Source organism: Rhinatrema bivittatum, chromosome 8 (assembly GCF_901001135.1).
Source record: "Rhinatrema bivittatum chromosome 8, aRhiBiv1.1, whole genome shotgun sequence".
NCBI classification, from domain to species: Eukaryota; Metazoa; Chordata; class Amphibia; order Gymnophiona; family Rhinatrematidae; genus Rhinatrema; species Rhinatrema bivittatum.
This window is the reverse complement of record NC_042622.1, coordinates 263,521,885-263,582,832: the sequence shown is the minus strand read 5'-3', so window position 1 is coordinate 263,582,832 and position 60,948 is coordinate 263,521,885. Positions and strand designations below refer to the sequence as shown.

General features: G+C 46.2%; 3 protein-coding genes, 1 long non-coding RNA gene and 1 other non-coding gene across 5 annotated transcripts; 1 reads left to right on the top strand and 4 right to left on the bottom strand.

The window, feature by feature from the left end:
• Positions 1 to 7,094: 7,094 nt before the first annotated feature.
• Positions 7,095 to 9,611, bottom strand: CSKMT (citrate synthase lysine methyltransferase). Its single transcript, XM_029613564.1, has 2 exons — positions 9,521 to 9,611; positions 7,095 to 8,130 (listed from the first exon to the last, which is right to left on the bottom strand). Exons 1-2 carry the CDS (start codon positions 9,609 to 9,611, stop codon positions 7,490 to 7,492), a joined length of 732 nt encoding a protein of 243 aa, XP_029469424.1. The 3' UTR covers positions 7,095 to 7,489.
• Positions 9,612 to 14,212: 4,601 nt separating this feature from the next.
• Positions 14,213 to 15,597, bottom strand: LOC115098324. Its single transcript, XR_003858469.1, has 2 exons — positions 15,532 to 15,597; positions 14,213 to 15,162 (listed from the first exon to the last, which is right to left on the bottom strand). It is a non-coding gene; the product is annotated as an uncharacterized LOC115098324 (long non-coding RNA).
• Positions 15,293 to 15,430, bottom strand: LOC115098422. Its single transcript, XR_003858510.1, has one exon. It is a non-coding gene; the product is annotated as a small nucleolar RNA SNORA57 (small nucleolar RNA).
• A 76-nt stretch (positions 15,598 to 15,673) lies between the features above and the next one.
• DMAC1 (distal membrane arm assembly complex 1) lies at positions 15,674 to 16,472 on the top strand. Its single transcript, XM_029614858.1, has 2 exons — positions 15,674 to 15,938; positions 16,266 to 16,472. Exons 1-2 carry the CDS (start codon positions 15,734 to 15,736, stop codon positions 16,328 to 16,330), a joined length of 270 nt encoding a protein of 89 aa, XP_029470718.1. The 5' UTR covers positions 15,674 to 15,733; the 3' UTR covers positions 16,331 to 16,472.
• A 292-nt stretch (positions 16,473 to 16,764) lies between these two features.
• Positions 16,765 to 57,146, bottom strand: UBXN1 (UBX domain protein 1). The gene is made up of 10 exons (XM_029614857.1): positions 57,016 to 57,146; positions 55,197 to 55,270; positions 54,546 to 54,599; positions 44,745 to 44,866; positions 43,959 to 44,037; positions 34,130 to 34,321; positions 28,617 to 28,668; positions 28,245 to 28,364; positions 18,807 to 18,987; positions 16,765 to 17,071 (listed from the first exon to the last, which is right to left on the bottom strand). The coding sequence occupies exons 2-10, from the start codon at positions 55,253 to 55,255 to the stop codon at positions 17,031 to 17,033; spliced, it is 900 nt and encodes a 299-aa protein (XP_029470717.1). The 5' UTR covers positions 55,256 to 55,270; positions 57,016 to 57,146; the 3' UTR covers positions 16,765 to 17,030.
• Positions 57,147 to 60,948: the final 3,802 nt, after the last annotated feature.

Below are 60,948 nucleotides of genomic sequence, written 5' to 3'. Positions count from 1 at the left end.
GCAAAATAAAACAACTTCAACTATACCAGCATCTAGTAAAAATTATTAGTGTATTCCTCTCTTGGTTAACAAATCCCAACGTAGTTGGGCCCTGCAGCACCCCTTGCTATTCCAGTACTGAGATCCCACACGGCTCTACTGATGCACCTCGTTCCTGGCCCTGCAGCACCCCTTGCTATTCCAGTACTGAGATCGCACACGGCTCGACTGATGCACCTCATTCCTGGCCCTGCAGCACCCCTTGCTATTCCAGTACTGAGATCCCACACGGCTCGACTGATGCACCTCATTCCTGGCCCTGCAGCACCCCTTGCTATTCCAGTACTGAGATCCCACACGGCTCTACTGATGCACCTCATTCCTGGCCCTGCAGCACCCCTTGCTATTCCAGTACTGAGATCCCACACGGCTCTAGTGATGCACCTCATTCCTGGCCCTGCAGCGCCCCTTGCTATTCCAGTACTGAGATCCCACTCGGCTCTAGTGATGCACCTCATTCCTGGCCCTGCAGCACCCCTTGCTATTCCAGTACTGAGATCCCACACGGCTCTAGTGATGCACCTCATTCCTGGCCCTGCAGCGCCCCTTGCTATTCCAGTACTGAGATCCCACACGGCTCTACTGATGCACCTCGTTCCAGGCCCTGCAGCGCCCCTTGCTATTCCAGTACTGAGATCGCACACGGCTCGACTGATGCACCTCATTCCTGGCCCTGCAGCACCCCTTGCTATTCCAGTACTGAGATCCCACACGGCTCTAGTGATGCACCTCATTCCTGGCCCTGCAGCGCCCCTTGCTATTCCAGTACTGAGATCCCACACGGCTCTACTGATGCACCTCGTTCCAGGCCCTGCAGCGCCCCTTGCTATTCCAGTATTGAGATCGCACACGGCTCGACTGATGCACCTCATTCCTGGCCCTGCAGCGCCCCTTGCTATTCCAGTACTGAGATCCCACACGGCTCTACTGATGCACCTCGTTCCTGGCCCTGCAGCACCCCTTGCTATTCCAGTACTGAGATCCCACACGGCTCCAGTGATGCACCTCATTCCTGGCCCTGCAGCACCCCTTGCTATTCCAGTACTGAGATCCCACACGGCTCTACTGATGCACCTCGTTCCTGGCCCTGCAGCACCCTTGCTATTCCAGTACTGAGATCCCACACGGCTCTACTGATGCACCTCGTTCCAGGCCCTGCAGCACCCCTTGCTATTCCAGTACTGAGATCGCACACGGCTCGACTGATGCACCTCATTCCTGGCCCTGCAGCACCCCTTTCTATTCCAGTACTGAGATCCCACACGGCTCTACTGATGCACCTCATTCCTGGCCCTGCAGCACCCCTTGCTATTCCAGTACTGAGATCGCACACGGCTCTAGTGATGCACCTCATTCCTGGCCCTGCAGCACCCCTTGCTATTCCAGTACTGAGATCCCACACGGCTCTACTGATGCACCTCATTCCTGGCCCTGCAGCACCCCTTGCTATTCCAGTACTGAGATCCCACACGGCTCTACTGATGCACCTCATTCCTGGCCCTGCAGCACCCCTTGCTATTCCAGTACTGAGATCCCACACGGCTCTAGTGATGCACCTTATTCCTGGCCCTGCAGCGCCCCTTGCTATTCCAGTACAGAGATCCCACTCGGCTCTAGTGATGCACCTCATTCCTGGCCCTGCAGCGCCCCTTGCTATTCCAGTACTGAGATCCCACACGGCTCTAGTGATGCACCTCATTCCTGGCCCTGCAGCACCCCTTGCTATTCCAGTACTGAGATCCCACTCGGCTCTAGTGATGCACCTCATTCCTGGCCCTGCAGCACCCCTTGCTATTCCAGTACTGAGATCCCACACGGCTCTAGTGATGCACCTCATTCCTGGCCCTGCAGCGCCCCTTGCTATTCCAGTACAGAGATCCCACACGGCTCTACTGATGCACCTCATTCCTGGCCCTGCAGCACCCCTTGCTATTCCAGTACTGAGATCGCACACGGCTCTACTGATGCACCTCGTTCCTGGCCCTGCAGCACCCTCTGCTTTCCCAGTACCAAGATGCTACCCACACACTACTCTGTGCCCTGCAGCACTCCCTGCTATTCCAGTAGAGACCTCGCACACCCAGCTCTGCCAGTGCACTCCATGCTTGCTCTGCAGCGCCCTATGTTATTTCGGTACTAAGATTCCCCTCTTAACTGCATGGTATACCAGCATCTAGTAAAAATTATTAAAATGTATTCCTCTCTTGGTTAACGAAACTCAATGTAGTTCAGTAACAAAACGTTAACCACCAAAATGTTCTAAATTTAACAAGTCATTTCTTCACCGACATTTCAATCCCTTTGTGTGTATCTTTTTGTTTTTTACTTCTATCTTTTTTGGTAGTACTTAACGGACCATCATAACACCCACGGTATACGAGCAAGGAAGTTGGAGCATTAATGCTCGTATATCGTGGGGTGTTATGATGGTCCGTTAATTGCTACCAAAAAAGATAGAAGTAAAAAACAAAGATACACACAAAGGGATTGAAATGTCGGTGAAGAAATGACTTGTTAAATTTAGAACATTTTGGTGGTTAACGTTTTGTTACTGAACTACATTGAGTTTCATTAACCAAGAGAAGAATACATTTTAATAATTTTTACTAGATGCTGGTATACCATGCAGTGAAGAGGGGAATCTTAGTACCGAAATAACATAGGGCGCTGCAGAGCAAGCATGAAGTGCACTGGCAGAGCTGGGTGTGCGAGGTCTCAATACTGGAATAGCAGGGAGTGCTGCAGGGCACAGAGTAGTGTGTGGGTAGCATCTTGGTACTGGGAAAGCAGAGGGTGCTGCAGGGCCAGGAATGAGGCGCATCAGTAGAGCCGTGTGGGATCTCAGTACTGGAATAGCAAGGGGTGCTGCAGGGCCAGGAACGAGGCGCATCACTAGAGCCGTGTGGGATCTCAGTACTGGAATAGCAGGGGGCGCTGCAGGGCCAGGAACGAGGCGCATCACTAGAGCCGTGTGGGATCTGAGTACTGGAATAGCAGGGGGTGCTGCAGGGCCAGGAATGAGGCGCATCAGTAGAGCCTTGAGGGATCTCAGTACTGGAATAGCAAGGGGTGCTGCAGGGCCAGGAATGAGGTGCATCAGTAGAGCCTTGAGGGATCTCGGTACTGGAATAGCAAGGGGTGCTGCAGGGCCAGGAATGAGGTGCATCAGTAGAGCCGTGTGGGATCTCAGTACTGGAATAGCAAGGGGCGCTGCAGGGCCAGGAATGAGGTGCATCACTAGAGCCATGTGGGATCTCAGTACTGGAATAGCAAGGGGCGCTGCAGGGCCTGGAACGAGGCGCATCACTAGAGCCGTGTGGGATCTCGGTACTGGAATAGCAAGGGGCGCTGCAGGGCCAGGAATGAGGCGCATCACTAGAGCCTTGAGGGATCTCGGTACTGGAATAGCAAGGGGTGCTGCAGGGCCAGGAATGAGGTGCATCACTAGAGCCTTGAGGGATCTCGGTACTGGAATAGCAAGGGGTGCTGCAGGGCCAGGAATGAGGTGCATCACTAGAGCCTTGAGGGATCTCGGTACTGGAATAGCAAGGGGCGCTGCAGGGCCAGGAATGAGGCGCATCACTAGAGCCATGTGGGATCTCAGTACTGGAATAGCAAGGGGTGCTGCAGGGCCAGGAATGAGGGGCATCACTAGAGCCGTGTGGGATCTCAGTACTGGAATAGCAAGGGGCGCTGCAGGGCCAGGAACGAGGCGCATCACTAGAGCCGTGTGGGATCTCAGTACTGGAATAGCAAGGGGCGCTGCAGGGCCTGGAACGAGGTGCATTGGCAGTGCTGGGTCTTGGTAGTGGAAAAGTAGGGGGTGCTGCAGAATCAAGAAGTGTATTAGCAAGAAGTGGGATGGCACAGGGAGAATGAGAATTCAGAACTGGGGGTGCATTTGGGGAGTCACCGTGCTGACATTGCTTTTGATAACTGAAATAAAAGAAAGACATTAACTCACATCAGGCGGCTGGTGCCAGTGATCAGCAGTGTGTGAGCGTGGCAGTTAATCCTGGGAGTGTGGCTCTCAACCCTAGGAGCAAATCCTTCTCTGTCTCAGTGAAGGAGAACAGCAAGATCCCCACACAGCAGGTGAAGGTGCCCCTGCCAGCACCACAGGAAAAGCCCCTTCAATGGATAGGGAGACCACACCTCTCTCTCTCAGAGAACTGCACAGGTCTGGCTTGTCCCCTATTTCTGCTGCAGCTTGCATGGATAAGGTTAGCGCTCCCCTCACTCAGGCAGGGCTATTTCTGGGCAGATGTAAGATCACAACCTTTCATCAGAATCCAAACTGGAAACAGAGAAACATGACAGCAGAGAAAGACTGTAGGGTCCACATAAATAAATCCCGTCTGCCCATCTGTCAAGTTAAACATGGTTTTTTTTTTTAATTTATCCTTTATTGAACCAACAACAGTAGGCATGTGGCAAAATGTTTTACATAAATAAACGCCTAAACAAATCCATTGTACAGATTCTCTGCCGACGGAGTGGGGTTTAGATTCGGAGGCAGTATTTCTGCAGCATTGTTTCCAATTCTGAATACAGAAAAGGGTAGAGGTTGTCCACAGAAGGGCGGCCACAACGGTGTGGAGTTTGCATCCGAAGCTCTGCAAGACCTAAGCGGGCAGACGCGAGAATAACAAGGACAAGATTTCTTCGCAGAGAGGGGGGTGGAGAGATGCAACAGCCTCTCAGCAGGCGGTGGTGGCAAAACCAATGACAGAATTCAAAAAAAGCCAAGGGTGGGAAAGAAAGTCAGTCCGAGATCAGGGACGGGTAGGCTAGACAGGCCTAGGTGTCCATTTTGCCATCAGATTCAGTGGTTTTGTAAGGAATATTTAGGTGCTTCTAATCAGGGGGAGCCGTGGCCAGCAATAGGTGGTTCTTTGGGGTGTGTGACCCTGGCACAGGTTTCCTGAGACTGAGCAGAGACCACAACACGTGATGCTCAGCCACTTTCCGCATGACCAGAGCAGTCAGCACTCATCGGAAAGAAGCCTCAGCTTGCCCCGGACGTTTCTGATCCAAGACACAGTAAAAGATCCCCCAGTTCTTTTATTTAGCACCAAATGAACAAGGAAAAGCCTGTTTTCAGGTGACACAACCCCTTTCCCTGCTTTTTATAGGGAGAAGCGCCTATGCTACCTTCGCACAGATAACAGGCACTTGCACGGTCCTTGCCTGCAGGTATTAGAGGCGGCAGAACCCGAACTGATGAAGGAAAGAAAGAGCGAGGAGGGACCCATGGGCCAAGCGCAATGCGAGAGTCGCGTTCCTTTTCAGGTAAGGGGACAGGAGAGAAGATGAGGTATCCAGGTACAGGCCACTGACCACACAATAAACATCCTCATGTTGTACTGAACTTAGACAAAGGTGAAGGCAGATGCTAAAACTCCCCAGAGAGCAGGAGCTGAACACCTTCAGGCAGAGAGAAGATACTTCTGCACTCTTTTTTTCTACTTTAGATGTCTAGCCTGCCTTTCTAAGAGATACTCAAAGCAGCTTACAACATGATTAGAATACAGGAAACAGTAAACCCCTGCCCCAGAGAGCTTACAGTCTGAGATTCCCCACTATCCGAGGCTCTCAAAGGAGGGAAACTCTCTCCACAGAAGGCAGGGATGCAGCAGGAAGCTCCAAATCTCTCTCGCTCTGACAGTAGTAGCTCTGGAAGCTCACACGGTGCAAGAGGCTTTTTAGGGGAAAATAAATGCTCAAGTCCCGTGTTTGACCAGCTCTTCCCAGACCCCTGTGAGGCACATGGAGGGCTTGTGAAACTGACATCAGCGAGGTGGAGAGCGGAGAGCTGAGGTGGCGTCCCGAGGACTTCCTGCTGGCTAGAAAAAGGAAGAGCAGATGAACTATACTGAAGGGGAAAAAAAAAAAAAAGGAGGTGGCTGTGAGAAAACAAGGTAAGAGGGAAGGAGAAAACCAGCATGGAGAGGAGACAAGGAAGGAAGTAGCGAGGAGGCCATGAAAGACCGAAGGCAGAGGAGGAACAGAGGGAAGGCAGGACACAGAAAGCGACATGAAAAGGATGGAGGGAAATGGAAGAGGAGGAAAGTGTGTTGTATAAGAAATGTTTGACAGCTGACCCTCTCTGTTCCAACCACCCTTTCCCTCCGTCTTTCAGGTTATGCAGCAGAAACATCACCTCATTACCCCACCATCAGACCACCGGGAACAGGGTCTCTGCTGCCTCCCTACCTGCCCCTTGCTCAGAGGGAGCAGCTTAGCGCTCTGCCAACTTCCACCACTGCCTCCTTACTACCTGTACATGTCCCTGTTATACAAAGGTTTTACATTTCGAAGGTCCAACACTCTTAGAACAGGTCAGGCTAGGTAGAAGCTGTAATTAAAATGTTGCCATTGGCGGTGGAGGTTTTGCTACAGGATGGTGTGCTGAGACTGTAAGCGGTACAGCGAAGCGCCGATAGGCTGACAGCCAATTCCTCCATAGAGACGAGCATTCGCTGTGCTTGAGCCTCCTGCGGTGTATGATGAAGTCCTCGTGTGAGTCTAAGAATGCTGCAGACAGGGTTCTCAATGTTCACAAGGTCAGGGTCAGAACTGATAACAAGACACTACAAGCTAGTGCCAAACAAACACTTTATCCACTGCATGTCTGAGACCTGGGCCCAGCACCCTTGAGGGAGGCCCTGAAATCCAGACATGCCAGCAACAGAAATATCACCAGCATGTGCAAGAGAATGGCTGGCAGCCTCAGAGTTTCTGTAAAGAAACATCAGAACATGCCATACTGGGTCAGACCAAGGGTCCATCAAGCCCAGCATCCTGTTTCCAACAGTGGCCAAAACCAGGCCATAAGAACCTGGCACGTACCCAAAAACTAAGTCTATTCCATGTAACCATTGCTAATGGCAGTGGCTATTCTCTAAGTGAACTTAATAGCAGGTAATGGACTTCTCCTCCAAGAACTTATCCAATCCTTTTTTAAACACAGCTACACTAACTGCACTGACCACATCCTCTGGCAACAAATTCCAGAGTTTAATTGTGCGTTGAGTAAAAAAGAACTTTCTCCGATTAGTTTTAAATGTGCCCCATGCTAACTTCATGGAGTGCCCCCTAGTCTATTATCCGAAAGAGTAAATAACCGATTCACATCTACCCGTTCTAGACCTCTCATGATTTTAAACACCTTGCACTCAACTCTCACAAGTATGGAATCTCATGAGATTTTGGCCACCCACTTGCTTTCAGACTTGCAGCAATGGAAATACTATCACACTACCAACTGCATAACCAGCTGCTTATGAAACGAGACTAATCCAGCTCTCCTTCTAGATACCATTAAAAACTGCCATCTTAACCAAAGGAGACAGACTGGGCCTAAGATGAGGCACAAATCCCTGTTCCACTGTCATTCCGCACCACCTCCCAACTTTCCCCACTCTCTAGTGCCCAATTCCTTGTGACATCAGCATGCTGGCAGTGTGATAATGTAACCATAGTAACAGACACCATGCACGTGCCCCAGCTCCTGCACGGTTACGTGTGTTTTGCTCGCTTGCTCTAGGAATAGGAGCCGGGCATCAGGATCCTCGTCAGAGAGCTGAAGCAGGGTACCCCCGGGCCTCAGCACCCTCATGCACTCTGCCAGCATCCTGTGGGTATTCTTAAACCCTGCAGGCCCACGCAGCAGCGAGTCGCAGGTGCCCTTGTCCAGCACCAAATGGAAGGTCTGGGCATTGAATGCACACAAGTCAGTGGCATCAGCTTCCATGAAGTGGAGCTGGGAGAGTGGATTCCGGGGCGGGGGGCCATCCATGATCTGCCCCTGCATGCAGTCAATTGCCACGCGTGAGAAGTCCAAGCAGAACATGTTTATGGGGTCCAGAGAGTCTCTGTACAAGCCTGGCCCAAGATCTGAGGTCCCACAGCCCACATCCAGAACCCACCATGGCTCCTTGGCCCTGGCTCCTCCGGAGAAGGACAGCAGGAAGCCTGACACATGCTTGTAGCCGAAGAACCAGTCAAAGTGACAGAAGCCGTCTGCAGTCTTCTCCTTGTAGAAGTGGTCCCAGGTGCTCCTGCAGTGCAGCCTCTGGCGGAGGTCATCTAAAACGCAAAGCCAAGAGTTCATGAGCAAGATCTGAGACCTCTCCCCTTCCCCCAAACTCCTCACAAAGGTTAGAAGCCCCTGGCAGAGACTCCCCCAAGTCAAGCAGAAACCATCCAACCCCAGCCCCAAGACACACATCCCTCCAAAACCAGAGGGGGACCATTTAATCCTAGCATTGAGACATCCCTGGCTTATGTAAGCATAATTAATTAAACATTCCTACACATGTGATGGTCTTGGATGGCTATGTATTCCCTTGTCCCCCTACCAGTGTTCCTACAAACCTGTACAGTGGCCTCTGACTGCCTTTTTGTCATTTCAATTTGGATGAAGACTGGAATCTAACAGCAAATCCTTTAAAAAAAAAAGCTCTGAAAACATGGCTATTTGACATCGCTTTTTCGAAAAACAATAGTGATTGAGCATCTTAATTGGATCATAATTGTTTTAATTTTATGTACATTAGGTTACAATTCATTGTAACTAGGACTATGTATACTGTTAATTTATGTTATTTAATGCATTGTAAACTGCCAAGGTTGTCTTTTCAGATTGATGGTATACAAATAAATAAATAATAATCATCTTCATCATCATCATCATCATCAGTAGTTAAGTAGCAATCAGAGGCTGGAGACCCTCATGCAGGTAAGGAAGAAAACTGCCCCCTACCACTTCTGTTCCAAGTTGCTCAGTATTGTGCTGTATAAGAACATGCCATACTGGGTCAGACCAAGGGTCCATCAAGCCCAGCATCCTGTTTCCAACAGTGGCCAATCCAGGCCATAAGAACCTGGCAAGTACCCAAAAAGTAAGTCTATCCCATGTTACCGTTGCTAGTAATAGCAGTGGCTATTTTCTAAGTCAACTTATTTAATAGCAGATAATGGACTTCTCCTCCAAGAACTTAGCAAATCCTTTTTAAACACAGCTACACTAACTGCACTAACCACATCCTCTGGCAACAAATTCCAGAGTTTAATTGTGCGTTGAGTGAAAAAGAACTTTCTCCGATTAGTTTTAAATGTGCCCCATGCTAACTTCATGGAGTGCCCCCTAGTCTTTCTATTATCTGAAAGAGCTAACAGTGCATGCTGCCCTTAAAGGTGTGATGGAAAGTGTTACACAGTTGGGGGCTGATGCAAAAAAACTTGCGCTGAAAGTGGGCGCTGTGTATTCAGCACCCGCTTTCATAACTTAAGGCCTGATTTACTCAGGCTTTTTACCCATTCTGTGACTACGGGAAAAATGCTTGGTAAACGAAGCTCTTAGATTGTGAGCCCTCAGGGGCAGAGAAATGCACAGTGTGCTTGAACGTAACTCACCTGGAGCTCCAGTTTGGAAAGGCGGGTCAATTAAAAATCCAAACGCAAAATCAGCACAAACCCGCCTTTACCTTCACATTCACAGCAAAACATCTGCCCCGGAAATCAGGGCCAACTCTTTGGGGAGGGGACCCCACGTTATCCGTTATCATCACCCCGGAAGTACTCACCTGCCAAACTGCAGAAACCACGCAGCCTGAGAAGAGCCGGAGAGAGACCCCACAATAACCGCCCCCGGGGCAGGAGCATATTACCGGAGAGTAACAGCACGGGCCCTTCCGTCTGTAAAGCACTTCCCCCAGCAGCGAAGAGCAGGGGCTGTTGACCTCGCGCAGCGCCCGGAAGGGAGCGCGGAAAGTCGGCAAATCACGACCAGGAATCTCCTACACCAACGTCAAATTACAGCGACTGCTATGGAAGGGGGGGGCCCGGGATTTACCCAAACGATGGCGTCATATCCCAGCGCAGAGCGTGAGGGCTCGAACAGCGACGGCTTCCAAGGCAACCAAGTTGCGCAGAAAATCCATCCGGCGCTGGCGGGCGTCACCCTAGCAACGCCAATAATGGACGGGGCGCGTGCGCTCCGTCTCGTGCTCAAGTCATTGCGTCATTGCGTCACCTGCGCGCTGCGCGTCGGGCAACCTGATCCGAGAGCCGGAAGAGGCGGGGCTGAGCTGTGCCCTTCCCTCGTCCGCCACCGTGTGGAAGGTCGGGTGGCGTCAGCTTTCGCGAAGTGCGTGGCTCGGAGAAAGGGCTCCGTGGTCGGGGGGAGAGCACTCTGTGAATTGCCGCATACTATCAAAGGCGGCGGGAGAGTGATTCAGAGAGTGTTCAGAGATGACCGAGATCCCAGGATCTCCCCCCCCTTGCTGAGACTCCCCCCACTCCAGTCAAACAGGCGGAGCGCACTGTTATCCCGCCATTGGATGCGCGTTTTCGACGCGCTAGCTTTACCCCTTATTCAGTAAGGGGCCGAAAACGCGCGTCCAATCCCCCGAACCTAATAGCACCCGCAACATGCAAATGCATGTTGATGGCCCTATTAGTCATTCCCGCGCGATTCAGAAAGTAGCGCCTACCCACAGATAGGTGCTAATTTCTCTGGGCACCAGGAAAGTGCACAGAAAAACAGTAAAAACTGCTTTTCTGTGCACACTCCGACTTAATATCATGGCGATATTAAGTCGGAGGTCCCGAAAGTTTAAAAAAGTAAAAAAAAGAAAAAAATTTGAAATCGGCTCACGGGTTGAAAACCAGATGCTCAATTTTGCCGGTGTCCGGTTTCCGAACCCATGGCTGTCTGCGGGCTCGAGAATCGAAGCTGGCAAAATTGAGCGTCGGCTGTCAAACCCGCTGACAGCCACCACTCTTGTCCGAAGAGGCACTAGGGGCGCGCTAGTGTCCCTAGTGCCTCTTTTTACCACCAGGCCTAATTTAAACAAATTTATTTACTGTATCATGCACACAGGAGAGGGGCCTGTGCGCGCGCTGGGAGAGCAAGCGTTCGCCCTTTCTCCCGCGACTTTTACTGTATCGGCCCGAAAGAGGGCAGAGGACTCCCAGGGGCCGATGCAATACAGTGCGCTCAGTTGAGCGCACTGTTTAACCCACTGTCGGATGCGGGTTAAATAGGCGATAATCCACCCCCTAATGCAATAGAGGGATTAGTGCGCCCCACACAGAGTGAATGAGTTAGCGCTCATCATATACAAATGCATGTGAATGAGGCTATTACTCATTCACTCCAAATGCAAAATGATAAATGTGTCAGAGACTCTGGCTTGTTGCAGTTTCCAGTTCAGTTTTTGTCTGCATGCTTCTAGTTATGCGTTTTGGTCTCTTTATTCTATGTTAGGTGAGGGTCAGCACATGTGATTCAGGTGAGGTTTTCTGCTGGTCTGTAGTTTCTGTGTAGGACTCTATAGCAGCCTGACTTGGTCCGTTTTCCTAATAGGAGATGTATTGGTGTCTTAAGGCCTGGTATAATATTTCAGTGTTGCCTTTTCTTAGGTAAGGTAGTTACTGTTTAAGTGCTGGAAATTGGTGCTGTTTTGGTGTGGGATGTTTACTATTTATGCAATTTCTGTTCAGACAGAATATGTATCTTTTCCTTGTGTCATTTTAAACAATAAAAATAATTACCGGACCTTTACTTTTTATTTCCTCCGTGAATTGTAATGAGCAGTGTGTCACACATGTGAGCGTGGCCTGTCCAGTGTGTCACGATGGGAAAAAGGTTGGGAACCACTTTGCACACCTAGCACCTGTACTAGGGTTGTCTCGGGCTGGCTTCCATCCACCCTGAAAAGCCTGATCCCAGGACCAAGCTCTGGCTGCGGTTTGCCACTGAGGCCCTGAAGAATCTTTAGTTTGTCGAAATCTCCTATTGTCTCGAAACCATGCCTAAAGCAGGAAAAAAATAAATCTTCTGTCTCAGCTTGTCCTCAGGTAACTTGCACATTTTGGACTCTCCCAGATGTTTATCTGCTTCAAGTCCTCCCCAAACAAGAGTTTGCCCTTAAATGGAAGGGCTCCCAGTTGAGATTTGGACCACACATCCACCAACCAGTTTCATAACCATAAATGTTCCAGCACACCGCAGATATGATCCTGGAAGATGTCCTGATCAGGTCCATGCATCTGCCCCATATGGCACAGCCGCTTCTAAAGGCTCAGCCTTCTGCACCACCACCTATAATTGCTGGACCCAATGCAGACATGCCCTTTGCATACAACTGCTGCAAATCACAGCTCTTATACCCAGGGCCAAGACGTCAAAGAGTCTCTGAATCGCCAACTTGCAATCCTGCACATATCTTAAAGCAGCTACCGGAATGGTCTTAGTTACTGCCAATTCCGAAGTATTGACCTTGGGAAGCGCCAAAAGCTCCATCTCCTCCGACAATGGATAAAGCTTCGCCACAGCTCTACCAACTTAAGGTGGACTGGAGAGCATCCCCCTAACTTTAGACTTATGAAAGGGAAAGGCTTTTGCTGGATCCTGTAAGTCATCCAGCACAGGATCTGTTTCCTCCTAGCCAGACAGCTCCTGGAGCACATGTGGAATCAAAGGCCAGAGCTGTGGAAAGGTGCACTTTGGCGTCAACCCCTTCAGCCATCGCAGCCTCCTCTTGGTCCCCACCCGAATCTGCACCATCAGGCAACTGGGTCTGCTCCCAGGGAAGCCACCAGTGCAGCATCATAATTCTCTGAATCATCATGTGGACCTCAAGACTGACAGGAAATATCCAAAACACACCTTCTCCTGCATGCATCTCCTTACTATTTATTTATTTATTTAAAGGCTTTTATATACCAACGTACGTTGGGAACATCGCATCGGTTCACATAGAACATAAAATGCAGCTAACGAGCTTTACAGAGAACAATGAACAGGGCACAAAACTGAACAGTAATGGGAGGGGCGAAACAAAAAGGGTGAATTGCAGATTATATTACACAGATTACAACCACGTTACATATTATAAAATGTAGAAACAAATATATAAGTGGGTAAAATTAATTAGGTGACAGCGAAATGTCCTATGAGGGGGGGAATCAAACTTCAGAAGGAGGTGTGTAGTTAAGAGTAAGCTTGTCTGAAAAGGGAAGTTTTCAGATTCTGTTTAAATTTTTTTGGGCAGGCTTCTTGACGCAGGAAGGATGGCAGCTTGTTCCATAGGACAGGTCCTGCCAAAGAGAATGCCCGTGTTCTACTGGCAGCGAGTTTAAACTGTTTAGGGGGAGAATCCAACATACTAGCCACAGATCCACTGAGGACAGAGACTGAGTCCAAGTGTGCATCTTCCCTGCTGCTCTTTGCCAAATACGTTTTAAGCATTAGCAACATGAACTTAGTTGAAAAAGCCTTTGAGGATTCAAGTCATATCAAGGGGGAAATCCTCTCAATCAGAGCCTTCTTGCTCCTCCTTGGGACTGGTTATAGCTGGTGATAACCTAAGTAGGGATTTCCCTGCTTTCCCCGCTGACATCCCTGCCCGGGAATCCAACATGGCTGCTACTCCCATGCTGACAAGGAAAGAATCAGTGGTAGATCCAGCCCCCTGTGGGTCTCCAAGAGACCTGACAGTAGCACCAGACCCTCGACTTGACTTTGCAGAAGCAGCAGGCACTGCCAAGTGTCTTCTCCACCCAAAATACAGCCTATGCACTAGCCAGCCCAAATGAGTGGCATACACTGCCATATGCCATGTATCTGGGACCGCATGCTGCCAATACAATCACACCTTACTGATCTGCACCCCCGAAGGCTGTCGAGAAAATTAACTAATTTTGCAGAGTCCTGTGAGGCAGGAAGTAACTTAACCCTTACTCTTTTTTTCCATACCATCCTAGGCTAGCCAGAAAATAAGAGGATATATTTCCCTGCTCCTTTAGGCTTGTAGCTGCAAAGCTGACAGTAGGTTCCAAACTGCTTTGTGACAGGTGAGGGATCTGGACCACCAGATATGCACCCCAAGGAACTCTGAATAGAGCTAATCAAAAGGGTCACAAACCCCCACCACCTCAAACCAGAGGGGATGGACCATCTCCTAGAGACAGAAATACTGAGGGACGGCAGGTAGTACACCATTACGTAGTAGTGTCAGTGAAACTGTTGCCATCTGCTGGCAGGGATGCAAAACTCAAAGAGTCTGGACAGATCTGGGGTATGAACAGGAATCCCTGTTTAGTTGTTGCAGAGCATGTTATAAGCCTATCATACCCCCTCCACCTTAAAAGAACCCTAACCTGTTAGCCCTTCTTCACAAGAGAGTTTTTCCATTCCCTTTTATCATTTTCTGTAGTTTTTTTTTTTAACTTTGCTATAAAGTTTTTGAGACTAGGCAATTAGGACTGCCCACAATACCTAAGATGTGGTTAGCACCAAGAATTTATATAAAAATTATTAGGTAACATTCTATTTACTTTTTTTTTACCCCCCTACTACATAGTAAATTGAGAATTTCAGTATATTATTCATGGAGGCAAAAGGTTCTTTTCCTTAGTGGAAACTTTTAGTATTGAAACTAGTATTGTTCAGAAAGTTAGGTGGCAGGGAATAATCCTAACCACATTAAATTGGTTCTGCTCATTTAGATGTTCAGTTCCCAGTCCCTCCTGCAATTCCTCAATCTTATACTTTTGCAGATTTAGTTACCTCATTCTTTACTCCCTTTTCCGGATCATTAGAAAATGTATTAAACAACTCTAGTTCTAGTAGATCTCTGGAGCACAGCGTTCGTCCCTCTTCTCCATCGAGTCTTAATCATCCTAGATACAACTGGCAAATTACATAAGTATAAAGATACAAAATTAAGATGGTCAGCCCTCTAAAGGACACAAATACCTACCGTACCTGAAGGCAATCCACTTTGAAAGTGCAGCCCAGTCGAAAGGCAGAACATGAAATCAAATCAATCATTTTGGGAACCACATACCACAGTACATAAAAATAGAGCAAAACAGAAAACTGTAGACGGGACCCCCCTCTCCCAAGTTTTTCCATATAATTTAAGAAGGAGGACAAGACAAAGGTTGCTAGAAGCGCAAAGTTGCTTTGGTGCACCCCGATCTCCGGGTGGCGAGTTAGTAACGTGCTGAGAGGGCACCGGCGCCAGTCCTCCATCCTTCCGGTTTGCCAGCGATAATTCCCAGCGACCGATTTTCCATCTTCTCGGGCAAAAGTTCAAGGATTTACGCCTAGAACAAGAGAAACCGCCATTAGCACAAATGCAATGAGTCAACTCCACCGAGCGTCAAGAGGCGCCCGGATCCCCTCGGGCAGGGCACTGGGGGGGGGGGGGGGGGGCACCCGAGATCTCGGAGGATCCACTGTCCCAGCGCTTGAGGATAGAACCAGCCCAAGGAGCAGGGACTGGCACCGAAGACATAGCGCCGGGGCGATGCTCTGCCTCCAAACATTACACGCACGAGTACTGAGCAACCCGCGCATGCCAAGAAAAGGAGGCCCCCGACCCAAACCACCCTCCCACCTACCAAGCGACCTCCCCGGTTACCGGACAGCGCCAGACCCCCCCACCGCCCCCTAACACGCAGCCGGCGTTTTACCTCCGCCAAAAAAGACCCTTCCGGCTCAGCGCTCCCGCTTTTATACAAACAGTGCAAGCCCCGCCCCCTCCCCCCCGCCAACTCGCTTCCGGTAGCAGCGCGTGCTTGGCGCGTAGGCGCTCCAGGTTTCCGTTTCCGGCGGTGCCTCGCTGTATCTTGTCCCCGCGTCCGGCGGCCTTGGTTCCTCCTGTCCTCCCGCGTCATGTCCTCGCCGGCTCCCTCGGCTTCGCGGCCTCCCTCCTCCTCCTCCTCCTCCGTCTTCGGGCAGTGCTGGAGCTGCCGCCTCCTCTGCGGGTCCGGGCTGATCCTGGCTGGCGGCTTCGTGTTCGCTGGGGCTCGCAGCATCATGGCGCGAGGGAGCGGGCCCCCGGGCCCCGGAATCATAACCCAGCTCGTGTTCGCCCTCGGTGAGTATCCATCTCCCCTCCCTCTTAATACTGCACATCACCGCCCTCTACTCTTATTACATAAACGGGTGCAAATAGCCCTGGATCTTTCCTTTTAAAAAGGGAAAGCTGTTGGGTTGAAGTTGTCCCCTACCTCCTAGCCCAAGCCTCTCACTGCAGAATTCCTGCATATAGCAAAATTTTACTACCACCTCCTCCTCCAGGCTGTACTGAGGAATGAACAGAGTACGTAAACTCTTCTTCAGCCTCTTTCACCGCCTGGATCACAGCCTGTGAATGTTTGTCACCTTCTCAGAAATGTTTGTAACAGTTTGTCCTCCTTGGCAGGTTTAGCATCTTGGGGCACGGCCCTATTGATGGATCCAGTTGGAAAAGCAGAAAGGAAGATGTGAAGGGACTGCAGGACAGAGAATCACTGACCTTGGTACTCTTTCATCTCTTGGGAGAGGAAACTATGTACAGGCATTTCACATACATAATTCAATGATGGTTTCAACAATTTGTAAATAAAATAAATTGTGCATACGGAGGAAATTGGTCTTGGGTAAAAGGCTCTAGGTGTTGTGGCAGCTGAGCTGTCTCACAAAGATCAAGTGATTACACCTTCCATAGTATGCCCAGTGGTCCTGAGCCCCTCCAACCACAGAGGGAGAGAGCAAGACTTTCTCGTCTCATACAGGCAGTTCCCAAGCACATAAATCACCATAGAGGGAGGAACATGCTTTCCAGAGCAGTACCATTCATACCCACAATCCATCCAGGCTATGAGCATGTTTTGTAGGCCCTTGTCCTCATCCTTACAGTAGTGACCAAAAAGAGACAGACGGGAAGTGGAAGAACACTTTATTCACTTGCAACTGCTCTGTTCAACTCAACTCATAACATTAAAGAGTCCAACAAAGAGAAATGAGCAACCAATTAAAATAAAAGTTAAGTCTCAGAAAACAAGAGTGGGAGGAGTTCAAAGGGCCTGTGGTCTTTCCTCTTCTTTAGCAGTGTCTGTGGTGAAGACACATTTCTGGGTATCTCTCCAAATTTTGCGGGCCTGGGTCATTCCTTCAAGCAGAGCTGAAGGGAAACATGTCAGTTCAGTTATTTCTTGGCAACAATCAGCACAGCAGAGGGTACCAGACCTGCAGGGAGAGGAGAGAGAGAAGCATGTAATATAGGCCGTGCCCCCCACTACTATACAAACCTAGGATTACTGTAATTCATTACTTCTAGTTCTTCCGACTATTCACTTAAAACCTCTGCAACTACTATAAAATGCTGCAGCTAGACTGTTGTCTGGTGCAAGGAAATTTGACCACATCACCCCAATATTCAGGCCGATATAGTACAGTGCGCCCCACCAGCATTTGGACGTGCGTTCTCGACGCGCTAGCTTTACCCCTTATTCAGTAAGGGGTAATAGCATGTCGAAAATGCGCGTCCAACACCCCCCCCCCCCCCCCCGAGACTAATAGCGCCCGCAACATGCAAATGCATATTGATGGCCCTATTAGTCATTCCCGTGTTATACAGAAAGTAAAATGTGCAGCCAAGCCGCACATTTTACTTTAAGAAATTAGCGCCTACCCAAAGGTAGGCATTAATTTCTGCCGGCGCCGGGGAAGTGCACAGAAAAGCAGTAAAAACTGCTTTTCTGTGCACCCTCCGACTTAATATCATGGTGATATTAATTCGGAGGTCCCAAAAGTAAAAAATAAAAAAAAAAAATTTTTAAATCAGCCCGCACGTTGAAAACCGGATGGTCAATTTTGCCGACGTCCGGTTTCCAAACCTGTGGCTGTCAGTGGGCTCGAGAACCGACGCCGAAAAAATTGAGCGTCGGCTGTCAAACCCGCTGACAGCCGCCGCTCCTGTCCAAAAAGAGGCGCTAGGGACGCGGTAGTGTCCCTAGCGCCTCTTTTTACCGCCGGCCCTAATTTAAATATTTTGGTTTACTGAATCGCGTGCACAGGACATTGGCCTGTGCGCGCGCCGGGAGAGCAGGCGCTCTCCCGCGAACTTTACTGTATCGGCCTGATTGCTGGTTCTCCATTGGCTTCCTATACAGTCAAGAATATATTATAGAGTCCTAACAATAATATTCAATAACATTAACCTGAACAACAATGATCTGCTAGGAATAACATTTAAACCTCACAACCCCCCCCCCCAACTCTCCGATCACAGAACAAAGGCCTCCTAGAAATCCTGAACTTAATAGGCTCTCGTCTAACGCTAACTAGAGAGCGAGTGATTGTAATTGCTGGCCCAAAACTTTGGAATTCCATACCAGAAGAACTTCGAACATTAACAGATAAAAAGAAATTCAAAAGTAACTAAAAAACTTGGCGATACAAAAACTTGGCGATACAAAAACGCCTTCTACTTGACAGAAACACCCAGTTCTCCATGTCTTAAGATAACCTAAATAAGTCTTGAACAATAACCCCCCCTCACAAACTCCTTTAATCTAGCTCTATTTTCATGTTATATGTCTACCACTGTATTACTTCTGTTTATTATGAATGTTTATCTACCTTGTAACACGTTATAGTTATGAATGTTTTACCTGTAAACCGTTAGAACTAGTGCTTCTCACATGGAATGATGGTATATAAAACATTTAAATAAATATACAAAGATGAGCATCTAACTCAGCATCCCCCACATCTGCAGGGAGAGGGGCATGTAACATAGATCATGCCCCTAACTCCTGCACAGAGATGCATGTTTAACACATATGCCCCCCTACAACTGCAGAAAGGAGCCTATGTGTCACTGCTCTCAACACCTACACCTGCAGAGAGAAGAGCCTGTACCCTTGATGATCTGCCCTGGAGAACGAGGCAGGGCCCTTGCTGAGGGGGAGCTTCTCACCAAGTTCCTGCAGGGGTTTCTCCATGTCCTCTGCTGTGAATACACGGCGGGGGAAGCTGGTCATGAGGTTAAAGGGGTGACCCCCATCATGGAGGTTCAGCTCCACGTAGAGTCGTACTGCTGCCAGCTGCTCTTTAGCCTGAAACGTCTGCGTAAGAGAAGAGCCATCCAGCAAGCGGACCTGGAGAGGGGCAGAGAATAGGGATTTTACACACATAGCCACCTCCCCTCAGCGTATGGGTTGCAATTACCTGGATTCAGCCCTAGTTCTGCTCTGCAGCCTCCATCCCTCAGCACAGGGCTGTGGGGAAGTAAACCCAGGTGGAACTGAATGAGCTGTCAGGAAGAATTCCAAATTGCCTTTATCAACTGCTAATAAGCAGGTTGTATATAAAAATAAAATACACTCAATTTTCTATATGTGAATGCCAGACGTCTACCAATGTTAAACGCTTGTTAAAATACTAGAATATATATTTTTGTAACATTAAAAAAAATGTAAAATTGGAGAATTGGAATGCATGGCAGTTAATGAAGATACAGATATAATAGGTATCTCAGAGACCTGCTGGAAAGAGGATAAGCCAAGTGACACAGATATCAGGGTAGAAATAATAACAATGTGAAAGAGCAGGTCAAATTGTTGAAAAGGTGACAGTATGTAAAGGATGGCAAAGACCCCAAAGCAAGATAAAAGTCCTGCCGGAAACAAAATGCACTGCAGAACCTTTATGGATAGAAATCCCATGTGTGATGGGAAGAGTATAACAGAGGGAATATGCTACGGATCCACTTGATCAGGATAAAGAAACAGACAGTGAAATGCTAAGAGAAATTAGAAAGGAAAAGAAAATTAGTAACACAGTAGCGATGGGAGATTTTAATTACCCCATTATTGATTGGGTCAAGGTCTTATCAGGGCATACTAGGTTAGTTACATTTCTAGATACTATAAAGGCCTGGTTCATGGAGCAGCCAGTCCTGGAATCAATGAAAGGGGAAGCTACTTTAGATAAATTCCTCGGTGGAATCCAGTGCAAAGGGTAATGGTGGTGAGGCCACTTAGCAAGCCAATAGTGATCATAATTCAAATCAAATTTGAGATGCACACTGGAGGGAACATAAAATGACTGCAATAATATATGCTGATATATAAAAACAAATAAATAAAAAAAACATATAATTTTAAAAAGGGAGATTATGATAACATGAGGAAACTAGTTAGAAAAACACAAAGGAGTGGTTACCAAGGATAAAAGGTTTGCATGAAGTGTGGACATTGTTTAAAAATTCCATATTTGAAGCCCAGATAAAATGTATCCCACACATTAAGTCAAAATAATACCAAATGACTGTTAGTGTGGTTTAATGGAGAGGTGAGAGGCAGTTATGCCTAAAAGGGCATCTTTCAAAAAAATAAAAAAGACCCAAATGAGAAAAAACAGGAAAGTGCATAAGCACTGATAAATTAGATGTAAAACATTAAGAGACAATTTGAAAATATGCTTGTCATAACAGCTAAAACTAATAAGAAAATCTTTTTCAAGAACATTTAAAGGAAGACTTAGGTGAGGGAGTCAGACAACTAGATGACCAAAGGGAAGAAGAGGATGACAAATCTGTAGCAGAAAACATAAATGAATCATTCGTTTTGATCTTTACTGAAAAAGGATGTTGGGATGATACCCATACCAGAAGTGTTCTTTGATGGTGATGATTCAGAGCAAATCACTGTGTAAATGGAAGATGTAATAAAGCAAACTGACAAACTAAAGAGTATCACCACCATTTCTGGATGGTATTCACCCTAGAATTGAGAAAAAGCTCAAATATGGAATTGCAGACATGTTACAAGTAATCTGTAACCGATCCTAAGAAACAGCCACTGTACCTTACCATGGAGGGTGGCCAATGTCATACCAGCTTTTAAAAAGGGATCCAGTAGGGACCCTGTATACTATAGACAGGGACTGTGAAGGGGAATATATATATAGGAGAAAACCCCAGAAATCAGACCCAGTCCATCTTAAACCAGATACTGGAGGGACTCCTAGCCCTGGGCAGAGATCCCTGAGAAAGGAGTATAACTAGCCAGACCCATGGGAGAAAAGGAGAAAGAGAACAGTGCTGATCTGTTTCTGCTTTTGTTTTGTGAACGGCGGAAGAAGGCAGAGCTTCATTTAATTTTGTTTCTTGTCACTAATGAAGAAGTTTGGGCAAGATTTGCCAGAGTCCAGCTTGAAAGACTGCTCACACTGCCCCTAGGGACCTTCGCTTTCAGTTTTTATTTTATTTTTTTCCGGGGGATTTCAATGTGATAAAAATAAAATCCATGGAAAAATGCCACTTCCAATAATATTTTTTCCCTGTTATAGCAAAATAATTGTTTCCACTGATTTTTATCACCACATTGAAATTCCCAGGAAAAATAAAACAGAAAACGGACTGGTAAGCAAAATCTCGGTGCTGGATAAATATTAGTAGCTATTCTTAAACTCAAAATTACTGGCCATATAGCTAGTCATGGATTCATAGGGAAGCATCAACATGGATTTAGCAAAGAGAAATCTTGCTTACTACATTGTTTTTTGAAGGTGCTAATAAATATGTGAGCCAGTCAATGTAGTGTATATGAATTTTCAGAATGCATTCAACCAAGACCCTCATGAAAGTCTCCTCAAGAAATAAAAAGATTATGGGTTGGGAGGCAGTGATCTATTGTGACTAGTTAAAAGACAGAAAACAGAATAGGACTAATTATTTGGTTTTCCCAATGGAGAAAGGTAAATAGTGGATTTGTGCTGTTTAACATATTAAATTTATCTAGAAAAAGGAGCATGAGCAAGGTGATCAAATTTGCAGATTATACAAAATGATTCAAAGTTGTTAAAACGCCCAGAGATTTTCAGGCACTGGAGAAGGATCTTGTGAGATTGGAGGACTGGGCATCTATATAGCAGAAGAACTTTAATGTGGACCAGTGCAAAGTGATGCATATAGGGAAAAAAAAATCCTACTAGGTACACAATGTTGGGTTTCATATTTCATGTGTGTACAATACACTGAAACCCTCAGCTCGGTTTGCGGCAGTGGTCAAAAAAGCAAGGAGAATCTCCTGCTATCCTTTTCTTTGAGACCAACTGAGAAGAGATGGTTGACCGCCAGGAAGGCACCAGCAGAGCTTTACTACTGCTAGGAGAAGTTCCCGATGCGAGCCACCAGGGAGCGCTCTCAGAAAGCATGGCTAATTCATCCTGCTATTTACGGAAAACACCGTTTATGGTAAACAAACTTGCTTTTTCCTTAGTGTAGACAGATGGACTCAGGACCAATGGATTATGCTCCCCTGCCAGGAGATGGAATCAGATTTCAAAGCTGACAGCACCTTAGATACACCCCTGCGGTGTCCTCAGCCATTCAGTATTCTCTTCAAAAGTCACTATGGACATACTATTGAAAAAACAATTTAAAATATGATTAAAAACGGATAACCGTAACTGTACTCAACCAATCATAAACAGTGAATTCCAGTAAGAATACAGATGCCCTGATCTAGGGACTGGATGATGGCTTACCCGTAATCTCTTGGAATCGATATCAATTCCACAGGCGAATCCTTGGCACCGTTTTTGGGCAGCCATGGGAGGGATGCTGAGTCCATCTGTCTACACTAAGGAAAACAAATTATCAGGTAAGTAATTTCTCCATTTCCTAGCATGTAGCCAGATGGACTCAGGACCAATGGGATGTTCAAACGCTACTCCCAATCAGGGCGGGAAGCTGCGCGTGGTCCCGTTAACACCACCCTTGCAAAGGCTGAATCCTCTCGGGCCTGTACGTCCAGGCAAGGTGTGCAAGGAGGACCACGTTGTCGCTCGGCAAATATAGACAGGAGACAGCAGTCTAGCTTCCACCCATGAGATCACCTGAGCCCTAGTGGAATGAGTTTTAACCTGAAAAGGTAATGGCTTCCCTGCCTCCACATAGGCTCCCATGACCACCTCCTTAATCCAGTGAGCTATGGTAGCCCACGAAGCTGGTTCACCCCACTTCCTTCCACCATGAAGGACAAACAGGCGTCTTTCGGACCAATTCTGAAACTTCCAGATATCACACCAAAAGTCTACAGACATTCAAATGACAGAGAAGGCAGTATTCTTCCACGTCCTTGTGCTTATCTAGGAATGGCAATGAAAAGGATTGATTCAAATGAAACTCCGAGACTAACTTGGGCAAGAAGGATGGAACAGTACGAAGCTGTAATGCTCCTGGGGTCATCCAGAGGAATGGTTCCAGACACGACAATGCCTGTAGTTCAGAGATTTGACGTGCCGAGCATATAGCCACCAGTAACACTGTTTTCAAGGTGAATAAATGCAAGGAAAGACTATGCAGTGGCCAAAAGGAGGGCCCTGTCAAAAATTCTAATACTAGATTAAGATTCCACAAGAGAACCAGTCACCGTAGGGGTGGCCGGAGGTGCTTCATCCCTTTCAGAAAATGGGCCACGTCTGGATGAGCCGACAGGCGGGTTCCGATAACCTTGCTCGTGAAATAGGAGAGAGCTGCTACCTGGACCTTCCTGGAGTTGTCAAATCTTTATTCAAGCTGTCCTACAAAAATTCCAGAACTAGTGGGATTTTGACTGCCCGAGGGGGGACACCAAATTCCTCGCACCAGGCCTCAAATACTCTGCAGACCCGCACATACGCTAGAGACGTAGAGAACTTCTGCCTGCGGAGTAAGGTGGCAATTAGTGCCGCAGAATATCCTCACCTCATCAGGCGAGACCTCTCAAGGGCCAGACCGTAAGACAGAATCAAGTCGGAAGGACCAATCCCTGCTGTAGCAGGTCCCTGTGCGGAGGGAGGCACAAGGGGTCTCCACCAGGAGTCTCTGCATGTCCACATACCACAGATGTCTGGGCCAATCTGGAGCTACAAGTAGGATTAATCCCATGTGGTGCTCAATTTTGCAAATGACTCTGTCCAGCAGGGGCCACGGAGGGGAGGCGTATAGCAACTCTTCTTCTGGCAGGTCTGAATGAGAGCGTAGATCCCCAGGGATCACTGACCTTTTCTGCGACCGAAGAATCAGGGAACCTTCACATTGTGAGATGCGGCCAGCAGGTTGATGGATGGAAGACCCCAGCGATCTACTTTCAGTTCGGCTTTGGCCAACAATGCCCACTCTCCTGGATCCAGATTCTCCCTGCTTAGAAAGTCTGCTCTGACGTTGTCTTTTCCTGCAATGTGGGAGGCTGAGATCATCTGTAGATGTATTTCCACCCATTCCATAAGGAGATCTATCTCCTGTGACACTTTCTGGCTCTTGGTTCCAACCTGGCGGTTGATGTAGGTTATTGTCATTGCATTGTCAGACATTACATGGACCGCTTGACCCTGGAGTCTGTGGCTGAATTGTAAACGTGCCAATCTGACTGCCCAGGCTTCCAGGCGGTTGATATTCCAGAGGGCCTTTTCCTCGGTCCAACGTCCCTGGGTCGTCAGTTCCTGACAGTAAGCTTGCATCTGTTTTGAGGACCAGCCAGTTTGGGAAGGACAGGGGTACACTCCTGCTCAGATGAGTTTCTTGCGGCCACCACTGGAGCCGAGAGCATACTCCCATCGGTAAATGGAGGCGAATTGAATAGTCTTGAGGCTGCGGGTTCCAATGCGACAGTAATGAGCGTTGAAGTGGTCACATGCGTGCCCTCGCCCACGGCACTACCTCCAGGGTTGCTGCCATCAAACCAAGAACTTGGAGCTAGCTCCACACCATCGGGCATATCGTGCTGATCAACTGACGTACTTGGGTCATCAACTTCCTTATCCGTGTAATCAGAAGGAAGACCTTGCCCTGCTTGGTGTCGAACCAGACTCCTAGATATTCCAAGGACTGGGAGGGCTTGAGACTGGTTTTGTTCAGGTTCACGACCCAACAGAGTTCCTAAAGTAAGGAGGTCACCCTGCTGGTCACCCAGAGCCTCTCTTCCATGGACTTGGCCCAGATCAACCAATCATCCAAGTATGGGTGCACCAGGATTCCCTCTTTTCTCAATGCTGCCGCCAAGACCACCATAATCTTGGAAAATGTTCTGGGGGCGCTGGCTAGGCCAAAGAGCAGTGCCCGGAACTGATATGACAACACAGTACTGCAAAGCGTAGGAATCTGTGTTCTTGACGGATTGGAATATGTAGATAGGCCTTGGATAGGTCCAGGGAGATTAAGAACTCTCCCAATTGTACGGTCATTATCACGGAGCATAGGGTTTCCATGTGGAAATGATTCACTTGTAGATGTCTGTTATCGCTCTTGAGGTCCAGGATGGAGCAAAAGGAACCTTCCTTCTTGGGTATGATGAAATAGATGGACTAACGCCCAGTATTTTCCTGGGAAGAAGGTACTGGGATTATAGCCCTCATCCTGAGGAGCCTTAAAAAAGTAGTCTGCACTGCTTGCTTCTTATGCTGGGAGTGGCAAGGAGACATCATGAATATGTCCTGAGGAGTGCTGTGAAATTCCAGCGCATATTCTTCTCATATGACCTCCAGCACCCATTTGTTTGAAGTGATCTCAACCCACCGCTGGTAGAAGAGGGACAGTCAACCCCCTATCTCATTGTTCCGAGGGTGAGTCGGTAAAAATTAATTGGAGGTTTCGGGATGAACCTGAACCCAAGCCCGCCCCTCTCTTGGGCTGTCGACTACGAAAAGACTGAGACCTCCCAAAGGGCTGAGACTCTGAAATGTTGAGTTTCTGTAGGAGTGAAAGCTTGGGAACCCCTGGATCTACCCCACATAGGTGAAGGGCATGGCAACTGCTTTCTCTTATCTTCTCGTAGCCAGAGAACTGGAGATTTGCCCCATTTACTGGCCAGCTTTTCCAATTCGCTTCCAAAAAGGAGTGATCCTTTAAAGGGCATCTTTGTAGCCTTGGAGGTTGCGTCTGCTGACCATTCTGCAGCCATAGCTATCTTCTGGCCGCCACCACTGAGGCCACTACTCTGGCAGAAGTATGGACTAGATCTGAGCCCACATCAGCTAAAAAGGCAGCGGCGGATTCCATAACCACTCTAGAATTCACCATCAAGTCATCCACCTCCTGAGAGAGAAGTAGGCACGAACGAGCTACCAGGGCACAACAAGAAGCAATCTGTAAGGTCATTGCTACTGTGTCAAAGGCCTTTTTAAGGATGGACTCCATCCATCTATTGTGCCCATCCTTTAAGGCTGCTCCTTCCTCCACCGGGATAGTTGTTCGCTTAGAGATGGCACAGACCAGCGCATCCACTTTAGGGAAATGCAAACACTCTCTCGCTGCCGGATCCAGTGGGTATAGAGATTCCAACGCTTGTCCCCCTTTAAAACTTGCTTCTGGGGCATCCCATTCCAGGTCAATCAACTCCTGGATGGCTTCCAGTACTGGAAAGTAGCAAGAGGATTTCTGTAGGGAAATCTAATAGTCCATCATAGAGTCCACCCCAGGAAATCCCAGCATCTTCAGGGTCTGGGAAACCAGGGCCAGCAATTTGTCTCTATGGAAAAACTGTAACATGGTCCAATACGGTTCTAAATTAGGAGGAATTTCCCCATCTTCCAAGGAATCTGTATCCTCCTCTTTGACCGTGCTGTCTGGGTTCCTGCCAGGGATATCCTTGATGAGGCAAGGCATGCCTAGAGGTCTGCCAATAGGACTGGGAGAGGGAGGGCTTACCGGCTGAGGTTCCATCCAGACAGGGGCAAGTGAGGCAGTAGACTGCGCCTGTATGAAGGCTTGAAAGCCCTGGAAAAATTTCACCCAAGAGAAGGCAGACAGGTCCATGCCTAGCCCAGGAGGTACTGGAATAGGTGCCGCTAAATTTCCCTCTCCCATGGATGACCAGTCCCTGGGGTACTCAGATATGGGGTACTTCCAGTTAAGGCTATGGCTAACCCATCCTCTGATTGGAAGGAGCCGGGCTAAGCAAAGTCTGGGGAGGCCAGCTCTCCCTGAGTTTCCTCACAGTGTTGACATAAGTTGGAATCCAGGTCAGACTGTGAAGCCCTAATATGACAAGCAGCGCAGAGAGAAAGGCGCGTATGTTTCTTGGCTGCTGAAGCCATTGGTGGCGGTAACTGTGTGTTCTGTCAGATCGTGCTTCAAATTTTATGTGCATAATTTCGGGCACCAAGGCGGGATGTGGCGAGGCGCGCACACAGCCTGTGGGCCCAACTTTACCTGTATTCTGCGCTTAGTAGGTTGTACGCGTATGTATGTGTACGACGTTATGCGCACAGCACGTGCGCCGAGCCGACGCACTGTGCATACCGACGTTCTATGGAGGGCAATTTGGCACACACAAAGAAGTGAGCAAGATGGCGTTGCCGCGGCGTGCCAACCAAGCTTAAAGCAGGGCCTAGCCCACCGGAGGGCCGCTCAACCCGCTCAGAAGCCCACTTCCCCTTACCCCAACGGGATCGGGAACGACGTCGGTATGGTGCGCTGAGCAAGGAGAGTGGAGGAAGTCTTACCAAAACCCCTCCAAATGTCTCTGAATCAGGAGGTAGATTTTTTTTTTTTTTTTTTACTTACCTGGGTTCAGCGCTTACAGGCTGAGTACAGAGATGGTCTCCAGCCCGGGAGGAGAGGGCTTTGGCCGTCACTGCCACACTCGGCTTCCTGCACCCGCTACCTTTCAGCTGCTTTAGCAGCAAAGTCCACGCCTAGAACCGGCTACTGGACCGAGGCCCACCTCTGAGGGATCTCAGAAATCACCTCAGGAATTCTCAACTGGGGGAGGGACCTTTAGGTATCACCGCAGGAGAGTGGGGCTCAATTTTTCCTCCAATTTAAATGTAGAATTTCTCCTTCCAAAAAGTACAGCAATCCCCATAGGGAGAAGTACGTCCACCATCTGCTGGAGACAGAGAAATACTAATGGCTGAGGTCACTACAGGAGTGTATGTAGGGTGACGTCAGCTTTGAAACCTGAGTCCGTCTCCATTTGCTGGCATAAGAGCATAACAGATTGGTCCTGAGTCCATTTGGCTACACACTAGGAAAACTTGTATTTACTCTTTCAAATAGTTTCATGGAGTGTCCCATAATCTTAGTACTTAACAGATTTAAAACAAATCAGAGAAAGTATTTATGCGCTCAACACACAATCAAGCTGTGTAATTTGTTACCACAGGACATGACCGAGGCATCTAACATAGTTGGGTTTAAGAGAGATTTGAACAAGTTCTTAGAGGAAAAGTCCATAAATCATTACTAAGCAGGCAGATTTGGGAAAGCCACCACTTATCCCTGAGAGTGAGCAACAAAAAATGGATCTACTCATTTTTGGATCTGCCAGGTACTTCTAAGGGACCTGGACTCACCACTGTCAGAGATGGGATGCTGGGCTCAATGAACCTTTGGTCTGATTCAACGTAGCACTTCTTATATTCTTACCTGTATCCGACACTGGTTATATTCTCTCTTGCTGGGAGGCTCCTGGATTGGAGATGATGGGACAGGTGGGACAGGTGTTGGCTCTACAGGAGAAGTCTGAGACCCACTCCCACCTCCAAACTAGAGAGAGAGATACACAACACAAGATCAGAAAGATAGGGTCAGATGCTTCTGGATATTCTTGACAGGAGCTACTCTCTTCCTCTTTCACGTAAGGATCTCCTCAGCATGACCTACAGAATACTGAGAATTTAGAAATTTCAAGAGATCCACCAAGGGCTACTGAAAAGCTGACCAAGAGGTAGTTACTCCCAACTCTTTTCTCCCTGTCCTCCGTCTCAATCCTCTCCTCCCCCCTCACCTTTCACCAACCTTCTGTGCTCTCTCTGCTTTGTCCCGTTCAATCTTCTCCCGCACTCGCTGCCTGAGAAAGGAAGCAGAAGAGATGTTACGGCTCCTAGCCATTCCCCCTACCTGAGCAAAAAAGCAGTCCTTCTCCCGCATGCATACACAGACCCTCTCCTGTACAAACACACACAAAGATACAAAAATTTGCAGCTCCCCTATTACACGCAGGCAGGGGACAGACTCAGGTGTAGTAAGAAAGATTCTTCACAGAAAGGATGGTGGATGTCTGGAATGGCTCCCAGCAGCAGGGCTAGAAGTAAGAACAGTATAGAATTGAAGAAGGCCTAGAATAAGCTCAGAGGAGCCTTCCCAAGTTTGGGAGGTCCTGATCCCAGAAACCAACTGGGGTCCTTGGCAAAGCTTCCCAAACTTGTCCTGGTGATCTCACAAGCAGTTGGATTTTCAGGATTATCATCATGAATATGAGATAAATTTGCATATTCAAACCCAAAAACAGAACAGACTCAGTAGTATCTAACACCACCTACCCAAGTATATTGCAATTTTAAATAAAGGACCATCATAAAAAGAACATGCTGCCAATAAATTATTTAACCAACAGTTCCAAGGTTATACTCATCAGTCCTATGAAAGTCCAAATTCAAAGCCTCTAGAGTCAATGCTCAGTCTTATTTTCTCTCTCTCTCTCTCTCTCTCTATCTCTCTTTCTCTCTCTCTCTCTATATATATATATATATAAATAAAAGGGTACACCCTATTTAACACCTAAGCATTGTAAATAAGTTATCACAAATGTTTATTCTATCCTGTATATAAATCATAATAGATACAACCTACAGAATTAAGTTCTCATTTTGTTCTCATATAATCTCATGCTTAAAGCTCACACATACCCAACATCCATACACATTCACTCATTGCAAGCATAAAATCAATTAGAAACACTCTAAATTGCCTACTAGCAATATGTAGCTGTACACCATCATTCAATTTACATCATAAAACTATCTTATACCATTTTGCACTCCATATCTTCAACATTAAGAAGCATTTTTAGCCAAATGGCAAGTCTGTGCATATTTGACCTTTTGAACAAACTTAAAATATTGTCCTTTAAACAATGACATGAGTAGTACAATGTCCATATGCAAATCTCCTTTGCATAAGTAGACTAGTTCCCAAACTTGGACATTGATCAAGTTCACGTAACTAGCAAGATTCCCAAATCTTAATCTCAGTCCAGACAAAGGCCTTTAAGTTACCTGTCATCGGGATTTGTCAGAAGCTCCTTATTAGATAAAGAAAGAAATGTATAACTGCATCATATTTTCCATTGCCTCATGCAAAGCTGACCCATAGACATATCAATTAGTCTTTAAACTGCATGCTGCCACTTTTACAAGCAACGAGATGTCTACCCCAGGCATATTCTACGGAGTACATAATATCTGGCGTCTTTATAAGAAAAAAAAGACACCGCCATCCAATGCTATTGTTTGAGTTGAAAAATGTTACATTGGATCAGCTTCGCATGAGGCAATGGAAAACTCTGATGCAGATATACTTCTAACAAAATCTATTCAAGGGTCTGAAAATAGACTACTGTAATGCACTCCTTTTAGGTCTTCCAGCTTCCACCACCAGACCCCCTTCAACTCCTACAAAACTCGGCTGCCAGAATCCTAACAAATACTAAACTATCAGAACACATAACCCCCGTACTAAAAGACTTACACTAGCTTCCAATCACTTACCGGTCTCAATACAAAACTCTATCATTAATCCATAAAACTCTATATAATGAAAGATGGAATGGCACACTGCAGCACTTCACTTCCACACGCCTCAAAGAGCCACAAGATCTGCCAGCAATGGAACCTTGCCCATCCCCTCACCAAAGTCAGCACATCCTAACACCGTCAGGCAACGAGCCTTATCAACTGCAGGTCCTCAGAAGGGGAAGTCACTTCCTCAAGATCTTAGAATGGAACCCAACACCAAAGCATTTAAAAAGGGTATTAAAACCTGGCTCTTCCAACAAGCTTTCACCTAACATCAGCCTAAAACTTCATGCCTTTTGGTCACCTTGCTCACAACTTTTTAGTCATATTACAGATTTTTAAAGATTTTTTATTTATTTTTATTGTATTTTATAATATTTGATTTGTATTTTATGACATGCTATATTGTTGGGTTTTTTTTTAAGTATTTTTTTTATGTGCTTAGTTTTATTCTACTGTTTATTTTATGATATATTGTAAACCGATGTGATATACATTTTGAACGTCGGTATATAAAAACAAACAAACAAATAAATAAATAAATAAACAAATTGTTAGGGTATATTGTGGAAATCAAGAGCTCCTGATGAATCCTGAAGATGTGTGAAACAAAAACCTTTGTCAGGACTAAGTCAGATAAAGATTTGGGAATTGTGCTAATTACATGAATTCAATTAATGTCCCCGTTTGGGAACTAGTCTATTGATGCAAAGGAGCGTTACCGATGGACATTACGCTACTGGTGTAATCTTTTAAAGGACAATATTTTTAGTTTGTTCAAAAGGTCAAATATGGGCACAAACTTGCTGTTTGGCTAAAAATGGTTCTTAATTTTGAAGATATGGGGTGCAAAAGGGTATAAGATATTTTTATGATATTTATTTATTTATTTGCAGTTTTTATATACCGACATTTGTTTAGTAACCTCACATCGGTTCACAATTAACAGAAACATTGCAGCTGTGCCAAATAGAACGAACATGTGCAACAGTGCTTTACAATACACAATAAACATTTACAATAAACAATAAACTTTACAATAAACTTGTTAACGAACATATGCAATAGTGATTTACAATAAACTTGTTAACTGGGCAGGGGGAGGGGAGAGAACAGTGGAACAATGAAAGGGAAAAATAATATAGTGGTACAAAGCAAATTGTTATCTCACTGAATTTATAAGTCTATAAATAAATAGAATGAAATTATAAGTCTATAAATAAATAGAATGAATTTTATAAAACAATTGGAAAAGAGAAAAGCTGGGTATGAGAGAAAGAAATGGGATAGAAGTCTTATATACAATTGAGTGCCATCTGCGGCCCCGTTCTACTTAGGGGACCAGGCCTATTGCTTACATTTTTCAAAACCAATCCACCATGGACCGGCCTGCTTCTTGCTTGGTGCTGAAAGCACAAGGAAAGGCTAGGCAGGCCTTGCATACTGGATGAGCAATTCTAAAGCATAGCCCTCTCTTAGGATCCACCGGTCCATTATAATGTTGAGCCACTCCTCATAAAAGAGAGCCAACCGCCCTCCTCTTACTTCTTGAAAGGAGAGGACCAGCCGCATCCCAATGATTGCCTTTACTTTCTCGGCCCCTTGGCCAGTGCTCTCCCAGGTGGGTGTACGCGTTGTCCAAAAGGACTGCAATCTAACTGCCCCCTGGCTCTGAGACGAGGCCTACTGAAGCGGTATCGCCTCGCATTTCTGATCCTTGCCTGTTTTAAAAATGTATTTCTTTCCCTTTGGGCATACCCTCAGGCCTCTGGGCCTCGCCCAAATGCTTTACCAACTGTTCCAGGTCCTCGCCAAGCAAGATTTCATTTTTAAAGGGAAGATTTTCCAACTGCAATTTGGAGCAAATATCACCCAACCAAGCGTACCACCCCAGGAGCCGCCTTGTCGATCCTGCCGATTTCACATTCTGGACGAACACGCGCAGCAAGTCATCCAAGGAATCCACAACTGAGGCTACACCAGCCTCCAGTCGCGCCACCTGCTTGACTGGAAGAAAGGTCCCTGATCCCTTCACCTGTATCTATTGAATGCAGCACAAGCAAGCCTGTGCTTTGAAGCCACTGCAAACCGCACACATATGCCCAGCACTGAGACCTTTAACATCTTCTTAAAATGTATCTCCATCTTCCAGTCTTGTGCGTCCTTCAGCACCACCGAACCCCGCCACCGGAATGGTACCATCACGCTATCAACTTTCAACCTGGCTTCTGGAGTATTCCACTCTCAAACCACTAGCTTAACAATGCAATGGAAGGAAAAGGCGTCTGCCAGGCCCTGGAGCCCATCCACAATAGGATCAACTCCCACGTGTTCTGACTTCTCCTGGACCTCATACAACACCTGGGGAATCAGTGGGGACATCACCTCCTCCCAGAAAACTGAACCACTCCTGCGGAGGCTCCTACAAGTGATCTCCCTCACCACCCATGCCCATTGAATCCTCCAACTCATCTGCAGTCCTGCTAATATGGCTAGGGGAATGCCCCCCCCACCCGAGGGAATATCCTGCATGCCTTATTAGGATTCAGAGTGGAGACGACAAAATAGGCCTTGTACCTTACAAACAGAACATTCCCTGAAAAACTCCCTTGAATCTGAGAAGAGTCCCCCCAACTTTCTCTAAATCCTCCAAAGCACTATCAAGGACATCCATGGCAAGGAATAATGTCATGGAAACAAAGGTTCTTTCCTGCACTGCTTTAAAATGGGCGCAGTTCTGCCCTGCCAGGCAGAATCATCTTAGCAGAGGCTGCCGAACAGGTGGATTTCCTGCCCAAGTCTGCTTTCCCGGTTGACTTCCAGCTGCCTTCCTCTCCATGCATACACCTCTTACACATCACCGTTGTGTTTAAGTGCACCCTTTTGAACCAAACAGACTTGGCAGCATTTCCTGCATCAACGGTTGCCAGCACGTGCACCTAAAATGGGTGCACTACTCGGTCTTAGAGGGATTCAACCCCTCAGAGGTAAACGCCGGCCCCAGCCTGTGCGCCCAAAATGGACGCTCCCCGGCCTATGCCACCAAGTCTAAACGTTCCTCCAGGTCTCAGAGGGACTACACCCCCCCCCCCCCCCCCCCCGCAAAGATAAGCACTAACCCCAGCCTGTACGTCCACGCTATCCAGGCTGAGTGGGATTCCCCAAAACAGCTCGCGACAGTAAGAATCAGACCCTGGCCTTCCTCACAGCCAATGACTCAAGCCTCTACCTGCAGCCCTAGCCGTATCCGGCCTATATGTAGGCTGACGTCAGCTTTGAAATCTGACTCCGTCTCCCATCTGCTATCAGGAGAGCACAATACCCATTGGTCCTGAGTCCAACTGGCTACACGCTAGGAAAATACATATATATTTTATTTTTACGTTTTAATTGCACTTAAAACCACCACTTATCTGTTCAATGTGAAAGTAGACTAATTTGGACTTTCAGAGAACTGATGATTGTAACGTTTGAATGGCTGGTTAAATAACGTATTTATATACTAGTTCTTTATTTGAAGATGCAAGATACTTTGGTAGGTGGTGTTAGATACTGATAAATTTGCATATACCAGATCTCCATGGTATGGAAATTTATCTCATGCACATTAATTGTGGCTATCCTGAGAACCCAGCTGGCTGTGGGGTTACTATGACAGGTTGGAGAAGCCCGGCTCTATAGCACTGCACCAGGAATGAACCTGGACCAACCAGATGGACTTTTCTATGGTCTCACTTGGCAAGTTTCTCCTCCATCTTCTCTCTCCGTCTCTCCTCTGCTATTTTCTTCATTTCATCTTCTTGCAGCTTCTGCCGGATCATGGACAGTTCCTGCCCCTGCTTCCTTCTTTCCTTCTCTCTTTCAATCTGTTCTCGCTTCTCCCTCTCCTCCCGCTCCTTCTGTTTCTGCGCAATCAGCTCCATCATCCTGAGGGGAAAATCAAAAGCGTGAGGCAGAAGAGTCATCTGCACCCATTCGGCAAGTTCCACCCTCCCCATCCCCTGATCAGATGCCCTGAACTCTAACTCAAATCTTCCAGTCCATTACCCCTGCAAACTTTCACTCCCTTAACTCCTCAATCATATCCTTTTTTTCTATAAATTTTGTTTTTTAATTATTACCGAGAGCAGTACATATATAGTTAACAAATAATAGTTTTGTATAGGAGTCTTAGGGCATAAGGACCCAAACAGAGAATGAGTATAAATCTAGTCTCTGTTAAAGGAAGTTATATAAACATGAGAATATTAGAAATGCCATGATGAGTCAGAGCGATGATCCAACAGAGCATCCTATCTCCAACAGTGGCCAGTCTGGACCACTGAAGTACCAGGCAGATCCTAACAGGGAAGTCCATTCCTTGTTGCTCACTCCCTGAAGAAGTAGTCTATCTACCTGGTGAATTATGCCCTGCAGAGAGACATCCAAATCCTTTTAAATCCAATTATACCATTAGCTGTAACTACATGTTCCGGCAACAAATTCTACAACTCAATTGTGCAACCAGAAATTATCCCCCATCTCCAATTCCACTTCTTCCCAGAATTTTTGAACCTTCAGGCATGTCCACTAGACACAATATGTCCTGGGTTAGGCCGCACCCTCTGCAACAAACAGGAGAGGCTTGTGGAGAAAAAGACGAAAATCTGCATGTGCAGTATAAGAAACGTATCTTAAGGTCCACTCGGTGATAGCATATGAAAACAAATGGCATCAAACAGACCCCCAAGCATCATGTGAAAGCAGGTACTGGATGGTCAGAGTACCACAGAGCCCTGCAGCTCTAGCCTGGGAACCCCACTTATTATGCTGATTCTGTTGTCAGCAGCTCTTTTCTTCATCTGGCAGAGCCTGGGAATCCTGCCAGCTACGTCAATCCAGCCCCTGGTTCCTTTTTAGCTTCAGTTAAATAGGAAAGGGAAATTGGTTCTTATCTGCTAATTTTTGTTCCTGTAATATCACAGATCCATCCAGACAAGTGAGTTTTGCATTCCTACCAGCAGACGGAGGCAGAGAACAAAACTTTGAAGCATTGCTACATGACAAAGAGTTCCACCTGCAGCCTCTTCAGTATTGACCTGTACCCAAACCAAGATGTATCCCCCAAAACCTCTTTTTCAGGTGAACAGGGAAAACTACAGGATTGGAAACCCCTTAAAATGGAACCCAAATTTGAAAAAAAAAAAAACAACCCCAAACAATGTTCAGAACTGCCCAGACACTTGGAAAGGCAAACAAACTGGAACCATCAGTTTGCAAAAAAAGCAGTCTTTCTGCAGCGATGGGATGGGTCTCTGGACTGATCTCTGGTATTACAGGAATGAAAATTAGCAGGCAAGAACCAATTTTCCTTTCCTGAACATACCCAGATCAGTCCAGACAAGTGGGATGTACCCAAAGCCACCCTACACTGGGCGGGAACCTGAAAGACCCGCACATAAAACATTCTCGCCAAAGGATGCCTCTTCCTGAGCCCTCACATCCAATCGGTAATGACTAGTGAAAGTATGCAGCAAGAACCACACCGCAGCACTACAAATCTTCTGAGGCAACTGATATTCCGCCCAAGAAGTTGCCAGCGATCTTGTGGAATGCGCCTTTAAGCCCTGCTGGAATCTGATGGCCTTTACAAATTTAGGCCATGGAAATGGCCTCTTTCAGCCAATGGGAAATGGTAGCCTTCGAGGCTTTATCGCCCTTCTTCGTGCACTCACACAGGACAAATAGATGATCCGACCACTGGAAACTACTCAGCATCTCCAGATAACACAACAGAATTCTCCTCACATCCAAAAGGAGGGGGAATCCTTACACCACTCCAAATTAAGACTCCAATCTGGGCATAATTTTCTGACCAAATGTCGCAAATACTTGACCCCTTTTAAGAACTGAACCACATCCGGATGAGAGGCTAAAGACTTTCCTTGTCATTTGCCCCTAAGAGAGCCCAAAGCTGACACCTGCACATGAGGGGAATTATAAGCTAGACCAACAAACCCTGCTGCAAAAATTCAAGATGTGAGGAACATCCACCAACCAGGGATCTACTTGCCTCTGAAGGACCCATTACTCAAACGCCTTCCAGACCCTAACATATGCCAAGGAAGTGGAAGGTTGATGAGCCTGGAGAAGCATGGAAATAACCTGCTCCAAATAACCTTTCAGGCGCAGCTGCTGCCTCTCAAAAGCCAAGCCACGAGACAAATGTGATCCTCCCGATCCAAAAATATGGGACCTTGACACAGCAACTTCGGCAGGTGAGCCAGCCGAAGGAGTCCCTCCACTGTCAAATGAACCAGATCTGTGAACCAGGGACGCAGAGACTACTCTGGTGCTACCAGCACCACCAACCTGGGATGTGCCTCAGCACCTGACTGACCAGAGGCCAGGGAGGAAACATATACAGCAGGATCACAGTCGGCCTCAGGCACACCAGAGCATCTAGGCCCACTGAGCAGACATCTCTCCATCTTTGCATTGACCCGCGTCGCTATGAGATCCAGCTGGGGGAACGCCCCACCTGGCACAAATGTGATTCCGAGCTTTGTGGAACAACTCCCATTCCCCGGGTCCAGTTGCTGCCTGCTGAAAAAATCTGCAGGCACGTTTTCCGCACCCTTGACATGTGAGGCAGCTATGCCCTCGAGATGGCGCTCTGCCCACACGAACAAACATCGTGCTTCCAGAGCTATGGCTCGACTCTTCGTTTCGCCTTGACAGTTGATTTATGCCACCGTTGTCACATTGTTGGAAAATACCCGAACCTTCCATCCCCTGACCAAGCAAAGGAAGACCTGCAGGGCTCAACGAACCACCCTTGTCTCAACCAGACTTTTTCCCCTGGTAACCAAAGGCCCTGAGCCATCCAACCCAAGCACACTGCTCCCCAACCCATAAGACTGGCATCCGTGGTAACCACCACCCAGTCTGGGGGCTCCAGATCTATTCCCTTCTCCAGATTGCGCCGAGACAGCCACCAAGAGAGACTGGACCTGGATTCTCACAGAAGGGGCAAAGGCAGATGATAATCTTCTGACAATGGATCCCACCTGGACAACAGTGCACGCTGCAGAGGCCTCATGTGTGCAAATGCCCATGGAACCAAATCCAACGTGGATGCCATGGAACCGAGCACTTGCAAGTAATCCCAGGCTGTTGGTAATGGAAGACAAAGCGGGCACATCATCCGTGCCTGCAATTTCCTCACTCAGTCCTTCGATAAAAACACCCTGCCCTTCTGAGTATCGAAGAGGGCCCCCAGATACTCCAAGAATTGGGACGGCACCAGATGGCTCTTTGCCATACTGATGGCCCAACCTAGTGACTGCAAGGTGTTCATAACTCACTAGAACGACCTCTTGCATTCTTTCTCCGGCTTCGCCCAAATGAGCCAATCACCCAGAACTCCTTTCTTGCGGAGGACCGCCACAACCACCATCATCGTGGCGTCGTCACCAATCCAAAAGGGAGAGCTTGAAACTGAAAATGTTGACCCAGCACCATGAACCGAAGAAAATTCTGATGGTCCACCCGAATCGTGATATGAAGATACGCCTCCGTCAAGTCCAGAGATGATAGAAACCCTCCTTTGTGGATCGCTGCTACCACTGTGCGCAGCATCTCTATTCGAAACCGCAGCACCCGAAGGGCCCTGTTCACCTTCTTCTGCAAGTCAAAAATGAGACTAAAGGTGTCCTCCATCTTGGGAACCATGAAGTAAATAGCGTACCTGCCCTTTCCTTGCTCCTCTTGCAGCATGGGCACTATGGCATGGAAATCCAGCAACCCTAGTAGATCCCCCACACGGCTTCTCCCTTGCTGCAAAAGATCAAGTGAGACTCCAGAAAGGCATCCCTGACCAGGCATAAAAAAATCTAGAGTGTAGCTGTCTCTCACTACCTCTAGCACCCAGCAGTCCAAGGTAATCTTGGCCCACTCTTTGTAAAGCTGGAAATCTGACCCCTACTGCTTCTACACAGGAATGGGCGATTCTGGCTTCATTGCGCAAACTTTCCACCACTGGCCCCTTGACTGGTACTATCTCTGTAGTCTCTATGACCTCCATGAAAGGACTGCCGGCGGCCACCAGCCTGCTTCATGACCGAAACCTACGTGAATCCCTAAACCGTGTTTGAGTCGGGAAGACCTTCATAATGACCTGCTTATCCTTAGGCAGCCTATTCCCCCAACATCTTCATTTGCTGATCTAAATCCTCCCGAAAAACAGCTTCCCTTTGTAAGGGAGGTTACATAGCTGGGCTTTAGATCACATGTCTGCCGACCAATTGCGCAACCACAGAAGTCTGCAGGCCGCCACCGCCAAGACCCTACTCCTGGCTGACGTACGAACCAAATCATACAGAGCATTAGCTACATAAGTCATCCTGGCCTCTATTTGAGCCGACTGCAGGGTACTATCCCCTGTGGAAGCCTGATCCTGTGCATTCTGCACCCAACACAGTCAAGCCCTCTGCATCAAGCTGGCACAAACGATGGCCCAGAGACTCAGCGCGGAAACCTCAAACATCCGCTTCAAGTGAATCTTCAACTTGCGGCCCTGCGCATCCTTCAGAATGGCAGAACCCACCACCAAGATGGTTGTCTTCTTAGTGACCACCAAAACTGCCCACAGGAGTTCCAAAGTCTCCTCCATCAGGGGATATAGTTTTGTCATAGCTCTGCCCACTCTGAGGCTCGCCTCCGAGAAATCCCACTCCTAGTTCACTAACTTCCTGATCTTCTTAGGTAAGGGAAAAGCATTCGGAGGGCCCCGCAGCCCATCCAGGACTGGATTCACACCCTCACTATCTGACTCCTCTTGAGTCACCTTATCCTCTGATTCTTCCAACACCTGGGGAATAAGAGGGCGTAGTTCCTCCTCCACTCAATGCCAAGACCACACAATTCTCTTGCAATACGCTAAATTATTTTACAACGGCAACAACAGACTATGCGTTTAACTTTGCCCACCTCTTCCCCCCACCCTAGATCAGCTTAATCTATAGATAAAAAACATCTATATATATGTTTTTTATCTATAGATTATATATATATATATATATATATACATATATATGTGTGAGGTTAGCTGAGCACAGAAACAATAGTTGTACTACAACGCTTAAACACCTATGACTTTTTGCTTACAGAGAGATCAGTCAATCATTCAAACCAACCCCGTCCTGGAACTTTTCCATTCCTCATATGGCGCCCAGGTTTTCCCAAAGTTAGATAATCTCTTACTTTTAATCGCTGTTATTTTATATAAACCATATAAACGCTCTATTCACTCTTAGGTTTCCTTAATCTTAGGCACCTTAGCATCTTTCCATCGCCATGCTATGTCACATTTTGCCGTGGTACAGATATATCGTACCAATTGTTGTTCATACTTCCCCCTTTATCAATAGATACATTCTGCAATACCTGGTCAGGCTGTAGCATAATCCCAAATTTGAATATTTCCTCAATCCATTGCATTACCCCTTTCCAAAATATTTGTATTTAAGGGCAACTCCACCAAAGACGAATGTAAGCTCCCTTGCTTTGACAGCCTTTCCAGCAGTTGTCAGAATAAGCAGAATTCATTTCGTGCAGTCTCACCGGTGTTATGTACCAGCAATAGATGACTTCAAAGCTATCTTCGATAACATGAGCTGAGATCAACCCCTTCCCTAACATGGCAAATAAGGTTGGCCATTGTTCCTTAGAGATTATTCTACCCAAATCGGCCTCCCAAGCTCTAGTGAAAGCTAACGAGGGTAATAGGTCCCCATTCAGTAACATATATATTTTGGACAGAACCCCTTTCACTTGCCCTGCGTGTTTGCAAAGAGATTCGAAAAAAGAGACACCTTGCTTAAGTTGTAAACCAGCTGTGACTGGGTCACAAAATGTCGGATTTGTAAGTAAGCATATTTTGCTTTCATTGGTAGATTATATTTATGCTGTAGCATTTCAAAGCTTACCAACCCTGAGTGGTCCCATACAAGCTCCCAACGGAGAATCCCATATGAATGCCATTGTCAAACTAAGGAATCATTCAGACCAGGGATGACTTAGCAATCGTGAAATAAAGATGTGCTATAATGATACTCCCTTTTACCCGCTAACATATGTCGCCATCGGTCCCAAGCCGCTATGGATAACTTTAAAGTAGGAGGCTGTGCCGCAAGAAATGACTTACAGGCCGATACAGTACAGTGCGCGCCAACAGAGCGCACTGTTAACCTGCCCTTGGACGTGCATATTCCCTTACCCCTTATTCAATAAGGGGCGGAAAACGCGTGTCCAACCCGCGGCACCTAATAGCGCCCTCAACATGCAAATGCATGTTGATGGCCCTATTAGTAATTCCTGCGCGATACAGAAAGTAAAATGTGCAGCCAAGCCACACATTTTACTTTAAGAAATTTCTGCCGGCACCGGCGATATTAAGTCGGAGGTCCCGAAGGGTAAAAAAAAAAAAAAATTTTTTTAAATGGGCCGGCAGCTGTCGGGCCGAAAACCGGACGCTCAATTTTGCCAGCGTCCGGTTTCCGAGCACGTGGCTGTCAGCGGCCTCGAGAACCGAAGCCGGCAAAATTGAGCGTCGGCTGTCAAACCCTTTGCCCGTTTCTACTGCACCACCTAATTTAAATACAGAATCGCATGCACAGGCGAGGGGCCTGTGCACGCGCCGGGAGAGCGGGCGTTCGTCCGCTCTCCCGCGGACTTTACTGAATCGGCCTGTTAGAAAGTTTGGGCTGCCATATCAATAAAGGAAGCAGCATAAGAGGGACCCATGGTTTGGTATTTACTTGGCGGTGCCAATCAACTACCATTCAACACTGTGCTGCTGCTAGATATCAGGCCAAATTGGGAACTCCCAAAGCCCCTCTGTTCTTGGGTAAGAATAAACAACGCCTAGCAGCTCGCGGCCACTTTCCCCACCCAAATGAATCTCATTAAGTTGACTTGCGAATTCTTTAAAAAAACTACTGGGTCTTCCACTGGCAGAGTTTGGAACAGGTAAGTTATACGAGGTAGCACATTCATTTTGATTGTAGCTATTCTGCCTAGCCACGAAATACCGTACCTGTTCCATTCCTCCAGATCTTTTGACATTTTTCTCATCAAGGGGATATAGTTCATTTTAAATAGGTCTTCATCACTACTGATGTAAACCCCCAGATATTTGATCTTAGATGTAAGCCCATCGAAACGGCAACACATTTTGTAGTTTTTGGGCATCAATCTTAGGGGTAGTGATATTTACTAATTCAGACTTATCTCAATTGGTACGGAAACCTGACACCGCGCTAAAAGCTTCTAATTCCAGTGTTTGGTAATGAATTTAAAGGGTCTGTTAAGGTAAAAAGAACATTGTCAGCAAATAAGGAGAGTTTTGATGAGACATTACCTATGGAGATATTCCTGATTGAATCCTTCGCCCTAATTTTACAGGCCAAGGGTTCAAGGAAGATAGCGAATAATAGCGGCGATAAAGGGCATCCCTGACGGGTACCTCTGCACACATCAAATGTCCCTGAATACCTGCCATTTACCTTTATACACGCTCGGGGTTTGTTATGTAACTGTCTAATCCACTGTTTGAAAAAAAACTCCAAACTGCATCTTGTCTAGGACTTGAAATAAAAAAGGCCAATGTACAAGATCGAATGCCTTTTCTGCATCCAATGTCAAAAAAATAGTTGGGATACTCTGCTGCTTAGACCACCACATAATGTTCGCAATTTTGTGGATGTTATCTGCCGCTGTATGCCCTGAAATGAACCCTGCTTGGTCCAAATGTACGATGGCGGCTATGATGCTCTTTAAGCGATTCGCTAGGATTTTTGCTAACAGTTTCAGGTCTGTATTAAATAAAGAGATTGGTCTATAAAGAACCACAAATCGCTGGGTCAAGACCTGGTTTTGCTAGAATGGTGATCCCAGCCACATCTGAATTGGGTTGTATAGTGTGAGAAGTCCTTAAGGAATTGTACATTCTAGTAAGAGGACTTATTAGCACCCGACTGAACGTTTGGTAGAAATATGGGGTAAAGCCATCCAAGCCAGGTGATTTGCCTAATTTTAATGATTTTATAGCTTTTGATACCTCTGCTTCTGTTATTTCCTTGTCTAGCATTGAATGTTGCGCGTCCAATAATTCGGGTAATATTATTGTAGCTAAATAAGCATCAATACTGGTTTCATTGATTCCCCCATTGTTTTTATGTAAGTCTGAATAAAACTACAGGAATCGTTCCCTTATCGCTTTGGAATCCGTTAATATGATTCCATTGGAATCTTTAAGTTTCAGTACATTATTCTGGGTGGCCCTTTTGCGTAGTTTTTGTGCCAATAATTTCCTGGCCTATTGCCCCCCTCGAAATATTTCTGGCGGGTCAAAAATAAAGACTGTGCTATGGACTCCAAACCTAAACTTTCTATTTGTGGTCTCAGTGTCACCATTTGTCGATATATTGGCTTAGATTGGGAGTGCTTATGTATAATTTCCAATGAATGTTTAAAAGTTGTTCTCTTTCTTTTTGCTAGCTTTAACATAAGCGGCCCTTGAAATAAAATGCCCTCTGGCATATCAGGAGAATCATTGAAATCCAGGTATTTAGACCATAAACCCTAAGATTCTAGTAACAAATTCAGCATCTTCAAGCAAGAAATCGTTTAACTTGCGAGTACACTGGCCATGATCATTGTTAGTGAGAGAGAAAGACAACCATGATCAGACCAGGTATTTGTTTCAATATCTGTTTGCATGATATTATTGATAATGTTTTTATTTGCTAGAAATGAATCAAGGCGAGAATATATCTGGTGTGGTTGGGAGAAAACCGTGTAATTCCTTGATTTAGGGTATCTGGAGTGCCATACATCAATTAGATTCCCCCGCTCCATTAAGGAGTTTATAGTGGCTCTGACTTGGTGGGGCTCACTACTACGATGAGTAGAGTTATCTAGTGCCGGATTAATTGTATTAAAATCTCCTCCCAAAATCAAGGTTCCATTTGTGTTCTTTAATATCTCTTCTCCGATAAGATTGAAAAAGGATTCTTGGTTACTAGTTGGACCATATATATTAACCAAGGAATACAATTTTCCCCCCAAAGTTATATTCATAATAATGTACCTTCCTGTACTTGCGCGTGGTCGCGGTCCCTCGGCACAGCGGGACCGCGCGCAAGTTACGTCTGCCTTAAATTCTCAAATAAAGGTGGGGGGCGGGGGGGATTTAGGTAGGGCTGGGGGGAGGCGGTAGGAAAGTTCCCTCCGAGGCCGCACCGATTTCGGAGCTGCCTCGGAGGGAATGGAGGCAGGCTGCACGGCTCGGCGTGCACAAGTTGCACAACTGTGCACCCCCTTGCGCACGCCGACCCTGGATTTTATAACATGCGTGGGGCAGCACGCGCATGTTATAAAATCGGGCGTAGATTTGTTCGCGCCGGGTTACGCGAACAAATCTACACCATTATGCATACTACTTATTGTAAACTGCTTTGGACTTAAAGCAGAAAGTCAGCTAATTAAACTTTAACAACCAAACACAAAAGAGCACTATTACCTTTTTGTTTGTTCTTGCCTCTCTGCTTCTGTCAGGGGTTGCTTCCTGTCGCCATCAGCAGACCCCTCAGACACAGGCTCTGCAAAGAGACTCACAAGAGTCATTGTTTTACATCTCCAACACCTTTCTCCTTATCTCAGATCTCACCCATTGAGAATATGCGAAGAGCCATCAGCAGCTCAGGCCTTGGGGAGAGACCCTCAGGTGCAGCTGACACACATATGTGTGTATTTGTATGGGGGAGAGGAAGTGCCTGGGGGGGTGGGGGGGAGAGACAATATCAGCCCTAACTTGACGAGAGAGTGGTGGAAAGGTTGTCAAAGAACAGCCCAGGCCTGGAAGGGGGACCTTCGGAAGCAGGCATGACTAGGGAGACACATCTGGGGCAACAGTGCCATCTTGTAGAGATGAGAAAGGAGTTCAGAACCAGTGCAAAGGCAGGCTGAGGACTGGACTTGGACTCTGACTGGTTGTATATTCTTTAAATGTTGTGTTGCTTTTTCTTTTAAGTCTTATTGATGTTCTTGTACTTTTTGTATTGATAATTATGTTTTATTGCATGTTTGATGATTACATTTTACTGTAACTGTATATTGTGTTGTAACATGCCTTGGGCACAATTTGAGCTATAAACTTGCGTTAATTACAGCACATTCATAATTAAACAGTTGCTTCCTTATGTCGTTTCTCTCCACGGTTTTCCAACTGGTGTCATTCCTGGCATTCAATAATTTATACCTCTTTCTAGGGGTGCGGCACTAGAACTGTGCTGGAAGCTTCTCTCACCTGTGACGGATTCCATAGATTCTGGGGTTCCAGCCTCTGATGGTTCAGGCATCCCCAGGACATTCCCCTGAGGTGGGACAAAGGGCTCATCTATGTCAGCATCGTTTTCATGTTCCATCAGCCTGAAGGAGAGCAAATACTCTAACAATGCACAAAGAGATCCAATTTGGCTTATCACCAAACCCTACCCCCTCTACAAATACATACATGGAACCTAACACCCCCTTTCCTCCTCACACGTAGCCTTATAACACTACCCCAACGCAAACAGCTGCCCTGTAATCTCAAACATAAATGCATACAAACAACGACACAAATACAGAGCCCCACAACCACCCCCATACACCCCACCCTATACCATCACACACACACATCCCACCCTATACCACACACACACACACACACACAAAGCCCACATCCTATAATCTTAGGAAATACTTCTTTACAGAGAGAGTAATAGAAGCAAAGAATGGCCACCGCTGGAAGTGGTGGAGAGAAAAATGGCAACTGAATTCAAGAAAGCACGGGATAAATGCAGGGGATCTCAGAGGGAATGATGCGAATTGTAAAGCTAAATTAGTTGGGGAGATGGGCAGACTAAATAAGTCATATGGCCTTTTTCTACCAGCACACACACACACACACCTCCCTATACCATCAGCACCACATACATCCAGTCCTTTTTTTTTAGAATTCTTCTTATTCAATAGAAAATACAAATTACAATCCAAAATCTGTAAACAAACATGTGTATCACTCAATATAATCATCTAGGGTCCACAGACTCTAAATATAAAACATGTGTAAAGCCACAGAACAAAAAAAGATATAAAGTAGTAGAGAGAACAATAAAACGGTGAATATTATGACCCAGCAAACACGCGATGTGGCAAACTAATGCTCACTGTTGATTTTTCGTTTTCCATTTTCTTACACTTATCAACTTAAACTAAACATCTCTAGCTCCTATGTGCTTCCCTTGCTCCCCCAGTTTGTCCAAAATACACACACAGTTTCTACAATCAACCCTGCATTCATACTAGTCACCTTTTCACTTAACTGCTCCCTCATTCATTCCACCCTGACCATACGCAACTCTTCCATAAACCAGTCACACGTGGAAGCAGTGTTTACCCAACACCTGTTTAGAATATTCACCTTCCTCCTGTAACCCCATCTACCATTGATGCCATCTTAATTAGGCGATATTTTACCACTAGTACTAGTAACATTTCCAAACTTACGAAGGGGGGTGGCAAATGAATCTCCCCACTGAGTGGCGTAAATTCAACGAGGACAGATTCTGCTTTTCCTCTAAGGATAACAACCCCTGAAAATTTGTCAGGGCCAAAATACACTCTTCTGTAGCCTTCTGTCTGTGGTATAGAATATCAATTCTCTCTAGCAGCATCAACCCAATTATTTTCATTTGCTACAATGTTACAGTTGGGGGTGATGCAGCAATCCCCATATATATTATATATTTACATGTCTATTTCAATGCCAAATAATGAAACAAAACCATTCCTTTCTTTAGGTCAAAAATCTCTGCCACAACTCCTAAGATGAGTATGGTTCCCAACTTGACAATCGTACCCCCAACACATTTGCCCACAAAAAGCAATATGCCATCCCAAAAAGAGATTAGCTTAGATTATGTTAGAAATGTATGAATTAAAGTGCCATGATCCACATTACGAGTAAGTTTCATATTAAACCTAAGAACGCCATCTATGTAGGCATGATATAGGATTTTATACTTCATTTCCCGCAAGCTCACATTGATAGCCATGCAATGTCATAAACATCTCTTAATCACAGATTCTGAAACCTCTTGTACCAAAGCTTTACCCCAATAACTACTCATGGCCAACGTTGTAGACGTAGTAAATTGCTGCTTGCAAAAATTATACCATAAAGATATGGAATTTCGTCCTTTGCTCACACCTTGCACCTCCATGACAAATGAGACTTCCTTAGCCAGCTCAGCTTGAGACCATGGTAGAGACTGCACATAGTGTGTGGCCTGCAAGAAAGCAAGAACCGTGCATTCGGCAAGTCAAATTGTGCTTGAAGAGATTCAAAATCGCAACATATAGTAGACTCTTCATCAAACATGTGGTGAAGATAACGGAGGCCCACAACTGAAAAATATGGGCATATTCCTGTCCCTGTGGGAAAGATTTATTTCTACAAAATGGCAGGTACAAAGAAATTTTAGTGGACAGCTGCCATTTCCTTCTGATCCATCACCACACCTGGACTACTGGTCAGATAAGAATATCTCATGTTAACTTATTCACTACACACAATAGTAGATTCAGCTGTGTGCAAGTGTATTTTGCAACCGTCATATATTGCCACAGTATGCTTGTTGGCTTATATTGTGAAGCCCATAGAGCACCAGGCTTGTCTAATCATAGGTTGCTTTAAAACACTTAATATGCACCATATAGGGCTATATTGTAAGTGCAGACACTATTCAGTATGAAATGACTAATGAATGCACTTATCTCAATCCACATGACAGTAGGTAGTAAGTGCAGTTCTGAAGTGGAGGACACACTTTTGGGTACTTGCCAGGTTCTTATGGCCTGGATTGGCCACTGTTGGAAACAGGATGCTGGGCTTGATGGACCCTTGGTCTGACCCAGTATGGCATGTTCTTATGAGGTGAGTGACCACCTCCTTTATATTATCCCCAAACAGGGTGTTGTCTTAAACATGACGTGTCCATCAATATCTCATGGATATCTACCCTCAGACTGGAAGCCTTAAGCCAAGCCAATTGTTACGTAGTGATAACCGTTGCAGAAGCATGGGATGCAGAATCAAAGACGTCATAAAAAGATCTTGTAAGATATTTAGTGCAGTCTCTAGCATCTGCCAATAATTGTTGAGCCTCAGCCGACGCAGGCTCTAGGGGGTTGGGAAGTAACTTCCTGAAGCTGTCATAACAAGCCATACAAGTATTGTGCCATCTGCACCAAATGGGATGCAATGCGGGCAATGAGAGCTGCTGATTGAAAAAAACGCTTCCTATGGTATTCAGGAAATGAGGGTCTTTCCACAGAAGGGCTGAGGCATGAGACTTGGAGCGCTTCGCCCATAGGAGAGAAGTTTAACAATAATGGAATCTGGATGGATTTGAGAAAGAGAATGTCCTGGGAAAGATGGACCTTATATTTAGCATCCACAGATTTTAATACTGGAAGACCGGCGAAGGGCATGGACCAGATTTTCATCTGGGCATTTTGTAATGTATCATGGACTGGAATAGCTCTCGTTTTCTTAGGTGGTTGCAGGAACTGGAAAACACCCTCATACATTTTAGACAGTGCCTCATCCCCCAAAAGACTGAAGCTGTTGACAAGAAATAGAGAGTAGGTGGAATTATCCAGAGGAGTGAAGCCCCCAGTGATTTCTGGAGAGGCTGGAGACGAGAGGTCTGGAAAAGAAGGAACCCACTGGAGAAAAAAGAGAATCAAACAAATCCAAAGACCTGGATTGTGGTGTAGACAATGAAGGAGCTGGCGGACTGGACAATGTAGGTGGCCTGTCTGACCCAGATAACTGAGGAGACCTCAATGGAGGTGGAGGAGAGGGAGTCGGCTCTAGTACAAAGTGAACTGGAGCTGTACGAGATGTAGAATGTGAAGGCGAAGGCTGCTTCAGGACATCCACGAAAAAATGCTGAAAGATAGTTTGCCAACGATCCCGTGTGGTAGGGTTGGGCAAGTCTGGTGGTAAATGATCCCTATGTGGGCTATGATTTGAGGAAGGGTACGACAATTCAGATAAATGACCTGATGGGAGTAAACCAGCCCCGAGCAGATTCAAGTACCGGCTGAACTGACAACATTGGCTGAAAACCTGGAGGAGGTGCAGGAAAGCAGCCAGCAGTTGATGCAACAGATACTTATCTTGAAAGTCCGGAGCCGGACCTTATGCGGCAGCTTTATGTGATTTCAGCCCAGCATGTGTCGGTGCAGTAGCCTTTTGGGCTTTTGACAGAGCAGATTGAGTTGGCCCTGTTGATAGTGCGACAGGCTTTGGCGTGGTGTTCTTCGACGCCGGAGATGGTGCGGCATCTTGGCACCTTCAATGGCACGGCTTCTTTTGGCGCAGCCTCCTTACATTTTGAGGGCTCGAGGCTTTTATGCACTTTGGGAGGTTACAGTACCTTTGGTATATTTTTAGGCATCGATTCAGCATGTGAATGCACATGCCTGGAAGAGTTGGAGCCCCTGTGACCTGAAGAAGATGCAATGTTGAAGCCCTCAGAGCTGAAGCTAAACAGGACCCATGATCACCCTCCATGGTGTAGTTATGAGCCATCGGTGAATGATGCACCTTGGAGAGCGCTACAGATTAGGTCCACCATCAGAGAGCGGAGGGGGGCCTTCTGGAGTCACTGAAGAAGTCTCTGCTGCTGGAGAGATGAGACTTGTGTCGGAGAGGAAGGGACTTCCTCTTGGAGCACTTTGCCCGCAAGAATTCGCATTTGACCTTAAGGTCCCTGTAGCAACATGCACATGGAGACAAGCAGTTGCATGCTTTGCAGTTTGAAGAGTCATGATGAGGTCCTAAGTAGAGGAGACAGACATCGTGGAGATCCCTCGACAATATCTTTTTAAGGCATCTAGAACAAAATCAGAAGGAGCATACCCCTTTGCAGAAGCTTGCCCCGGACATAATGAATGGGAGCAGATCAGACCCAACTGTTCATGGCAGTGGACAGAATGAGACTGACTGAGGCTCTGGCACCTACCAACTGTGTATGGGTGGAAAGATTCCAGAAGTTTCAGCTACATCAGGCCTGACTTGACACCATCGGATGATGTATCCTGTCTGTGACTGAGGTCCTGCTTATCCATGAAAACCTTGCATCACCAGTATACTGGTGTCTTCCCGTGGAGTCTCCCTTGTCTCTGACCTGGCTGCTGCTTTTCTGTCTTATGCCTTGTGGCCTACGGGCCTTTTTGCTCCTTGCCTTGCGGCCTATGGGCCTTCCTGCTCCTAGCCTTGCCTTGGGCCTTCCTGCTCCTAGCCTTGCCTTGGGCCTACGGGCCTTCCTCTCTTAGCCTTGCGGCCTACGGGCCTTCTTGTTCTTGCCTCATCTTGCGGCTTACAGGCCTTCTTGCTTCTTACCTTGTTTTGTGGCCTATCTAGGCCTTTCCTGGTCTTGCTCTTCAGGGTCTCTCTGAATCTAGCAACCTCTGGCCTGTCAGTCTTGCTGCCTTTGGGCATCTTTAGTCTTTGTTCTGTTGTATTGTCTTGTCTTTATTCAGTCATGTCCTGACCAGTCTTGTCCCAGCCTATATATACCTCCCTACCTCACTCAGTTCTACTCCAAATCCTTATCTGTACTCTGTTCCAATCCAGTTCCCATCCTTACCTGCACTCTGTTCCAGTTCCAGTCCATACTTGCCCCAGCCTGCCCAGCCTATAAACACTCACCATGATGTATTGCTGCCGCAGCCAAGCCCTACTGGCCCCCAGAACCCAAAGGCCCAACTTGTGGGAAAGGGGCTGGCTAGGGGGGAACCCTGGCCCAAGCCTTGCCCTGCAATCCTGCACCACTTCTAGGGTGGTGTCCCATGCATCCAGCCAGGACCCGAGCCATGATATCCTCCTTCCTCAACAGTCTGACCACTGTAGGGTCATCACCCTCGGCCACAGGCACTTCCTCAAGAGTCAAAAGATCAGGTGGCAAGTCACCATCCACAGCCCCTGCTGCCGGGGCATCGGCCCCTTCAGAGCCCTCCGAATCCTCCCTGGATCTGCTTTGCTGGGCCGGCCAAGCCAAGCATTCGCAGGATACTTGAACTCTTTCGCGTGTCCAACTTTGGTCTTTTTGTTGGCCGTGGGCCCTCTGAGGTTCAAGAACGCTTCCCCCTGCTCCCCCACTGCCTTCCTGGTGAGAAATTCCAAGGAAAATGCCCGCGGCTATTCTGAATTATTTTCTTCAATGTCCTCAGCACCCTGCAAGTCCCCCCTATGCCTCTGCTGTGCTTGAAACAACAAAGGGTAGATTGGGACCATCCTTTTCATCTCCTGAAGCCGCTCGTGCAGACACTCCAGAAACCAAGATGGCCGCCATTCCTGCGCTTGCTGGCACAGCTACAGTGCTCCCCCCACCCCCCCCCCCGATGGTCACGTCTTCCTTTTCCCCGACAGCGCTGAAACAGATCCGCTTGAGCTGCCCTCTCTCCTGGAGACCGCAGAGAACACATAAGTCCCGCCGAGGTCAGTTGCACCCGTGGCTCCCCAAACAAGCGGCACAGGTCTTCCCGCAATGCTTAGCTGGCACCATTATTTTCGTCCAAACTCTATTAGCCTCCTCACCAACAGGAAAACTATCAGCTGATGGGATCACCCGCAGAGAACGGTGCTGCCCTTTTGAAAAACATCTAACATCAGCCCTCGCAACCACGTTTTGTTTTTTTTTTAACTTTATCAATAAAAACAAAGAAATGCTTTCCTGATGCTGCAGAGTCACTGGGGAGGAAGGGCTGTCTGGGACACTGAGGAACTGGACCACCAGCTGTCTAAGTCCGTTTACGAACATCGATGTGAGCTTCAGAAAAGGGTCACCAACCTCCCTGCTCGTCTGCCTCTACCGGGAAGGATGGTCCTGCCAAGCACCGGACAACCCCTTGGGAAGACTGCTCCTAACACTCTCGTAATAATTTTTTTTTTAAACTCCAGACTGCAGGATTTACACCTCTACCATCTCCCGGAGACAGAGAAATACTGAGGGATCGCAGGTGACACACTAAGTTAAATAGCAGTGTCAGTAAAGCTTTTCCTTCTCTGTCTCCATCTGCTGGTAGGGAGGTAAAACCTAGGCAACTGGATTTATCTGGGGTATGAACAGGAACAGTTATTTACTCTTTCAGATAATATAAAGACTAGAGGGGCACTCCATGAAATTAGCAAGTAGCACATTTAAAACAAACATTCTCTCTCACTCAGTGCACAATTAAGCTCTGGAATTCATTGTCAAAGGATATGGTTAAGACAATCAGTGTAGTTGGGTTTAAAAAAGGTTTGGATAACATCCTGATGGAGATGTCTATAAACTGCTATTAATCATGCTGACTTAGGGAATAGTCACTACTTATTACCAACATCAGTAGCTTGGGATCTATTTAATGTTTGGGTACTTGCCTGGTACTTGTAACCTGGATTGGCCTCTGTTGGAAACAGGATGCTGGGCTTGATGGACCTTTGGTCTGACCCAGTCCGACAAATTCTTATGTTCTAAACACACACACACAGCACTATACCACTAGCACACACATACAGAAACCATATTACTCCAATTCTCTACTCATTTCACTGGCTTCCAATCAAATTTAGAATTCATTATAAAATTTTGACCATAATTCATTCATTTATGTACAACCCCTCCTCAACCTGGTTATGTTCCACCCTACGAATTTACAAACCAACAAGACATTTAAGATCTCTATCAAAAAACCTTTTAGATATTCCCTCAATTCGTCTAGCTAGACTAGACATCACACGTAAAAGAGCATTTTCTGTTGCCAGTCCATTACTCTGGAATTCTCTACCCAACTTTCTCAGTCATATACTGAATTTACAACAATTTAAAAAACCTTTAAAAACCTATCTTTTCCAACTAGCATTCAAAATCCCAGCAATAGAACATACGTAACTATTCATGTACCATATGTTTTCACAAGGTTCCTTTTTCCCTACCCTCTCTCCCTTTCCTTTCTCCCACCCCAAATCAAATTATCTCCCTGCAGTATTAAGGCACTTGATTTAATTCTAGTTTAATTTAGTTAATTTGTATGATTGTTTTCTATTTATTATTTTTTATTCAGTTTTTTAAATTTTTTTTCTATTGATCTTTTAATTTTATGGTTATAAAATGTTATTTATTATGTATGTTTTATATTGTAAATCGTTTTGATTAAATTGTATTTGTAAAAGCAGTATATATACACTTTTAAATAAATAAATAAATAAATAAATAAATAAATAAAGTCCTATAATCACCAAACACAGCCCTATACCACCACTCCACACATACACTGTCCTATACCACCGCACACACACACAGAGCCCTAAACCACCACCACAGCCCTTTATCACCAGACACACATACACACAGCCCTTTACCATCACCACCACCCACACACACAGCCCTTTACCATCACCACCACCCACACACAGCCCTGTATCACCACCACACACACACAGCCCTGTATCACCATTACACACACAGCCCTGTATCACCACCACACACACACACACACACAGCCCTGTATCACAATTACACACATAGCCCTGTTTCACCATTACACACACACACACAGCCCTGTATCACAATTACACACACACCCCTGTATCACCACACACACACACATAGCCCTGTATCACCATTACACACACAGCCCTGTATCACCATTACACACACAGCCCTGTATCACCACCACACACACAGCCCTGTATCACCACACACACACAGCCCTGTATCACCATTACACACACAGCCCTGTATCACCACCACACACACACACAGCCCTGTATCACAATTACACACACACCCAGCCCAGTTTCACCATTACACACACACAGCCCTGTATCACAATTACACACATAGCCCTGTATCACCATTACACACACAGCCCTGTATCACCATTACACACACAGCCCTGTATCACCACCACACACACACACAGCCCTGTATCACCACCACACACACACATAGCCCTATATCACCACCACACACACACATAGCCCTATATCACCATCACACACACACATATAGCCCTATATCACCATCACACACACACACACATATAGCCCTATATCACCATCACAAATAGCCCCTACACTACCATACACAGACTCAGCCCTGTACTTCCAATGGAAGTCTTCCATATACACACACACACAACCCTATACTACCACATACACACAGCCCTATACCACCACACACAAGAACATAAGACTTGCCATACTGGGTCAGACCAAAGGTCCATCAAGCCCAGCGTCCTGTTTCTAACAGTGCCCAATCCAGGTCACAAGTACCTGGGCAGGATCCCAAGGGGCAGACTGATTCCAAGCTGCTTATCCCAAGAATAAGCAGGGGATTTCTGCAACTCTACCTTAATAAGGTTTAATAGACTTTTCCTCCAGGAACTTGTCCAAACCTTTTCAAAAGCAGCTACACTATTAGCTTTCACCACATCCTCTGGCAATGAATTCCAGAACTTAATTATGTGTCGAGTAAAAAAAATATTTTATGTTATTTTATTAGTTTTAAATGTATTACCCAGTAACTTCATTGTGTGTCCCCTGGTCTTTGTAATTCTTGAAAGAGTAAACAACTGATTAACACTACTCGTTCAATTCCACTCATTATTTTATAGACCTCTATCACACACAGCACCCTATAGGACCACCATCACACATAACCACAAAGCCCTATACCACCATAGACAAAGCCCTATAACATCACACACACACAAACAACCCTCTATCATCACACACGCAGCCCTATACCATCATACACCACATATACCACCCTTTACTACCACACATAAATACAGACAGACAAGGATACACTCAGCCTCACACATATACAAAACATATGCAGACATTGAAACACACAGCCCTACAGCACCATATAAACATACATGCAGAAAGATAGCAACACCCACAGGCATTAGCTGAGAATAACAACAGAAGGGCACACCAAGGCAGCACCCTGCATGGCTATTGTTTTTACACAGGGCCCTGATGTAAGAAGTTTCTACGCACCAGTCCATGGCTCGCTCAATGCCTTGGTGTCCTGTGAGGGCTAAAGCTTTCTCCCTGTAGCCAGAGGTAAAAGAGATGAGATCAGGACATCACCAAAGCAGCTGCAACATTACATCAACTGCAGAAAAGATGCATTGAGGGAGCTACATTGGTTGCTGGTACAGTTTAGATCGAAGTTTAAGGTAATAACAGCGTGAAGCGGGCATGGATGTCACCCGCTGTGTGTTGCAAGCAACAGAAGTGGAGGAGCTATGGCAGTCACAGGTAGCAACCATGGTAACATACTGACTGGCTGCCCACAGCACTCCAGCTTTTCCCTTCTCCTTCACTTGTATATAGAGGGACCTGGTTCACCCTGGCAGGTTCTTATACACCTCCACCGCCTCACTGCCTTTGGTTTTAAATTTGGAAGCTTTTAGTGCGTCTTTAGCTCTTCGTTTGACCATATGAATCCTTTCCATGTCCACACTGCCTGCTCCATGGAGGTTGCTGTGCTGCACATTTTTTGTTAATTATAGCTGTGCCTTGGGCTTGAAAAGGTTAAGAAACACCGCTCTGGCCTGAGATTAAGAGAACGCCAATTCCAGCCAGACAGCCAGCGTTGGCAAGAAGCAAGGACTGGAATCAACTAAGAAGGAATGAAGTACTTACACGCGGTTCTGGGGGAAGCCCATTTCGATGAGGCTCTCCAGCGCCGTGCACTCTGCCATGTCTCCCTCCGCAGCCTGTCCGAACAGCAAAAGGCAAAATACAGATTTAAAACTAGACAGCATTGCCAGGGGATGTATAGATCGTGGGATGTTAGGGGGAGAGGGAGCTTGGTGTAAATCATAGGCTACATGGAGGAGAGGACTTGGTATGGAATGAGAGATTTATATGAATGGGACAGGATAAATTGGGTAAATAAATGAGGGAAGAGGAACTGGGATAGATTGTAAGGGTGCATGGGGCAGATGAGTTGGGATATATTGGGGGTGTTTGACAGGAAAGGTGCTAGAGTGGGGAGGTATCTCAGGTGTAAGGAAGTATCTTGGGATGTGGAGGGATCTTTCAGGAACAGGAGAGAGAAGTATCTTCCAGTGGCTTTAGGATAAGGGTGAGTTCATAGTAAGGAGGTGTCTTGAGGTAGAGATGTCTCCAGGTTGGAGAGGAGTGTTTTCAGGGTGGTCTCTGGACTAAAGGAAGGAGTGTCACAGAAGTGCCAGTCTCAAGGTTTGGGGGAGACAGGGATGTTGGTCTTATGGCTGAGGGGAAATGAAGTGTCTCAGGAGTGCCAGTCTTGGGGTTGGGAAAAGGGAAAGGAAGATCTCGGATTTGGGAGAAGTCTCTCGGAGTTGGGAGTAGGAACAGGGGATAGTAGAATGGCACCTCTGGGTTAGGTGGGGAGTATTTCAGGGGTACCACTGTTGGGAGTTGGGGGGGGGGGGGGGGCAGCATGTCTTGGAAGTGCCAGTCTCAAGACTGGGTTGGAGAAGTGTCTCACAGATGCTGATCTCAGGATTGGCAGGGAAGAGAAAGTGTCTCGGGGTGCCAGTCTCCGAGTTGGGTGTGGGTGTGTGTCAGGAGTGCCAGTCTCAATACTGGAGGAAGGGGATGCTGATCTTGAGGTTGGGGGGAGGGTGTGTCTCAGGCAGGGTTGTATTTCAGGCATGTCAGTCTCATGGGAAGGAAGTCAGAGTTTGGGGCAGGGGATGTCTCTGGGATACTGGTATGACAGTTGAGGGCAGAGGCGGAAAGGAGATGTTCTGAGGTACAATCTCGAGGTGGGCTGGGGTGGGGGTGTGTTAAATGTGCCAGTCCTCAAGGTTGGGAAGGAGTGCCTTAGGTTTGAGACGAGGGAGCATCTTGCAGATACCGTTCTAGAGAGAAGGGGGAGGGAGTATCTTAAGCAGACTGGTCTCAAGGTTAGGGGGTGGGGGGGAGAAGAAATGTCGTGAGGGCTGAGGAGCAAAGCGCCTCAGGGATACAAGGCTTGCGGTTTAGGGGAGGAATTTATCTCAGGGCTGCCAGGCTAAGGCTGCCTCCATGTTGGGAAGTTGTGCTGATTTTGGGGGGAATGTCTCACAGGTATTGGCCTTGAGGTTGGGGGGGGGGGGAGGTGTCTCATGGGCTCAGGTGGAGAACGAGCCCAGTGGTTAGAGCAGCAGTGAAAGACAGAAAAGCAAAGGGTCCAAATCCCACCGATGCTCCCTCCCGCCCTGGGGCAAGTCACTTCCTCCCCCGTTTCCCTCAGCTACACATTTAGGGGCCTGTTTACGAGAGGTTTTCTCCCATTGTAGGTCTATGGGGGAAAAAAAAAAACTGACAGTGCCCCTTTGGGACGGGGAAATGCCTTCACTGCCTGAACGGGACTCGCCTCTAACTACCAATAAAAAAAGGGCGAGCGCTGAATCTAAAATCAAAAGGAATAAAGGTCTCGGGGATGGAGGAGGCCGAGGCAGTGGCTCCCGGGTCCCGGGCAATCTCTCACCGCGGCTCCGTTGTTCTCCGCTATCGGAAGTCGCCGCGCTCTGTTTGGTCACGTGATCGTCGGCGGGGAGACGGGAGCCGACGAGGACCTGAAAGCCTTCGCCTCGCGCGCTCTCTCTCTCTCTCTCCCCCAGAGTAAAGACTCCATCTCCCAGGATTCCCCGCGAGAAAGGCATCTCCCAGCGGCACGAACCAATAGGTTTATACAAGTCGAGTCACGCAATCCTTCGCATTGAACTCGCAGGATTTCCGTAGGCGAAAAGGGCCTCGGAGCGTCTAAAGATATGGACAGGGTAGTGGTTCTGCTTCCTTCATCCCCAGGAGATGCTTTAGGAGTTTTGTTTTATTTCCATTTAAATTCTCATTCCCAGCTCTTGCACTGCCCCACCAGGGTCTTTACAGCGAGGGGTTTTGGGATCCTGAAAGTTTGGGTTGCAAAGGGACAAATGCCACCCGGATAAAACGGTCAGAACGAAACCATCCCACTGAAAGAAGGCTTAGGGGTCGATGCAATAAGGCACGCTAAGCTATTTGCACGTCGTTACTCCGATTTTTGTGCAGGTTTTTTGGTGCTAACCTTAATCATAGATGTAATAAAGATTTTAACACTAAACATAAACTGAGCATATGCCGATGATATTGTCTCTAGTCCTAGATATTGATCCTAGTCTAGTCTAGATATTGATCCTAGTTCTGTATTCCTCTGTTTTATGTAATTGCACTATTTGAAGCACTGTTATTGTTATTATGTAAACCGTTTTGATTTGTAATCCTGTTACAAGAAATTCGGTATATAAAACTGTTAAATAAATAAATAAACAAACCCATGCAAAAAAACCCCCAAAAAACACGCAGTTGGTTTAGCACAGGCCCCTGCAAATGCCATGTAAACAAAGCTATTAGCTACTACCAGACAATGCAGAGAGCCGCATTAACAGGAAGACATGTTTTTTTCACACTGATTTTTTTTTTAGCACCTGGGTCAGGGCAGGAATAAAAGTTAAAGCACTTGTCTGAGCTACACAACACACTCCAGGAATAAGACATGTCAACTGTAAATAATTCTGCTCCATTTTATTTGAGTGCATATACCCGAGAATAAACTGTGCCAACTGTAAATAATTCTGCTCCATTTTATTTGAGTGCATATACCCGAGAATAAACTGTGCCAACTGTAAATAATTCTGCTCCATTTTATTTGAGTGCATATACCCGAGAATAAACTGTGCCAACTGTAAATAATTCAAGTGCAAATACCTGCCCAGTTCTCCTCATGTGTCCAAAAGTTTCTGTTGTACAGAGTCTGGCACAAGTATTGTTTGTTGTGCATTTCCCAGTATTCCTATGTATCTGAAGCTGAAACAATATTGCAGAATAGTAACTCGAGTTTGAAATGAGCTTTGGTATATGTGTGGTTTGTGTCACGTCTATTTGCCTTTCAGTTTTGTTTTATACTTTCAATTTTTTATGTTTTTATCTGTAAGCTGCCTCGAGCTGTGGTGTAGGAATCCTATGAATGTCTTAAATAAATTAATACATATATTTATTTATTTAACTCATGAGCAATTTACAGGAAAATTTACAATGCTTTTGCAGGCTGTGATATCTCTTATTGGGTCAGTGTAAGAGTAATCAGTTTGGCCCATGTCACTTTAAACAACCAGTAAAGAAACTCTGCAGCAGTTTACATTAGTGCCAATTTTAGCATTTGATTTTCCCACGGGTTTTCTACATCGGGGCTTTAGCATGCTTTTGGTGCTTTTTTTTTTTTACCTTGCGCAGATTTTTAACATGGATCTCATTTACATAATGCTATTTTATTACATCCCATGGGGCCACCAGTTTTTATCACGTGCGCTATCAAAATTCGCTGCATAAAATAGCACTGATTTTGAGGGTTTTATTACATCAGCCCCTAGGGAAGTTATTAGGGAGTTCCAGAAGGAAGATGAGAAGGGCAAGAAAAGTGGGAAAAATTATTCTCTTTGCCCCACCTCCCCCCCAAAAAATTGCCTTTGAAAGTTTTCAAGCTAGAAGACCATCAACAAGATAGAAAGACCTTTCTAAGTCTCTGATCTGTGCAGCCATACTGGTGATCTTCAAGAGAGGTTCAAGGGTTTCTGGAGGTGCCATGAGTCTTCCGAATTCATAGAATTAAAACTTTCCTTGCATCCACATCTTTTTGCAGGCCCTACAAGTGTCTGGATGGTGAGAGTAAGCTGGGCCTTTTTGTTTGGCCCGAGCTTGTTTAAAGATCACTGTGACGTCATCAGCCCAGCTTAGAATTTGCATCTTATGATGTCACAAGTGCTCCTGAGCAACCCAGGGAATCACTGAACTGGACAGCAAAGGGAAAATCTCCATTCCTTTGCCAGTCTGAGTCCATGGCACAGCAAAGCCGCTCAGGATGATGGTAAGGAGAATGAGAGTAAAGTAGCAAAGGGACTTCCAGGGAAGGCAGGTTTCTCCATCTATGGGTCATATCCGCAGTACAGAACCAGGAGATCCAACCTGAAGAAAATTCTAAAATTGACAATGTTGGCATCCTTAGGTTTGCAAGCAGGACCAGATTTAAAATTTTGGCTCTCACGGGCAGCGTGCCACAGCGGTGCCTTTGTGAAGCTGTGCCAGCACATGACTCTGAAGCAAACAGACACAGGCTCCTCTATGGCCTGGATACTTGGCACTGTAGGCAGTTGCCTATGTTGTCTGTGCCTAATCTGAGCTTATTTACTAGGCGTGCTACTGGCCCCTTGCATCTACCTCCTCTTTAGTGTTTTTTCATCAGCAAAATAAAATACAACACGCCAGAAGTCTGTCAGGTAACTGAATGTAGCCTGCAGGCATAATGGGGAACATCACATACAGATTTATATATTCATGTTTGTGTATGTGGAACATGCAGTTCTGTGGAGGGTGGTTATGGTAATATTTATTTGTTATACTGATTTTCAAAATGGTTTACATAACTAATAAAACATAAAAATGCAATATAAAACCATCTACCAAAATAGAAAATAACAAAGCAATTTACAATACTAATAAAACCTATTTTTATAACCAAGTTTTGATCATCTTCCTAAATTTCATAAAATTGCTTTCCATGCAAAAGTCAAGTGACAAAGAGTTCTATACTAAAGGGACTTCTTTCTGAAAAGGACATTGCCCGGTTCCCACAAAGATCAATCTCAATCATTCCATCTGGGAGGATCTTAAAGCTCTAGTTGTCTTATAGGACATTAAAAGATGTGCAAGATAATCAATCGGGCCTTCCCCTAGATAAAGCATTAAAAGTAAGACAAAGTACTTTAAAAATTATCCAACAACAAATAGGCAGCCAATGTAGTTCTTGGAGCTAAGGAGAAATCTAGTGAAATTTTGAGGCATCAAATACAACTCTTGCATGTTTTAACAGTTGATTTTATTTCAAATTATTCTCTGGGATACATAAATACAGAGTTGCAGAAATCGACTCTTGATAAAATAAAGGTAATAGGGACAGTATTTTTAAGTCTGCCTTGGCCAATAAAGCAGCCGGTTTACAAATCATTTGTAAAAAAAAAAAAAAAAAAAAAAAGCAGACAGATAAGGAAGATGCTTGTTTTGACATGATTACTGTTTATTTATTTATTTATTTATTTTATTTAACATTTTTCTATACCGAACTTCATGACAATCTTCATATCAGGCCGGTTTACATCAAACTTAGGGGTTAACTGAACAAAACCATATAACAGGAAGGCCGAAGTGCAGATACAAATAACAAGGAGAGGGAACTTGGGGGCTAGAATAGCCAGGAAATAAAGGACAGAAACAACTGGAGAATGAGAACATATGGATATACAGTGGCTGGGTCGGTCATTTAGTCTATTGGGCTAAATGATAGAACTGTAACAATGTTAGGCTTAAGGGAAGGCTTGGATGAAAAGCCAAG

What these genes read in the sequence shown, in the direction of transcription:
- CSKMT (XM_029613564.1), bottom strand. Translation starts at nt 9,611, where the DNA reads ATGATAACGGATAACGTGGGGTCCCCTCCCCAAAGAGTTGGCCCTGAT. An exon ending in GAATGTGAAGGTAAAGGCGG is followed by an intron (nt 8,131 to 9,520) that starts GTTTGTGCTGAT and finishes TTTGCGTTTTAG; the next exon opens with ATGACCTCCGCCAGAGGCTG.
- DMAC1 (XM_029614858.1), top strand. Translation starts at nt 15,734, where the DNA reads ATGTCCTCGCCGGCTCCCTCGGCTTCGCGGCCTCCCTCCTCCTCCTCC. An exon ending in CCAGCTCGTGTTCGCCCTCG is followed by an intron (nt 15,939 to 16,265) that starts GTGAGTATCCAT and finishes CCTCCTTGGCAG; the next exon opens with GTTTAGCATCTTGGGGCACG.
- UBXN1 (XM_029614857.1), bottom strand. Translation starts at nt 55,255, where the DNA reads ATGGCAGAGTGCACGGCGCTGGAGAGCCTCATCGAAATGGGCTTCCCC. An exon ending in GGCTTCCCCCAGAACCGCGT is followed by an intron (nt 54,600 to 55,196) that starts GTAAGTACTTCA and finishes CTCTGGCTACAG; the next exon opens with GGAGAAAGCTTTAGCCCTCA. An exon ending in ATGGAGGAGAAACTTGCCAA is followed by an intron (nt 28,669 to 34,129) that starts GTGAGACCATAG and finishes TTCCTTTCTCAG; the next exon opens with GCAGCGAGTGCGGGAGAAGA.